General features: G+C 39.0%; 1 protein-coding gene and 1 non-coding gene across 3 annotated transcripts; one reads left to right on the top strand and one right to left on the bottom strand.

Moving 5' to 3' along the window:
• Positions 1-1,312: 1,312 nt before the first annotated feature.
• PPM1D (protein phosphatase, Mg2+/Mn2+ dependent 1D) lies at positions 1,313-51,067 on the bottom strand. 2 transcript variants are annotated; one of them, XM_039255998.1, is made up of 6 exons: positions 50,399-51,067; positions 31,233-31,461; positions 23,942-24,066; positions 10,046-10,236; positions 7,573-7,815; positions 1,313-2,782 (listed from the first exon to the last, which is right to left on the bottom strand). In XM_039255998.1, exons 1-6 carry the CDS (start codon positions 50,868-50,870, stop codon positions 2,225-2,227), a joined length of 1,818 nt encoding a protein of 605 aa, XP_039111929.1. In that variant the 5' UTR covers positions 50,871-51,067; the 3' UTR covers positions 1,313-2,224. The 2 variants fall into 2 exon arrangements, with proteins under 2 accessions (XP_039111929.1, XP_039111930.1); XM_039255999.1 differs by lacking the exons at positions 23,942-24,066; positions 31,233-31,461.
• A 6,359-nt stretch (positions 51,068-57,426) lies between these two features.
• LOC120247910 lies at positions 57,427-57,533 on the top strand. The gene has a single exon (XR_005532444.1). It is a non-coding gene; the product is annotated as a U6 spliceosomal RNA (small nuclear RNA).
• The last annotated feature ends 14,556 nt before the right edge of the window (positions 57,534-72,089 follow it).

Raw genomic sequence — 72,089 nt, forward strand, 5'->3', positions numbered from 1 at the left:
CATTAAAAAACTGATTTGAAAAATAAAAATTACATAATGCATTAATCAAGTGAAAATTTTAATTTCATATAGATAGAAGATTTACAATCACTGGCAAAAAAAAGTAGGAGTAGTTAAATGAATTTTCTTTAAAATTAACATTTAGATTGGTTGAATTTCTAGTTGGTGCAGCTAAGACGGTATCACAGGTCTAAAAGATGGAAACGCCCCCCCCAAATAAAAATTTAAAAAAATAAAAGATGGAAAAAACCCTCATAATAAATGGATTTCAAAAGTGTCTGCTAGTTGCTAGGTCTCTGTCTTGGAAAGATTCGAAAAGCACTCTTCATTAACTAAAAATCCTTTTTAAGAACTGACCACAATTACTGTTTTACATGGACCACTTGTTCTCAATCCTGTTATTGAAAACTGGAATGCTTCCAGTTATGAAGTTCCTAGCATACTGCAGATGTTGAATGCATGAATTAGCTCTTCAGTCTCTTAATGAGATATCTTGTTCTAAATTAATAAATTAAAAACTTTTCTCATTATAGAACAATTCACACCAAAATGACATACTCTTAGGGTCTTAGTTTCTTCCTACATTACCAAAGTATAGTTCTATTCATTGTTAAGTGGGACATAATATTTCAAATGGTTATAAGCCATAACTGACTTAACCATATTCTTAACCATAGTCTATTGTTGGATATTTAACCTGTTTCAAAGTATTCTAAAATAAAATTAAAAAGTCAAGAACTAAGGGGCGTCTGGTTGGCTCAGTCGGTTGAGTCCAACTTCAGCTCAAGACATGACCTCACAGCTTGTGAGTTTGAGCCCTGTGTCAGGCTCTGTGCTGTAGCCTGGAGCCTACTCTAGATTCTGTATCCCTCTCTCTACCCCACCCCTGCTCACACTCTGTCTCTCTCTCCTTCAAAATAAATAAACATTTTTTAAAAAATCAAGAGCTAAATAAACATTTAAAAAAGAGGAGGGGGGAGGGCACCCAGGTGGCTCAGTTGGCTAAGCATCTGACATCGGCTCAGGTCATGTTCTTATGGTTCTTAAGTTCAAGCCTCACTTCAGGCTCTGTGCTGACAGCTCAGAGCCTGGAGCTTGCTTCGAATTCTGTGTCTCCCTCTCTCTCTGCCCCTCCCCTACTCACACTCAATCTCTCTCTCTCACAAAAATAAACAAACATTAAAAAAAAAAGTCAAGAGTGCAAAAATAAACATTACATGTATTTTTAAATTGTTACTCTAAAGCATGATCATAGCACAAGAGAAAGTTAATATCTACCATTAAACCAATGACAAAAATCCAGCACATCAACAACAGTTCACTGATTTATTAGATGAACAAACATATATCCATATAATCAATGAAAACTGTACGATATATAAAATAATTTAAGAAATGTTGGGAATTAGCAGCACCATCCGTTATTGAAATAGCAAGAAAAATTTCACATATTTTATGCAAACACGAGAAGAGGGCAACTATTTTAAGACCTAATAATGCCACTGAATGTCTGGGATGACTGACAAGGACAACTTTGTAGGCAAACACACCTCCTTCTACTCCAAAGATTTGAGAAGTATATCTAATGATGTTTCAGAAAAATGCTACTGAAATAAGAGATACTGCATAGTATTTTTATTATGACAAAGAGACTAATGCCGAGCTACTGTAAGCATGGCTCAACACTTCTGCTATGAAAAATTAAGTTCTGAATTATGAAATTAGAAATAAAAAATAATTTTTAAAAGACACTATCTGTCTCTAAGAAACATTAAGTGGAACACAGGTCACTATGAAAATACATCACTTTTCCAGTTTGCTTAATAATTTACTTTAAAAAGTGTAGTTTTCATCACAAGTGACTTATACAAATTTCTTAATAAGCATTTTTAAAAGTTTAAAAGTATTTCTAAAATCTAACAGTCTTTTGATTTTTTTTTTTAACCTTTAGCCCTGTTGTTACATTTACTGAGTCAGAATAAGAGACTGAGTTTGTGTAGAGTATACAAATTACACACATTTTACAGCAACTTATACCCTAACATCTACAAAATTCACATTTATAATACAAGCAAATGCAAGGCCGGGATAAAACTGCTGAATTCCAAAAGTGAAACTGTATACTATTTTATTTTGTCCCCTTAAAAAAGTTCAAGTTCCGCACCAACTTCAAAAAGCCCTCTTATATCCTAAGATTGGGAAAAAAACATTTTCCAGATACATTTCAGCAGACACAAACAGTTTTTCTATGCTGATGAAGTAAAGGATTTCCAATTTTCTTCTGGCCCCTAAGTCTGCGTCGCATGGTAAGTTTAACAGAGTTCTTTCGCTGTGAGGTTGTGGGGAGGCTTGCAGGCTGAGCACCACTACTTCTACTTAAACCATTTCGTCTATGCTTCTTCATAAGAGGACCAGAGTTGGATTCTTCTAATGTCCTTTTAAAGTTTGCTGGAGGTGTTCTTTCAACTTCTTGGGCTTTCATTTGACCTGGAGTTGACATCTTTAAATTTTTTTGGTCCGTGATAGTATTTGTTGAATTGGTAGGCGTAAGGCCAACTGGCAGGCTATTATTCAAAGAATCATGTATCCTTAAAGTCAGGGCTTTAGTGCAATTTTCTTCAAGTGGCTCTGGATCTTTTGAGGGTATGACTGCCGCCTGGACATTACCTCGAGCTATCTCAGTTGGGACGTCTAAATAATTCTCTGAGAAGGCATTACTACGAACAAGGGCAGGTATATGGTCCTTAGAGTTCAGCCGTGGCCATGGGTCCTCCTCCAGTGACTGAAAAACAAGAAAAGTAAGCCAAATAAATAATATATCCTACAATTCAACTTAACCATTGGGAAGATATTCATTAGAATATGTGACAAATTTGGTTGGTTTATTTCCTACTTTCCCATATTTTTTGTATTCTCATTTCTGAATATTTAGTAGTATAGAAAATGTAAAGTGCAACATTAAAGCAACAATGTCATAATGCAAACTCATATTGTTGCTTTGCATCTATTTCCCAAACACTAGAGGCTATTCTGTGAGGAGAAAAGCAGGACATATAGGAACCTACAGAGCACGGCTGGGGCAACTCTCAAAGAAATAAATGAAAATCATATGGAAACTTTCAGATAATTTTTTAAAACCTTGACAAATGATTGAGATATGCACTGCTCCTTTAGATATAGTGCTCTACATATACTCAGAATATTTTTCCCACTGGCCGATAATACATGAACATGCTTTAATGGAAAAAATATAATGACTTTAGATCAAATGGAGACTGGAGATGAGAAACCCTAGTTCCTAATTTGGTACTGCCTCAATCAGATCGCTGCTGTTTTTGTTGTTAGTGTTTTAACTAATACTTTTTCTTTCTACAGTCATTGGTTCATTTATTTTGTATTGCATAGTTTACTGAAAAGCCCAATTCTTATCTGTTTTAACAATGACTAGATGTTTGGCAGCAACCTTATTTCCAAGTGCCAGTGTTGAGAAAGAACAATAGACAATCTTCATTCCAGGATATTTACATATGACTTTCAAAAATATCAACAAGAGTTCTATGTGAGTTTAACAATCTGCATTAGTTGATTCCAATGCCTACAGTGGTCACAAGCATGTTCTGGATAATCACAGAAAACTAGATCTACTCATAAGAAATTGTTGACCTCTAATTTGTCCTGCTTTAATACAGAAAAAGGATTTACAACAAGACCAGGCATCAGAAGTTTTCCTACTACCAAACAATCACATCACTAATTTAGGCCTAAGGAAGAAGGTAATAATCAAGTCATTCATAAAAATAGAATATACTGCTCTAGTTTGTAAAACAAGGTTTCACATTTTAACACAATTTGTTGTAATTTCTGTTGTGCTGTCTTTTAAATTTCACAGATTTTTAAAAAAAATGTTTTATTTATATCTGAGAAAGAGGAAGAGACAGTGTGAGCAGGGGAGGGTCAGAGAGAGAGGGAGACACAAAATCTGAAACAGGCTCCAGGCTCTGAGCTAGCTGTCAGCACAGAGCCCGACGCAGGGCTTGAACCCATGAACTGTTGGATCATGACCTGAGCTGAAGTCAGACGCTTAACCGACTAAGCCACCAAGGCGCCCCTAAATTTCACAGATTACTATTCTGATACTACAGGTATGCTGGCTTTTCTTTCCCCACTTTATCACTGAACTTTTCCTTTTCTTTCTCTTTTTATTGATATTCTGTGTGAATACATTGCATTTGTTAGCTGAGGCAACTGCTTAGACTTCTCGGACTCAGATTACTTGTTTTGCTAAATTTTCTTACATGTTCATAAAACATATGTGATACTGAGAGATTAGCTCCTAAAAAATACATATTTTAAAAGTTTCACTAATTCAGAGATCAACTTCCTCACTCCATCTACCTTACAATCATATATATATGTATATGTATATACATGTATATATATATATATGGGAAAAAAAAAGGTAAATTTAGTTTTGCCCTAAAGAAAGGATGGAGAGAAAAATAAGTGCCAGAGTAATATATCACTTAAACAGAAATATTTCTACCATATATCTATTCCAAAACAAAGATATGACTAGTGGTATACCTTATAATCCATACCAGAGTTGACATGTCTATAGATAGATAAACTTACTTTCCAATGCCTAGTCCAAATGTGGGAAAGTCTTTTTTTTTTTTTTTTTTTGCTTATTTTTAATTGACATCTAAGTTAGTTAGCACATGGTGCAATAATGATTTAAGGAGTAGAATCCAGTGCTCATCCCAAGAAACGTCTTCCTGAATGCCTCTTGCCCATTTAGCCCATTTCCCCCCACTCCTACAACCTCTCCAGCAACCCTCAGCTTGTTCTCTAATATTTAGAAGTCTCTTACATTTTGTCCCCCTCCCTGTTATATTATTTTTGCTTCCCTTATGTTCATCTGTTTTGAGTCTTAAATTTAAATGTGGAAAAGTCTTAAAAAGCAAATTGACCGGGGCACCTGGGTGGCTTAGTCGGTTAAGCGTCCGACTTTTGCTTAGGTCATGATCTTGCGGTTCGTGGGTTCGTGCCCCACGTCGGGCTCTGTGCTGACTGCCAGCTCAGAGCCTGGAGCCTGTTTCAGACTGTGACTCCCTCTCACTCTGACCCTCCCCTGCTCACGCTCTCTCTCTCTCCTAGAAATAAATAAAACATTACCAAAAAAAAAAAAAAAAAAGCAAATTGACCAAAATGTCATTATATTTACCTAGAGGTTACTAAACATGGGATTATTTTAACAAGGAAATAAATCAGAGACTATGTATTTAAGATAAAACAATATCTTGGTGGCACCTGGGTGGCTCAGTCGGTTAAAAGTCTGACTTCGGCTCAGGTCATGATCTCATGGTTCGTGGGTTTGAGCCCCACGTTGGGCTCTGTGCTGATAGCCAACTCAGAGCCTGGAGCCTGTTTCGGATTCTGTGTCTCCCTCACTCTCTGACCCTTCCCTGCTCATGCTGTGTGTGTGTGTGTCTCTCTCTCTCTCTCAGAAATAAATAAAACATTAAAATAATTTTTTTAAAAACCACAATATCCTGGGCAGAAATTTGCCTTTACTTACTTGTTAGGTCAGAGCCAACAACACTAATTATTCTGAATGGCTCCAAATATTTTTCTATATTTGGGCGAGACCAATTGGTTAACAAGTAACCATGCCTAAATATAAGTTAGTATATACATAAATCTCCATATCTTTATTTTAGTATTATTAGATCATTATTTCTCTAGAATTATTATTTCCCTAGATCATTATATCTCTAGATCATCATTTCTAAGTTCTAGAAATAATTTTTAAAACATATGTACAATTTTACTAATGCCAATCAGCAGGCTGCAATAATTTTTTATGTGAAATCAATATTAAGAATATTTATTCTGGCAATCCCTATCAAAATAGCACCAGCATTCTTCACACAACTAGAATAAACAACCCTAAAATTTGTATGGGATCAGAAAAGATCCCAAATACCCAAAGCAATCTTGAAAAAGAAAACTGAAGGTAGAAGCATCACAATTCCGCACTTCAAGATGCATTACAAAGCTATAATCATCAAGACAGTATGGTATGGCACAAAAACAGACACTCAGATCAATGGGAACAGAATAGAGAACCCAGAAATGGACCCACAAATGTATGGCCAACTGATATTTGACAAAGCAGGAAAGAATATCCAATGGAATAAAGACAGTCTTTTCAGTAAATGGTGCCGGGAAAACTGGACAGTGACATACAGAAAAATGAACCTGGACCACTTTCTTACACCATACACAAAAATAAACTCAAAATGGATTAAAGACCTAAATGTAAGACAGGAAGCCATCAAAATCCTAAAGGAGAAAGCAGGCAAAAACCTCTTTGACCCTGGCTGCAGCAACTTCTTACACAAATCTCCAGAGGCAAGGAAAACAAAAGCAAAAATGAACTCTTGGGACCTCATCAAAATAAAAAGCTCTTGCAAAGCAAAGGAAACAATCAGCAAAATTAAAAGGCAACCGACAACATGGGAGAAGATATCTGCAAACAAAATACCAGATAAAGGGTTAGTATCCAAAATCTATAAAGAACTTATCAAATTCAATACCCCCAAAAAACAAATAATCCAGTGAAGAAATGGGCAAAAGACAGGAACAGACACTTATCTAAAGAAGACATCCCGACAGCCAACCGACACATGAAAAAATACTCAACATCACTCATCATCAGGGAAATACAAATCAAACCACAATGAGATGCCACCTCACACCCGTCAGAATGGCTAACATTAACAACTCATGCAACAACAGATGTTGGCAAGTAGCGGAGAAATCGCTTTTGCACTGCTGTTGGGAATGCAAACTGGTGCAGCCACTCTGAAAAACATTATGGAGGTTCCTTGAAATATTTAAATAGAATGAAATATTTAAAATAGAATTACCCAGCAATTACACTACTAGGTATTTACCCAAGGGATACAGGTGTGCTGTTTCAAAGGGGCACATGCACCCCAATGTTTATAGCAGTGCTATAAATAAAAACCATTAAAAAATTTTAAAAAAACAAAACAAAACCAAAAACATTAACATGAGTAATAAGGTTTCTTATCCATGTTATATGACAACCAGTTCTAAGGTCTGATACCCTAAGGTCCACTTCAATCTTGAGTCTGTATGATCTCCTCAAAATTGCTTAATTTCTCAGTCTTATTATCTGTAAGATGGAATAACAACTGCACTATTTACCTATTTGGGTTATGAGGTACAAATGAAATATATATGAAAGTACTTTACAAACTTTTAAATGGTTACACAAATGTTCATAGTATTAGAAGAGGATCATTAGAATACTGTTGCATCCACATTTCCTTTGTATTAGGTGCGGTACACACAGCTAGCATTCACAATAGCACTGATGTGAAGCTGAATCAATAACAAAAGTTACATGACAAAGATCTATCACTTTCCTGAACTTCATTCAAAACCAAAATCCTTTTCTATGAAGAATCTGAAAATTTTTCAGGCAACACTAACCAAAGAAATTCTTTTTAAACAATTTAAATACTATAGAGAATTATATACCTTGACTGGTGGTGTAGAACTTGGGGAAGGAGTCATCACACAGGTTTCTTGACTATTATAGTAAGGACTATCAGTCAGGTTCAGATAGAGTTCATCTTCATTGGTGAAATTTCCCTGACTGTCCACTCCTGGAGAAATGCAGATCACTATAGCACTAGTATTATCTGCTCGAAGCATCCGCTGCCTCCAGCGGCCTAGTGCTCGATTCACAAGCATTTTGGCACAAGATTGTCCATGCTCACCCTGTATTTAAAAAACAAGAAGAAAGAAAGTTAACAACTCAGAATTAGCTGCCAGTATATTAGTTATCAAATTTAAAATGAAGTATTCAATATGGCTTAAATAAATTAACTTTCCAAAATTTCAAACATTATCCACATGTTTGTCCATGTAAGTATGTTAAAATAGTATTTTTTAAAGTAATAAAACAAGGTGTTATCCTGTGGTTAAATTTCACCTCTGTTTTTTTTCTCTTTGGTAACAAGAAACTTAGTCTTCACTGTAACCTTAATTAGGAAAAGTTATATAGAAGTTATCTAAAGTGGAAAGTAAACATCAAGTTATTCAGATAAACAATTCACAAGTGAGATAATCAGGTATGGCAAAAAACAAACAAACAAAAACACAAAAAACAAACTAATACAAACTCATTGCAAAGGGCCAATTTTCTCCTAAAATAAGAGCTTATACAAATCACAGACTGACCAAACATTAAAATAGTCAAAGAATATGAACAAAATTCAGAGTCAAGAAAATATAAACAACTGTTAGATATATACACCTGTATTTACGACCCTTGTTCAATGACCCTTGAACAATGTGGGGGTTTACAGGTGCCAACTGCCCCACACAAGTGAAAATCCATATACAACTTCTGACTCTTCTCAAACTTAATACCATACTGCTGACCAGAAGCCTTACCAATAAAATTGATTAGCACATATGGTGTATGTTATCTGTATTATATACTATGTTCTTACAATAAAGTAAGGTAGGAAAAAAACGTTAAGAAAATTGTAAGGAGGGGCGCCTGGGTGGCTCAGCTGGTTAGGCATCCAACTTCAGCTCAGGTCATGATCTCACAGTTCGTGGGTTCAAGCCCTGCATCGAGCTCTGCATAGCCCTGACAGCTAGCTCAGAGCCTGGAGCCTGTTTCAGATTCTCTCTCTCTCTCTGACCCTCCCCTGCTTATGCTGTCTCTCTCTCTCTCAGAAATAAATAAAAAATTTAAAAAAAAGAGAAAACTGTAAGGAAGAGAAAACACACATACAATGCTGTACTATAAAAATCCATGTTAATCACATAGTTCAAACTCACATTGTTTAAAGGTCAACTGATAAAAATGATGCCACTCATGAGGAAAAAAACGATACAGTAAGTGGCTATGGTATAGAAATCAAATACATACAAACAGAAAGAGTAAAAAACAAAAAAAGAGTAAAGCCCAAATAATTTCATGTTATGCAAATAAATGTGCCTTGGAATAAAACTTTTAGTATCATACAGATATAATACATGTATTCAATAATTACTAAGTTTCAAAGAACAGAAATGAAAATTATCTTCTTCCACCATGGTTTTACTACATGATCTCATAAATTGTTGCAGCTATACCTAACTCCTCTTAACACTCAAGTTAGTATTTCCAGGCTTCTCTCTCAAATATTTCGCCTAATGAAAATACCTATCTAGATTAACCACAGGCCCATCCAATTCAATATACCTGTATCTGAATTAATTATCACCCTTCTCCCCGAAAATAATGTGTTTCTTCTTGAGAATAGCTATCACCAGTCAAAAATTTGGGCATCATCACATTCTCCCTCCTTAAAAACCCAAGCTCTATCACTTCTACCACTCATGTATTTTTTTGTTGTGTATATATGGATTTATTCTTTTTTACCACTGTTAACCTTATATCAAGTTTGAAAAATTTCTCATTTACAATATTAACAGTAGCCTCCAAAAAGGAAACCTAACAGATCCATTAATAAAAATCAAATCGGGGTGCCTGGGCAGCTCAGTCATTTAAGCATCCAAGTCCTGGTTTCCGCTCAGGTCATGATCTAACTCACGGTTAGTGGTTCAATCTCTGTGTCGAGCTCTGTGCTAATAGCACGAAGCCTACTTGGAATTCTCTCTGTTCCTCTCCCATTTGTGCATTCTCTCTCTCTCTCAAAATAAATAAATAAACTTAAAAAAATAAAATAAAAAATTAATGATGTTCCATAGGCATTTAAGTCAAGGGCTGTTCATAAAAGTTCATAGTTGTGTGTTTTTTTATCTAGTTTCATTCATTTATATCTTGTCTCATTCTCCCGATGAGTTGCAAAGTCTGTTCACTTAGTTCTAGAGCTAGGCAAATGCAAAAATCTACACAAAGTGAACATCCTTAGTTCATATTCAAGACTCCTGACCAAAGTACCAAAACAATATATAGACAATAATATCAAATTATTGAGCCACTTCTCACCATCAAGTATTTTTTCTCCTCTTGGTCCTGGCACATTGAGATGGCATCCTGCGGTGGAATCATATTCCAAAGTCCATCACTCCCCAAGATAATATACTTGTGCTTCTGGGGGTCAAGAGTGTGGACACTTGTGTCTGGTTCAGGTGACACCACAAACTCGCCACTGAAGAAATCATAGCTCCACAAATCACCTGGGGTTGCGGTGGGGGGGGGGGGGGGCAGAAGTAAGAAGCAAGAAGTGTTATTTCCAAGCTAGTAATATCATGTCAACAAATTAAAGTAGAAAATCTACATATTCATCTCAATAGATGTAGAAAAGCATTTGATAACATTCCAAGTCTACACATGATTTAAAACACACACACACACACACACACACACACACACACACACACCCCTTCTTAAGCAAGCTAGAAATAAAAGGCAACTCCCTTAACATGATAAAAGCGCTTTTCTAATACTATGCTGAAGGTCCTTGCCTGCATAGTAAGATTAAAAAATTAAATCACATATATATACTGGAAAGGAGAAAATAAAACTATCATTAGTTTCAGATGTACTTGGAAATAAATTTAACAAAAGTTATACAAGTCTTGTATGGACAAAATTATACAATTAGATTATAAAACATTAAAAAGAGTAAACAAATGGAGAAATAAACTATATTCATAGGAAGACTTAATATTTTAAAGATGTTAATTCTTCCAAAAATAACTTTTAAAGTCAATGTAATTCCAAGCAAAATCCCAAAAGAAAGACAAGCTGTTTTTTAAAATGTATAGGGAAGAATAAAGGCCAAGATTAACCAAGATAATTGTGAAGAAAAGATAAAAGAACTTGCTAAACAACTAAGAGTCTTCGTTGTTATCTGAAAACCCAGAGGGTCAAGAAAGGAGCTAGTCAGGGAACCTGGGTGGCTTAGTCGGTTAAGCGTTGTCCAACTTCGGCTCAGGTCATGAGCCGCTTGTGGGTTTGAGCTCTGTGACGGGCTCTGTGCTGACAGCTCAGAGCCTGGAGCCTGCTTCAGATTCTGTGTGTGTGTCTCTCTCTGCGCCGCCCCCTCCTCAAAATTGAATAAATGTTAAAAAAATAAATTTTTTTTTTTTTAAAAAGGATCTAGTCAACACTTACAGAATAAATGCCAGCCACTTGGAAGGAAATTCTAGAAATAAAAATGAGCATTTTTATGTTCTTAAACTACCACATGACCAGTTGGAGATTAATAAATAGTTCACCCTTTCAGTGAATGAGGAAAAGAAATCCTTATACAGTTACCCTCCTTCTTGATTAGCTCTCTATGAAAAATACCTAAACTTTTCAGACCTATTGGTACAAACCTAAAAATGTGCAACTTAACTTTTAGTTGACTCAGGCCACCAAAAAGATTTTTCAAAGTAAGAGAGAAAAAAAATTATAGAAACCATTTACTCTTTCTTCTGTGATACATAAGACAAAGTGGAACAATGTAACTTTTCTTTTGCTCCACCAAACTGGGGAAAGAGTAGACAGAAAGGAGAAAACATTAATCTCTGTCTCTTTTGTTTATAGTGAAATACTCTGGGTAAAGACCTAAATTCAAAGCAAAAGGTTTTCAGACAAGAGGGTGGTTTTTGCACTCTTTCACCAGGTCTGACTTTTTGTTAAAAAAGAGGGAGCTTTTTGTCCTTTCTCTTCTTACTTAAATCGCCCTATTCCCGCCCAGCAGAAGCATTGGCCAATTCAAACATGCTCAAAGTCTAAGGAAAAAATAATTCTTATCTATTACTCTACTCTAAAAGAGCAAAATTAATTGCTAAACCAGCCTCTTAAAAGGTAAGAGGTAGTTCATTCTTCAGAGTAGCAAAAGAGAACACATAAGGGCACCTGGCTGGGACAGCTGGTGGCGCATGCAACTCCTGAGCTTGGGGTTGTGGGTTTAAGCCCCATGCTGGGTTTAGAGATTACCTAAAAATAAAATCTTAAAAAAAAAAAAAAACCCACATGGGACCACTAAAAGCTAATTATAACCCAGGTCGACTCACAAAGACACATTTACTTCTTTTTTCTCTTTTCTTCTTCTTTTTAACTTTTTAAAAAAAATTATTTCTGAGAGAGAGAGCGCACAAGCAGGGGAGGGTCAGAGAGAGGAGGAGACAGAGAATCTGAAACAGGCTCCAGGCTCTGATCCAGCTGTCAGCACAGAGCCCTATGCAGAGCTCGAACCCATGAACCACGAGATCATGACCTGAGCCGAAGTTAGCCGCCCAACCAAATGAGCCACCCAGGCGCCCCATATTTACTTCTCTATGTAGGCAAAACAAAGTTCTTTGGCTGATGAAATTTTAAAAATGAGCATGGAAACATTTAAGACAAATATTAATACAGCAATTACAGAATTCATAAGTGATGCTAAAAGTTTCCAAAAGCAGTTTTTCCTCATTATTTGGAATTAGTATTGCCACTCCAAGTAAGAAAATAAAGCAGAATCCCTAATATGTCTAAATTTAAAATCTAGGTAAAAAAAGAAATTACAATTTTCAATCTAATGCAGATTACATGACCGTTAAAAAGGGCCACAATTTCTCATGTATAAACTAGTATTAGTATCTTTATAAATTTAAAAATATTTTAAAATAATTTTTTCACTTGAGTAAGAGGCACAGTGTGTCGGTTTTCCCCATCATGCCAACCCAGACCGTTTGGCTAAAGTGCTATCTACCAGCACTGTAAAGGTGCCCTTTTCATTTTGTAATTGATATGTAATCTAAAAGGTGATAGCTTTGAGTCTGTGTGAAATATCCTGTTGCCCAGCAAAATATGCCATGTTTTATCATCCATTAATGACTCTTGCATGAATCAACTGTTACTATGATGGTTGTAAACTGATGACCAAATAAGAACATTCTAAACCACACTTTTTTGTCGTCTTTTCTAAAGAAGAGTTTCCCATTCTCCTCTACTTCTTTACAATCTTTTAAGTATCTTTATAAACTTATGGATTCTTTTTTCTTCAATATGCTATAAATTATTCCTGTCATCATTCTTGTTTTGATGCTCAAGTTCCTTTAAATTTTCCAGTAAAAGTCCCTGGAATGTTAATTTTTAACAAACTTGCTAGGTAAGTTGTATTCATAGCCAGATTTAAAAATACATGATACAGCCACAGTTTGGTATGTTATCAGTTCAGAGAATCTACCTACGTGGCTTTACCTGAGATCAAATGAATGAGGATCAAAATTGGGCCTTGAACTAAGTGTTTCTATCACTGACCTACTGTTTGTACACCAAAATAGGATCACAGAGTATCATTCCTGTACATTCTAAAGGGAGGGAACTTGGACATTGGGGCAGATGTAGTTGATTGCCTGCTTGATGGCTATTTCTTTTTTGTCCTCAGTAGAGGCACTGGAGGGACACCAGAGGAGAAAGAGGTTTTCCTGCTGGTTTCAGTATGTCCTCTGCTTTCTTCTGTGGCACATGCCAGCCCAGTGTGCAGGACACAGTGGTCCTCACCCCTAGTGAATTTCAACATTCCTCTCCCTACTCTCCGTGCGTAGCTTCCCATGGAGAGCTCCCAAACAAACTTTGCCTCACTTAATCCATTTAAAAAAATTTTTTTTATTATGTTTTCTTTTTATTTTTGAGAGGCAAGAGAGAGATAGACCATGAACGGGCAGAGAGAGAGAGGGAGATACAGAATCTGAAGCAGGCTCCAGGCTCTGAGCTGTCAGCACAGAGCCCAATGCAGGGCTCGAACTCACAAACCATGAGATCACGACCTGAGCTGAAGTCGGATGTTCAACCAACTGAGCCACCCAGACACCCCTCACTTAATCCATTCTTGAAATTGCAACCTAAATCATCCTTTTAAAACACAAGTTTAAAATGGACGGTGGTATGGGGCACCTGGGTGGCTCAGTCGGTCCCATTTCAGCTCAGGTTATGACCTCACGGTTCGTGGGTTCGAACCCCATATCAGGCTCTGTGCTGACAACTCAGAGCCTGAAGCCTGCTTCAGATTCTGTGTCTCCCTCTTTCTCTCTGACCCTCCCCCATTAGTGCTATCTCTCCCTTTCAAAAATAAATGTTAAAAAAAAATTAAAAAGAAAGAGATGGATGGTGGTGATGGCTGCACAACACTAAATGTACTTAATACCACCACTGAATGGTACACTTAAAATGGTTAAGATGGGAGGCACCTGGGTGGCTCAGTTGGTTAAGCGGTCAACTTTTGATTTGGTCTCAGTTCATGATCTCACAGTTTCATGGGATCAAGCGCCTAGTCAGGCTCTGCACTGACAGTGCAGAGTCTGCTTGGGATTCTCTTTTTCTCAAGATAAATAAACATATATTTAAAAAAAATAATAAAATAAAATGGTTAAGATGGCAAAACTGTACATATATTTGCCATAACTGAAAACACACACAAGTCTCTAGTTGTTTCCCACTCCTGCTCTACAACAGTTTATTCCTGTTAAGACACAACTCTTAACCACAGTCTAAAAAAATGCAGTATTTTCGCATTTTATCTATGCCTCCTATTCCTGTATCTCTGTTCTAGCTACACTGGCCTTCGTCAGAGCTCCTTATAGTCACCATCCTTCCTCCCATCACAGAGCTGTTCATAAACGCAGTTCCTATGCCTAGAACACACATTCTTCCTCTTTTAACATCGAGTAATTCTTCAGACCTAAATATCTCTTGCCTCTCAACTAGTAAAATAACCTTTATTTTACTTTAAATGTTTTATTTATTTTTGAGAGGGTGTACATGTGCACGCAGGGGAGAGGCAGAGAAAGGGGGAAACAGATCTCAAGTGGGCTCTGTGCTGACAGCAGCAAGCCTGATGCAGGGCTTGAACTCATGAACCGTGAGATCATGACCTGAGCCAAAGTCAGACACTCAACCAACTGAACTACCCAGGGACCCCTAAAATACCCTTACTTTAAGTTCTTAATAGCACGCATACAAGTATTTACAGATGTAATTTTTCAGTTATTTTTGTGATCCGATGAATGCCTCTTCCCTTCTCTAAACTGTAAGATTCCATGAGGAAAAAAGCCAACCACATGCTTGGCACATACTGCATGCAGTAAGTATCTGTTGCATGAATAAATGATTTGCAAGACTCACATGCAATTCCAAGAGGCAGCCACTAGAAGGCACCTTTGCTACATCTGTATTCAAGTAATTATAATCCTAATGAGTGCCTAAAACTACCCACTTCTGCTAAGCAAACCTCTCTTTCCCAAAAAGCCTGAAGAAAAATGGTCATATACCATAAGAATGGTGCTAAATACTATAATTTAATTTACTATGAGCCAATAAGTATTATCATGCAAGTTAAACTATTATAATTAAAATTTTAGTGGGGAGCAGGGGGAGAGACCAAGAGATTACACGCATGCACATGTGTGTGGGGAAGGGACAGAGGGGGAGAAAGAATCTTAAGTGGATTCCACGCTCAGCATGGAACAAGACACGGGGTTCAATCTCATAACCATTAGATCATGATCTGAGCTGAAACCAACAGTCAGACACTTAGCCAACTGAGCCACTCAGGTGTGTCCTACCAACGGTATTTTAAATACTCTATCTATGCCACTGGCTCCCAAATTGCAATCTCTAGCCTAGACCTCACCTACTGCCAATTTTCTAACCAGGAGTCAACTGGACTTCAGTGGTTTTATGTCTGATAAGCACCTCAAAGGTAACTTGTTAAAAACAGAACTCCTGACCTCCTTTCACAACTGTTTCAGTATTTGCTATGTGGTTAATAGCAACTCCAACCTTCCAAGCTGCTCAGTTAAAAAAAAAAAAAATCATAAATAAGGACATCTGCATTCACTGTTCCTTCTGACTAAAAATTTTCTTGCCTCAGATACCCATAGGTCTCAATGCCTAATCTCTTTATTCAAATGTCATTTTTTCAGATCTCCTTTGATTATTCCATTTAAAATTACACCCCTAGTTCTCACAACATTCCTTGCTTTATTTTTTGTGACAGCACCTTTCACTATATAACACAATACACAGTCTACTTATTATTTCTTTATCATCTGTTTTCCCCTACTGGAAGGTATGTTTCATGAGTCCAGGAATTTTTTACTGATTTGTTCATTGTGGACTCCCTAGAACCTAGAAGAGTACCTGGCACATAGCAGATATTTAATAGATATTTGGTAAATAATCCAAAAAATAAACCAAGATTCACTTATGAATCATGAAGAACTGGGAACTCTGTATGGTTTTAAAATATGTGCACAAATTCATTGTACTTCTTAAGAAGCAGAGCTTACTTCTGCTCAGAAGAAGAAAGGTTGACTAGCCTTAGTGACTCAGTGCCAACAAACCAAATATGGAGGAAATGATGATGTGTCGCTTTTGACACTAGACCATAAAAACACATTATGGTTGTTGCGCCTTGCTATCTTAGATCACTTGCTCAGGGGAAGCAAGCTGCATCAAAGCAGCCCTACAGAGAAGCCCACAAGGCAAGGAACTGAGGCCTACTTGCAAAGGCCAGGTACATAAGGTATCCTAGAAGTAAATGCCCCCGCCCATTCTAACTTTCAGATCATCATAGCCATAGGTGATATCTTGATTACAACAACTACATGAGAGATCTTGAGCCAGAATCACTTAGCTAAGCCACTCTCAGGTTCTGAGCCACAGGGACCATATGAAATAATAAATGTTTTAAAACTAAGTTTGAGAATATTCTGTCAGATAGCAAGAGATAACTAATTCAGTTACTCACTTCGGGGAGAAACTGAGTAAGATCTAACACTAAAAATGTACATTAAATCTACATTAAAAATGTACTTATCTATAAACTGAGTTTTCCAACTGGTATGCCTTGGTTTCAGTATGACCCCGGGTCAGCAGGATGGGACCTGGGTAGCTAGAGCCTTTAGGCCAGTTACCTCCAGCCTGAAGCAGCCTTCTTCATTTACTGAAGAAATATTGTCATACTGTATGTGTATGTCACAGTATTTTTTAAAAATTCTTTTAAATATTTATTTATTGAGAGAGACAGAGCATGAGGAGGGGAAGAACAGAGAGAGAGAGGAAGAGAGACAGAATCCAAAACAGACTCCAGGCTCTGAGCTGTCTGCACAAAGCCTGATGCGGGACTCAAACTCACAAACTGGGAGATTATGACCTGAGCCAAAGTTGGGACACTTAACTGACTGAGCCACTCAGGTGCCCCTAATGTGGTATTTTAAAAGGTGGGGGCTCCTAGGTGGCTCAGTTGGTTAAGTGTCTGACGTCAGCTCAGGTCATGAACTCACAGTTTCATGAGTTTAAGCCCTGCATCAGGCTCTGTGCTCACAGCTCAGAGCCTGGAGCCTGCCTCAGATTCTGTGTCTCCCTCCCCCTCTCTCTCTCTATCTCAAAAATGAAGATTAAAAGTTGGTAAGTAATGTACTATGACCCAGCAATTCCACTTCTAATTTACATGCCTTAAAAAAAATCTTATATATGTATACATTCATTGCAGCATTTTTCATAATAGCAAATGCATAGATATAACCAACTTTCCAATCGGGGTGCAAAAGAAGAAAATATAGTTTCATAGTGATACTGAATGTCTAACAGTCAATAATTAAACTAAAACTACATTTATAAAGGTGAATAAATCTCAAAAACACACAGTGAAAAGAGCAAGTTAAAAAAAAAAAAAAAGGTGTTTTGACTATGACAGAAAGCTAATCCAAAGATCAACATTTATTTATTTGTTTGTTTAATGTATTTACTATAAAGAAAGGCAGACTGCCACATTCAGAGGCCTATTTGGATATGTCTGGAGTCTTGGAAGCCTGACTACCCTACGTTCTTCTATCAATGGACCCTGAGAGCTTGTTTGGAGGTTCTAGCGGGGGAGCACAGCTACTAATATACCCTTGACCGAAGAAGGGTCCTCCTCTAAGAGGGAAGGTCATCCTCTTCAACCAACTATGCAGCTTCAAGAGGGATGCACATGGAGCAGTGAGGGAGGAGCCAGCCAGATCAGTAGAATAAATCCTGGCAATCAATGGGGGTTGACAGATGTCACAGCCAGATCTCCCTTACATCTCAAAGATCAACGATTTAAAAAATATTACCATGGACTCTCAAAGCTATAAGAGATCCTCGAAGTCTTATATTCTCTAGCTTCCTAGCCACTGTAGAAATCTATGCTAACCACAATGGCTAGCCATTTAGCCATGTGAACACTTCATGGAATACTTCATAGTTCATGGGTTTGAGCCCTGCATTGGGCTCTCTGCTATCAGCACAGAGCCCACTTTGGATTCTGTTTCCCTCTCTCTGCTCTTCTTTACCTGCATGCTCTCTCTCTCTCTTAATAAAAAGGAAAAAATCTCTCCAAATACATCAATCAATACCTTTTGTATTGACTATACATTCTGTAAGAAGCTCACTGAATTCAGTCTTCATCTCCCCACCCTCACACTATCCCCCCAAAAAATAAAGAGTGTGTAATATAGAAATTTGACTTAGTAGCAGTAATAAGAAAAATATCTAAAGACTAGAGCTATTTGAATAAACCAACAAATGTGATATGATTACTAAAAGCTAATGAAGAATTCCAGGACTCTACTAGCAGAAGTATAATACTCAAGTAGCAGGAACTAAATGTTTCCATTGTACTTTAAACTGGTCACACCATGTCTTGCCGAATGTCCTCAATTCTGGAACATTTACTGTAGGAAACATCTAGAGAAATATGATAAGAATAATGAAGAGTCTGAAATTAGCCTAGAGCAAAGACTAGAGAAACATGATAGCCAATTCTGAATAGGTAAATGATGGTCATTAGGCAAAAGGCAAAATAAATATATGGCTCTCTTTTTATTTCACCACATAAAACTAGAGCCAACATCTGAAAGATTCATGGAGGCAGATTTTAAGGACAATTATGGAAGAGTTTGTACTTTGAAATATTAGGATTTACTGAAAATATTTAAGCAGGGGATGAATTATTTTTTGTCTGAATTGCTCTAGAGATATCTCTGAACAGAAGAATATCTGAAACAGAAAAACCAATTAGTCTTCTTGGTCTTTCGGCCAGTCCTTCACCTGTTCCTTCTTTTCCACTACAAAGAGTCATACTTCACACATACTTCATATATACAAAATAACTTGGCATCTACTTTTCTACTTTTTAAAAAATGTACATTGATTTTTGTGTGAGAGAATGTGAGCAGGGGAGGGGCAGAGAGGGAGAGAGAGAATTCCAAGCAGGCTCCAAGCTGTCAGCACAAAGCCATATGTGGGGCTAGATCTGATGACTGTAAGATCATGACCTGAGCCGAAATCAAGAGTTGATACTCAACCGACTATACCACCCAGGCACCCCAGCATCTAAATCAAAGGTTCACTTTTCTTTTTGAACCTGAAGACCTTGCCCTCAGTCCTACAAATTGAATTTCCCATTAAAAAAAAAACTCTGTTCTTTAGAAATACTAGTTCTCTGCCAATTATCACCTTCCTCCCTCTTTTTCCTTGCTAAGAATTGAAGGATCTCTTATATCACATGCTTACACTATGAATGAATAACCTGAGTAACTGAGATAGCCTTCTAGTTCTGCAAAATTCTACAAAATATGTAAAGTGCCTACATCCCCTAAATAGTATCTTTGCCTCCAATTTTATTGCCCTATAATTTTAGCCATTATAGCAGACAAAATGACTCTTTAAAAACAGACTGGATAGCACTATAAACAATAGCCAAATTATGGAAAGAGCCCAAATGTCCATCAACTGATGAATGGATTAAGATGTGGTATATATATACAATGGAATTATTACTCAGTGATAATGAAATCTTGCCATCTGCAACAACGTAGATGGAACTAAAATGTGTTATGCTAAGTGAAATAAGTCAGTCAGAAGGATAAATATCCTAAGATTTCGCTCATATATGTGGAATTTAAGAAATAAAACAGATGAACACATGGGAAGAGAAGGAAAAATAAGATAAAAACAGAGAGGAAGGCAAACTATAAGAGACTCTTAAATATAGACAACAAACTGAGGACTGCTTGAGGGGTACTGGGTAAGGAGATAGACTAAACGGGTGATGGGCATTAAGGAGGACACTTGTTGGAATGAGCACTAGGTGTTACATTAAAGTGATGAATCACTAAATTGTACTCCTGAAATCATTACTACTCTGTATGTTAACATGGATTTAAATAAAATTAAATAAATAAAATAATAAAAAAATAAAATAAAAAACTGGATCAGTCACTGTCCTACTTTAATAAATAATAACAACAGCAGCTAACATTTATAGAGCACTATGATGTGCCAGACTCTATTATAAACATTTCAAGTATACTGCCATCCAATACTCACAACAGAATGAGGCAGGTACCATTATTAACCCCATTTACAGCTGAAAAAGCTGTGGCCCATATATTAAGTAACTTACATATAATAAGTGATTTGCCCATGTTTGCATAGTGAGTAAAAAGCATTGGACCAAAGCCTTGGAATTTTGGCTCCAAAGTCTCTCTCTTAACCACTGTGGCATACTTCCTCTACTCCTCAATTCCTTCCCCAAAGTAAGTAAGTAAGTATGTATGTATGTATATATTTTGAGGTTTATTTATTTTTGAACGAGAGAGAGACCAAGAGCCAGCAGGGGAGGGGAGGAGAGGGGCAGAGACAGATGGAGACACAGAATCAGAAGAAGGCTCCAGGCTCTGAGCTGTCAGCACAGAGCTCAATGTGGGGCTCCAACTTATGAACTGCTAGATTATGACCTGAGTTGAAGTCAGATGCTTAACCAACTGAGCCACCCAGTCACCCCAAAAGTTTATTTATGTTGAAAGAAAGCACGAGTGAGAGAGGAGCAGAGAGAAAGAATCCCAAGCGGACTCCACGCTTTCAGTGCAGGGCCCAGTGCCTCAGGGCTCAATCCCATCTTCAGCAAGACCATGACCTGAGCTGAAACCAAGAGCCGGATGCTTAACCAACTGAGCCATCTTTCTCAAGGGGCCCTTTTCTCAAAAGTACTTAAAATAAAATTCCATATCATGGTCTAGCTATAAAGCCTAGTAGGGTTTAGTTCCTGCCTACGACCCATAATGTCTTCACCAAACTCCTTATTTTACTTATTACTTAGCCTGCATGGCCATTCTTAATTGGGTAAGTATCCTCATCTACATCTTCATTTTACATCTCCACCTCCTCTCTCTCACACTGATTTCATTCATGTTCCTTAAAGACATCAAGCCCTTTCTATCCTGCATTAGGATTCTTTGCTTGCAAATGACAATTTCCAACTCAGGTTAAATGAGGTCCAAAAGGCAACTCAGAAGAAAATCCAAGTAGTTCACACAACAGACAAGAAGCTGGAGAACCAAGCATGGATACAGGGCAGTTTCAAGCCTTAGGCAGGAAAACCCAACCATATCAATGGACACTGCCGAAGGAAGTCAATATTCCTAGGATGAATTCATTCCATCCAGTTTCTTTGTTTTTAATTTCTGTCCTTAGTAGATTCACAATTCAAAATCCTAGAACACAGGGGCGCCCGGGTGGCTTAGTCGGTTAAGCGTCCGACTTTCGCTCAGGTCATGATCTCACGGTTCGTGGGTTCGAGCCCCGCGTCGGGCTCTGTGCTGACTGCCAGCTCAGAGCCTGGAGCCTGTTTCAGTCTGTGATTCCCTCNATTATACTAGTATCAGACAAAACTGACTTTAAATCTAAGTTACAAAAGACAAAGAAGGACATGACGCATTAATTAAAAATCCAATAAAGAAGATATAACAATTATAAGTATTTACTTGCCTAATAATATCAATTTAAGAGAATTGATGGTAAAATAGGATGCTACAGGGACGCCTGGGTGGCTTAGTCGGTTAAGTGTCCAACATTCGCTTAGGTCATGATCTCGCAGTTCGTGGGTTCGGGCCCCGCGTCGGGCTCTGTGCTGACTGCCAGCTCAGAGCCTGGAGCCTGTTTCAGTCTGTGATTCCCTCTCTCTCTGGCCCTCCCCTGCTCACGCTGTCTCTCTCTCTCTCCTAGAAATAAATAAAAATATTAAAAAAAAAAATCCTAGAACACAGAATCTGATTTAACTGAGCTGATCTATGTTTTACAAAAGGACCTTGAATAGGAATGTGTAAATTAAGACTGCACATATTAGGGGAAATATAATTTCCAAAATTTCAGCATGTTATTTAGTAGGAAGAGAGAATATATGCTGGACAACTCTTCTATTCCCTCTCCCAAATCAAATATCTACTACATAATGGACTTTTGGGAATGCTACAGTTCTGCTTTGACTGTTTTCTTCCTTGCCCCCTTCTCCTCCTTCAGGTCTTAACTCAAGTAATAAAAACCTTTTTAAAGAATGTTGCTTGATCATCCTCTTTAATGTAGCCTTCTGCCGCTACCCACTAATCTTCTCACCAATTACAGGTATATCACCTTGTTTAACTCCTTTATGATACTTTTTAGAACAATTTTATCATTTGTTCATTTATTCTCTATATCCTCCACTAGACTAGAGGTTCCATGAATATTGAGTCTATCTGCATTTCATCACCAAAAATGAATTAAGAGATAGTAATATGAAAGGTAAAATAATCTTTTGAAAATGCGAATCAAATGCTGTTACTCCTTACCTTAATATTATTCAGTGTTTCCCAGTACACTTAAACCAGAATGCAAATATCTGCCATGATATAGCCCAGGTTGGCCTCATTAACTCCAGCCTCTTCGTAATTCCTAGAACATGTCAAGCTCTTTCCCAATTCAGGATCCAGGCCTGAAATATTCTTTAGCAGGTTCTTCACAAGAATAGCTCTTTCTTAGCCATCAAATCTCAGCTAAAATAACACCTCCTATAAGGAGCATTTCCATTACACTATATAAAACAGTTTTTCCATTCTAAATTATTTTTTATCACAGAACCCCATTTCTTTCCCTCACAGTACTTCTTAATACATAATTATTTCATTTACAAGCTTGCTTCTTTATTGCCTATCTCCTCAACTACACAGTCTTGCTCCATGAAAGCAAACAGAATAGATCTACCAGTATAATCTCTCCAAAGCCTAATTCAGTGCCTGGCACTAAGTCAGTACTCAAGTTTCTGTTAGAGGAAAGAAGGAAAAAATTTGTGTTTTCTAAAAGAAATTTGCTGTACAAGAAAATTTAACTAGCAAATCCAAGGCAAGATATTTCTATAGTTATAATCCTCTAGCCTTTCTTCCAAAACCAGGTAGACTAGAAAAGAAGTATTTTTATTTTGTCATGAACAATTTATTTTGCTAGGTAAAGAGAAAAAGAACTTGGGGCGCCTGGGTGACTGAGTCAGTTGGGCATCCGACTTCGGCTCAGGTCATGAGCTCACAGCTCGTGGGTTCAAGCCCTGCGTCGGGCTCTGTGCTGACAGCCCAGAGCCTGGAGCCTGCTTCAGATTCTGTGTCTCCCTCTCTCTCTGACCCTCCCCACCTCACACTGTCTCTCTCTGTCTCTCAGAAATAAATAAAACATTAAAATTTTTTTTAAAAAAGAAATAAAAACATTTTAAAAAATTTAAAAAAGAGAGAAAGAACTTAAAATGTTCTTAAGAGAAATATAAAAGGCTGAAGTAAGGAAGCACATTTAAAAACAGTTTTAAGGGTAACACCAACGTAGACATACATATACTTCCCTAAGTATACATAGGAATCAGCAAATTGTTGAACATGACTTCTAATTAAAAAAGCAACTGGCCTTGAAATCCATATTTTAACCTTCCCATCAATTAAGTGTTAAAGCATTTACTATTATAACAGCATATTTCTACCCATTATCTGTCAAATGAGGGTTTAGTTCTTAGTCTCCTCTTTTGTGTTACCACCATAAATTGTAGAAAATGCAATAGGATTTCACCAAGTAAGTCCTACTTACCAAGAGCTCTTGCTACTGCCAGAAAAGGAATCTGGTCAATAACTGTGCTCCTTCTAACAGGTCCATTGTGAGTAAGCCGAGGTCGTTTCCAAACTACACGATTCACCCCAGACTTGTTCATCACACTGAAAAAAGAGTTCACAAAAATACTTTAAATGAATAAAACAACTAAAGTAGCTCAATGTGTCAAATATCTAATACATTATCACAAAATAATGACTTATCTGGTTCAGACAGAGTTGCATGAGCCAAAATTCCTGTTCAAAGAGCAAAGACAAAATAGGGTAGATGAACATAGGGAATTTGGAGGTTACTAAGGTGAGACAGAACAGAGCGTAAGTAATGAGAAGAAAAATAGTAGATAGCTTGTCAGAGAAAAAAGCAAGATAATGTGATACCTAAGAAAACTAAGGGAAGGAAGAGGCTATAGTGATAAAAAAATTAAAAAGGGGGGCACCTGGGTGGCTCAGTCAGTTGAGCGTCTGACTTCAGCTCAGGTCATGATCTCACAACTCATGGGTTCAAGCCCCACATCGGGCTCTGTGCTGACAGCTCAGAGCCTGGAGCCTGCTTCAGATTCTGTGTCTCCCCTCTCTCTGATCCTCCCCTGCTCACACTGTCTCTCTCTGTCTCTCAGAAATAAATAAAACATATGAAAAATAAAAAGGGAAGGTTATATAGTTTTTGAGGGATTTGAAGGTGCTGAAAACAGAACTTCAGTTTTAATATTTTAAATTTGAGGTATAGGATATACCTCAATAGAAATCTATGTATTATAGAAATATTTCTGTAATTAGAAGTATGAGTAGACTTTGGAAGCAGATCAGCTGTAGAGATATAGATGTGGGAGTTACAGAATAAGAAAACTCTTAAAAAGGAATTTGGCATAGGAGCAACAGAAATCTATAATTAGTATATGGAGAAGTTAGTACATGCCAGGGTGCCTAAAACATGAAAATACAGTCAAATCTTTGAAGAAAAAAAGTAATAATCAAAATGCAATAGAGATGGTCTCTCAGTAGTTACCTGGCATGACTGAAATGGTAAACTGTTAATTTAATCATAATCTATCTGGATTAAAAAAAAATCTACAGAAGAAAAATGTTCCTCTGGAAGGCTAGAAAAGTTGGGGGAAAAAGCAGCAAAGAGAATTTTCAAGGAACTGTATTAGCCTAATTGATATTAAGTCCACCTGACAGATACATGCAGCAGACAGACACTGATTCCCAAGACTCTCAGAGACAGATGACACTAAGATAATCTAATTAACTCTTCTCACTTAGAGCTCCTGTGCATCCAGAAATCCTTTGATTATAATATGAAATTTCATTTCACCAACAGTAGGCCAGCTGACAATAATATGCAGTTTTCTTGTCAGTTATTTTTCTCACAATTAATGAGTGCTAAGACATCCTGATATATACATGAGTCCCTTAGCAGTTTATTATGTTGACCTTAAGTAGCATGAGTACCTTCCTTAACTTGATGAACACCAAAATGAAACTGGCTTCAAGATTTAAAAAGCTGAAGATAGAACAAATAATGGCAACCACCCTCAAAGGAATGTCACTAAAAAATGCCATATACCTCAGCAGCTGCCAGCCATTCTTGCCCCAACAACAGCTTGTCTATCTCTACTCTAAGATACTAGAGAAAAAAGAGATAACAGATGGAATAAAAGTACTAAGAGAAGAAAAGTAAAGGCATAAGCCATGTAAATGAGAAAAGGCCACTCTGCCTCTGAGCCAAGAAAAACATGAATATGGCAGAACAGCCTCAACCTTCTTTCTGAAGTAGAAAACAAACTTATCTGATAAGGGCATGCCAGGGGATTTGAGCAACTCTATCTCATGAAACTTTCTGTAACAATGGAAATGTTCACTCTGCTTTGTGTGGCTTCTGAGCACTGTAACTGTGGCTAGGGATAACTGAGGAACTGAATTTTTAATTTAATTTAATTTTAGTTAAAGTATAGATAAATTTAAACAGCTATCTGTGGTTAGTGGCAACTATATCGTACAGCACAAAGGAGGAATGAAGTACAGAATGATCACAAAACATTGTCAATGATAACATAGAAGAGAAAATTAAGAGAGTTCTTTATTGGCTATCCTTTTGAGAACCCACTTAGTTTAATTTACAGTCCTCAAAGCAATATTATTCTAGGTCATAGTCTCAAGAGTTAGACTATCAAAGGTGGTCATTTTGTTATTTTATGCTTTCTTCAGTGCTGATCCTCAAAAAACAAACAGGAGAGTAAAAGATTAAATCTACCATTCACAAGAAGAGACACCATCATTCTGCCTTCATACCACCTTAAATCCTATTCTTTCCTAAAGCTGCTCCCTAAAATTTAAGGCTTAGGTAATTATAGTAGCTACCCAAATTGTTTCCATTATAAATCTAACTAGGAGGAGCTCTCTTGATACTTAACAGTCGAAGAAGATATTATGTTCTCTTTGTTTCTGAAGAACAAAAAACAAAATAAGGTTCTAGTTAAAACAAAGTTTTAAATCCAGTATCAGAAAACCAATGTTATAAAAGATGCTGCTTTTATTGTACTCCCTGCTGTTGTCCTGTATGATTAAAAGGCATACACAAAGAAACAGCCTGATATGCAGAGAGCTGACTGAGCAGTAACAGAAGGCTGAAAAAACAGAGCAACCTGGCCAGTTGCCTAGGGTGAGACAGAGGGAAAGGAGGAAATAACTTCTAATAAAACAGCTCAATTTGTGCAAAAAGACACCTGCTCCCAAATGGCAAAGAGCATCTGTCCAACTATCCAGATAGTATTTTAAGTGATAAGACAAAAAAACACTCTAAAATAAGTTACTAAGAATCAAAGAAAATCTAACAATTCATATAGAAAAATAAAGAATCATCAAGAAAATATTTTTTAAAGATTAATAAAAAGGGATCAGGCCTACCGATACTAAAAATTACAAGAAAGCATTTAAAATTACTGGTACACATACAGTATAAAAGCAGAAAGCTCAAAAAAGACCCAAGGATATACAGGAATTCAGTTTATCATTGCAAAGCCCACTTTGCATGACTACCAGCAGTGGTCTCAGATACAGACTGACCTTCAAACTCATAGGATCAAATAGATGACAGCATGAAACCAGGCTCATTTAACTTCGTAGGATATAGAACAGGAAACACAGGATGCCAGCATGGCAGCTTTAGTCATGTTGTCTTCAGAAATGATTCTTAACAGAAACCCAAGAACCATTTTCTAGCCTCCATCAATGAGCTTCATATGCCACAGGAATCTGGGTCCTGTAATAGCCCATCCCTGCACAAGTCAAACTGCATGATACAGGGCAGCTAATAAGGTCTGTGCTTCCCAACAGAAATTTATAGTCCACTCAAAATCTTCTCTAACCAGATATAGATCCAATTCAAGGATCATTATACCATAAGCAATGTTACTTTATAACAGAGCTAACATTCCATATTTATCTTAACCAGACAAACAGTGCTAGAAGAGGGTAAACTCAAGGTCATCTTCCCATTAAAGAGGGGTTTTATGCCTGTTAAGACTTCTAATCAGTTAAAAAAAAAAAAAAAAGATAATTGTTCAAGTAGCTACTAATGGCCATAAAGAAAAAAACTACTTGTACTCTACTACACATCTCAGATTTTAAAATTCTAGGGAGGTTGAAGGTCTCTCCATGCAAGTACTAGAAAAGTGGTTCCCAGATCTTTTCAGGGTGTCTGCCAGTGGTGAGAGCATAGCTGCCTTCCAGATCTTTTCAGGGTATCTGCCAGGTCAAAATTATTTTCAAAAGACCATGTGTATACAGTGGAATTTTTGAAAGGCTACATATGTATCTTGATATGCTATTATACAATAAAATGTGTCAATATTTGGATATGTATAACTCAGTAAACCAATATTTTACAAATGACCAATGCCTATGTTACAAAATCACACATAAGCACTATATACTATACCATTCCAACTATGGTATATTGTATTCCAACTATGGTATATGGTATTCCAACTATGGTCTTCTAGAAAAAGCAAAACTATGGAGATAGTAAAGAGACCAGTGGTTGCCAGTAATAAAGGAGGTAGGGAGGATAAATAGGCAAAGCACACAGGATTTTTAGGACAGTGAAACTATTCTTATGATACTATAATGGTAGATATATGTCATCATCTATCTGTCAAAACTCTAGAACATCCATAATGTAAAATGGACTTTGGGTGATAATGATATGTCAATGTAGGGTCATCAACTGTAACAAATATACCACTCTGATGTAGGAGTGAAGAGAAGTTATACATATAAGAGGTGATAGGGGATATACAGAGGAATTCTCAGTACCTTCCACTCCATTTTGCCATGAACCTAAAACTGCTCTAAAACATAAAGCCTATTAATAAAAAAAAATCCCACATGGATAAAAAAATCATTTAACCAACAGCTCTTAATTGATATACCTATGGATCTTAATGTGAGTGTATAAAAAGGTCAATGATACATACTACTATTAACCTTTAAGAAACTCTTTTTGAGTTCTGGAATAACATCAAAGATGCACATCTCCAATACATAGAAATACATTTTAAAATACTCCTCCTTGGGGTGCCTGGGTGGCTCAGTCAGTTAAGCATCTGACTTTAGCTCAGGTCATAATCTTGTGGTCCGCGGGTATGAGCCCTGCATCAGGCTCTGTGCTGACAGCTCAGGGCCTGGAACCTGCTTCCAATTCTTTATCTCTCCCTCTCTCTGCACCTCCCACCCCCCGCCCCCCCGCTCACATGCTGTTCTCTCTCAAAAATAAATGAACATTAAAAACTAAATAAAAAAAAAACTAAATAGAAAACAAAATACTTTTTTCGATTATGTATCTATGAAAGATCAGATTTTACTTCTGATACTGTAACTAAAACAACATTTTACAACAGACTGAAGGCAGAAGCAGATATGAGAATCTAGCTATCCCTATTAAGCCAGATGTTAGGGAGACTTTAAAAAGTGTAAAATGGTGCCAATCCTCTCACTAAATATTTGTTTTGAGAAATAGCTATTTTTCCATAAAAATATTTAAATTAACACAATGGGTTTAATATTATTTTTAAATAAATTAAATATTTGAAAATGTCTCCATTTTTAGTTTCTAATATGGTAAAATCATTACATATAATCCATATATACAAAAAGTTCTTTGAGGTCTACAATTTTTAATAATATAAAGGGTTCCTGGGGCACCTGGGTGGCTCAGTAAGTTAAACGTCCAATTCCTGATTTTGGCTAAGGTCATGATCTCACAGTTTGTAGGAAGCATGTCAGGCTCTGTGCTGACAGTGCAGAGGCTGCTTGGGATTCTCTCTCTCTCCCCCTCCCCCACTCACATGTGCCCTCTCTTGATCTCTCTCAAAATAAATAAATAAGCATTTTAAATTAATTGCTTTATTTTTAAAAAATTTTTAAATACTCCTCTTTGGCCTAGCAATTCCATCTAGGAAATGATCCTACAAATATATTTGAATGTACAAAATGTTGTGTGCCAGGATTTTTCATTTTACAGTAGTGTTTGTAAAAACAACAACAAAAAAATAGAAATACTCTTCAAAAGAAGACTAGTTAAATAAATGACGGTACATCCATACATGGTATAGCTTCATATCAGATTGTACACGAATATCTATCAAAGAATACATAGTAATACTGGTTTCTTGAGAGGGAGAGGAAATGAGTGGCCTGTGGGGCAATAGTAGTTGAGAGACCTTCTTAAGTATATCATTTTACGCTACCTAAATTTTAACCAAAGGAATGGTACCATTAGAAACTATATTTATATATATCTAAATCATCATACAAAAAATTATAAACATTTGGTGTATTTCTACACTACTCTTATTTCTCTGCATAGTTGAGATCACACTACAAATATAATTTTATATCCTGCTAATTTTTTGAAGCATTATCTTATATTACTAAAAATTCCTCATATATATGGGAGTTCATTTTACTACTACTTCTACCTTTACCTATGTTTGAAAATTTTTTTAACACCATTTTTAAGAATTTATCTATAAACATTATTTTCAATAGCTACATCATATTCAGTGTTATAAATATGTATTATAATACGTTTAACAATTCTTCAACTGTTAGGCCTTCAAGTTATTTCCAGCCTTCAACAGTCATTAAACACTGCTGCAATCAATAACTCTCTTTAGATATTCTGGTCCACATTTCAGATATTTTAGCGTACATTCCCAAAATTACAGAGTCTATAAACATTTTTAAGTTAGTGGTGTGTATTATATTCTATATAGGTCATACCAATTTATAATCCTAACAAAAGGATTCCCATTTCACAACTATAAAATATTGAGAAGTATCTAGTTTCTCTTAACTTTGGTAACCCAACAGCAAGAAATAGTTTCATTTCAGTAACTTTTTCAAATATTTATTCACTTTTGCATTGTTGTTGCTGTTGTTCAAAGTCCTCTCCTTTATTCACCTATCTGGGTGTGGTAGTGATTTAGTGTTTTTCTTACTGATTTTTGAACCCCTTACAGTTTAAGGATATTAATTCTTTTCTCCAGCTTATTAATACTCTGAAAAAACTATTTTGATCTAATAGAAGGAAAAAAAGGAGGCAAGTAATAATATCATGGTAAGACTTTAGTTAGAACCTTTAGAAAATACTGGATTCTATTTAATTTGCCTCATACCCTCAATTTTTAAAAATTAGTATTGGAATAATTTTTAAATGTTCTCATGTTATTCATTCCTCTGATTTTTAGGATAATCTTGCATTTTAGTGTGCATCTTAAAATATGCTAAAGCCACTTTCAGTTCATAGTTTACTACACATTGAAACAATAACTTGAAACAGACAAAATAGTAAGAAGAAAAGTTTGCAGCACATCTGACTTAAAAATCAAAGAGCTGAAGGGTAACTAATTCTATTCTCAAAGGCAGATTCACACTGTTCTACTTTAGAACCCTAAGGGCTGTTCTGTTCAGATTCTAAAAGTTATGCTGATCAGTATTTTTGTAAAAGGTAATCAGTAAATCAGTAAAGTGTTACTTGACTCCCGTTAAAATAGTATTTCCCTCTGGAACCATAATTAGAAAAAAACAGTCCATTCAAAACAATGAGGTAAGTATGAATGCAGATGGGTACTTTATTAGGCTAACTAAAAACACTATAATACTGAGAAAGTGACTTCAAAAGTGAATAAAGGTCAGTCCGGTTAGGGTAAAGCAGAAAAGGACTAAATAGAACCAAGATAGGAAAGACAAAACAGCACAATGATTACCTCCCACCAAGTCCTTCGATTCGTTCTCTTTCCTTGGGAAGTTCTGGCTTATGGTCCTGTGTCACTTCCACAGCTCTGATAAAATCATCCTTCGGGTCATCCTGAATTCCAAGAACCACCCCTGAGTCACCCACGTGAGCTACATACATCTTCATGCCCCGTATGATGACCACACTGGCAGTTGTCCCTGATGTGCTGGGAAGACCTGTCATAGTCTTTGGCCACTCTGCTGTAATAAGAAATAAAATATTTTACTCTTCCAAATGTAAGCATTAATAATGTATCAGAATAAAAATGGCAACGAGTGCTGAATTAGCATGTTAAGACTAGATTTGGCAAAAAAAAAAAAAAAAAGATGAATTAGCATAAAATTTAAGAATATTTTGAAAGCTATTCAAAAAGAACTTGTGTTAATTCCTTCATCAATATATTAATAAATTACTTTTATAAATAATATAATTATATTACAATCATCAAACCAATTCTAGGAGAAAAATATTACAGGATAGGGGCACCTGGGTGGCTCAGTTGATAGTGTCTGACTTTGGTTCCAGTCATGATCTCCCTATTCGTGGGTTCAAGCACCACATTAGGCTTGCGGCTGTCAGCCTGTGAGTACAGAGCCCACTTTGGATCCTCTGTCCCCCTTCTCCCAACCCGTCCCCGCCTGCGTTGTCCCCAAAATAAATATTTAAAAATATATATTACAGGATTAATTAACTAGTTCCACACGTCTTAGTCCTAACTACATTTAGTGGCAAGGATGTGCTCAGAGTTTTGATACCTCTACAGCCAGTAGCTTAGCATCTATTTATTAATTTCTCTTTGAAAAGATTTTTGGAAAAAAGCTACTCAAGTTGTTTTTGAAATAGCTGTTTTGAATATTCATAATCTAACAAATAACATTTTTATTGAGCACTTATTATGTACCAGGTTCTGTGTTAAGAGCTTTAAATGTTTAATCTAAAATAATACTTGCAGCAAACCTCTAAAACAGGTAAAATTATTCCCGTTATTTTCATTTTGCAAAAAAAGAAATCAATAGTTTGAATAGTTCATAAAGTTGCTCAAGACAACTCAAATATTAAGTGGCAGAGATCCAAATACTGAATTCCAAAACCTTATAATGCCTAATTCGCTGTTATTTAAAAACTCTGAAGTATTCTGGGGGTGCCTGGGTGGCCCAGTCAGTTAAGCACTTGACTCTTGATTTCCGGCTCAGGTCATGATCTAATGAATGGTTCATGAGCTTGAGCTCAAAGCCTGCCTGGGATTCTCTGTCTGCCCCTCCCCCACTCATGGGCACGCTCTTGCTCTCTCAAACTTTTAAAAATCTTGGGGGCGTGTGGGTGGCTCAGTCAATTAAGCGTCCGACTTCGGCTCAGGTCACGATCTCAGAGTCCGCCAGGGGTTCGAGCCCCATGCCGGGCTCTGTGGTGACAGCTCAGAGCCTGGAGCTTGCTTCAGATTCTGTGTCTCCCTCTCTCTCTAGACTTCCCCTGCTTGCCGTCTCTCAAAATAAAATAAAGACATAAAAACATTTTTTAAAAAAGCTTGAAATATTCTGTAATATTAAGCAAACTATAATTTATAGTTCAAGATGGCCAAGTGAACCCAAATATTCTCATCAAAATCCCACTGAAAAGGGCAGAATATAGTATTAGAAAATAGCAGTCATGAAACAAGGAGAAGGGGAGGAATCCCCAGGATTTTAAAGAAATGGAATCATATTAAAAGAAAAATCAGGGGCGCCTGGGTGGCTTAATCGATTAAGCGTCGACTTTCGCTTAGGTCATGATCTCGCGGTTCATGGGTTAGAGCCCTGCATCGGGCTCTGTGCTAACTGCCAGCTCAGAGCCTGGAGCCTATTTCAATCTGTGACTCCCTCTCTCACTGACCCTCCCCTGCTCACGCTGTCTCTCTCTCTCTGCTAGAAATAAATAAAACATTTAAAAAAATAAATAAATAAATAAATAAAAAGAAAAGAAAAATCAGAATCCAAAACAAGCAAAAAAGCACCGTCAGTAAACAAGGCAATACATCAGTTTTCCCTGTTAACAGAATCCCAGAAAAGCTCCAATTCATGGACAGTGACAGCAGCTGTGTCAGGAATGGGAATGGATAGATGCAGCTTGGCAGATTTATTTAAAACTGCAGGAGGGGCGCCTGGGTGGCTTAGTTGGTTAAGCGTCCGACTTTCGCTTAGGTCATGATCTCGCGGTTCGTGGGTTCGAGCCCCGCGTCGGGCTCTGTGCTGACTGCCAGCTCAGAGCCTGGAGCCTATTTCAAAATCTGTATCTCCCTCTCTCTCTGACCCTCCCCTGCTCACGCTGTCTCTCTCTCTCTCCTAGAAATAAATAAAAATATTAAAAAAAATAAAAAATAAAAAAAATAAAACTGCAGGAGATAGGTCAGTGCCTAAACCTCTGCACAGTAAAAGGTGAAACATTTTAGTTCTTAAGCTGCCGGTAACTATAATACCTTTCTTTTAAGAAAGTGATGCATCTGTTGATAGAGACAACAAGGTCTCAAAGGGGATGAGGGTTAAGAAATAGGGCCTAAAAAAAAAACTAGACGGGGTGCCACACACCTTTCATAGCCACAAGGCTTCTCTAGTATAATTCGGGTTAACTAGAGTTCTTTTTTTCACAATATTACATATGCTAAAAAGATATTTCTTGAATCCTACAGTGCATCTCCTCATCTCATCCTGCAGAGGGAATCCACCCTGCAGAATGCCCTGTCACTCACAGCAGAGGACTGCTTGCAACATATGAAAGCAACATATGAAATAATGGCCCTCACAACTGCTGAGGGAAACCAGAACAGCTACCAATACTGTTGAAGCTGGAACCACTGCAACAGTATCAGACACACAGTAAGTGCTCAATAATTGTTAGTTTTTGTGCTGGGCATGGAGACTGCTTGGAATTCTCATTCTCTCTCTCTCCATCTGCCCCTCTCCCCTGCTCAGGGGCACCTGTGCGCTCTGCTCACTCTCTTTCTCTCTCTCAAAAAAAAATTGCAAAATGTAACTTTTAAAATACCACTCACAATAGCAACAAAAGGTATATATCTGGAACAATGCTAACAAATCTCTAACACAACCTTTATGGAAAAGTTGTAAAGCAGAGTACCAAAAGAGAATGGTAAGCACAGAAATAGACCCATGCATATTTAAACACTTGATACATGAACAGTAGAGAGAAGACAGGCATTCAGTACAGGGAATTATGACAAGATTTAAAAAAAAAAAAAAAAAAAAAAGGGTGCCTGGGTGGCCAACCACACAGAGCTTGCTTAGGATTCTCTCTCTCCTTCCCTCTCTGCCCCTCCCCACTCTCTTTCAAAATAAATATTAAAAACAAAAGCTCGCAAACACCTCTTTGGGTCCCTGATGCCAAGCACAAAAAGTCAATTCCAGGTACATTAAATGACTTAATATGAAAGTAAAGCTTGGGGCGCCTGGGTGGCTTAGTCGGTTAAGCATCCGACTTTCGCTTAGGTCATGATCTCGCGGTTCGTGGGTTCGAGACCCACGTCGGGCTCTGTGCTGACTGCCAGCTCAGAGCCTGGAGCCTGTTTCAGTCTGTGACCCCCTCTCTCTCTGACCCTCCCCTGCTCACGCTGTCTCTCTCTTTCTCTCTCTCTCCTAGAAATAAATTGAAAAATTTAAAAAAAAAAAAAAAGAAAGTAAAGCTTATGTTGCTTAGAAAATATATAGGAAGGGACATTCATGTCCTCAAGATAGGGAAATAAAATGATTGTGAAGTTGTACCATCAAAATTAAGAACTCCTGTGTCTCAGGAGATACCATGAATAGAGTGAATAGACAACTCACAGAGTAGAATTTGTAATATATATGCATTTCACAAGAATGGTATCCAGAATATATCAAATGCTCCTACAAAGCAAATCAATAAGACAGACTATGCAATAGAAAATGGACAAAAGGCTTGAACAGACCTTAGCAAAAGAGAAAATCCAGACAGACAAAAACCACACAAAGGTATTCAGCTTCTTTAAACAGGGAAATACAAAATAAAAATCACAATGAGATTCCACTACATAATTATCCGATCACATAAATTAAAGTCTAACAATAATAACTGTGATTAGCAAAGTGGAGCAACATGTTCTATCAGCTACCGGTGGGAGTATAAACTGATATAACCACTTGAGAAAACATCTAGGCATTATCAAAAAGAAAGATATGTATACACTTTGACTACTCACTATCCTAGACATATACCAGAAATCAATGTACATATACACAAAATACATATGAATGTTGAGATGCATCATTCATATGGTCTGAAAAGGAGGAACCCAAATGTCCTTCATTGTGACAATACACTACACTACATGTAACATGTAAGAATCTCACAAGGAGCATGAAACAAAAGCAAACAGCCTGAATTTCTTTAGGAGAAAAGTATCATGTATAAAAACAAGTAGTAAAACTATTAAGAAAAATAAGTAAACCAGGGCACCTGGCTGGCTCAGTCAATGGAGCATTTGACTCTTGATCTTGGGGTTGTGGACTGAGCCCAATGTTGAGTATAGAGATTCCTTAAAAATAAAATCTTTAAGGGGTATCTGGGGGGCTCAGTCGGTTATATGTCCAACTCTTGATCTCGGCTCAGGTCATGATTTTGTGGTTGTAGAATCGAGCCCCATTTCAGGCTCAGTTATAGAGCACAGAGTCTACTTGGGATTCTCTCTCTCTGCCTCTCTCTCTCTCTCTCTCTCAAAATAAATAAGAAAAATAAGTAAATCACTAAAGAACCATCACCACAAAAGTCAGGATGGTGGTTACCCCTTGAGAGAATATAAGAGTATGAGATCAGAAAGGACATACGGGGCTTCTGTTTTGCAGGCAGTGTTCTCTTACTTAACCAGATGGTGTTCATTTTGTAACTACTCATTTAAGTGTACATTTAAATTTAATGACCTTTTCATATGTATGCTATGCTTATTTCACAATTTGTTTAAAATAAAAAAACCCTTTTCTTTTCAAATAAGCTAAAATAGATTTTTTTAAAGTTCTTAGTTGCAAAAAACAAACTATTATCATAAAAAGTATGAAGGAGGGAACTCCCAGAAAGGTTTTCAAGCACATTCAGAAAACAAAATTTACCTAAAATTTACCAGCTGTTTGTAAAAAGCACCTAAACAAGATGGGAAAGAAGAAAAAGAGCTTTAAAAAAGGGGGATATTCAAAAATACAGTATTAACATTATTTAAATCACATTTTTTGGTCAAAAACACTAATATGTACAAAGCGATATTCTGCAATATTCTAAAAATACTGAACATGCTTTTATCATTTGAAAGTCACCTTTTATCATATGCTACATTTTGCCTCAGATCTATTTCTAGACTCATCCTACTAACTAATCTATTTATGGTTCTTTCAGTAATTAGGAGTTTAAGTATTCCCCGATTATTCTTCTTTTTCAATAATCTTAAGAATTCCAAACAAACTTTAGAAGGAAGTTAGAAATTAAAAACAAACCCTGTTGAAGTCTGATTAGAAGTGCAATAAATTTATATATTAAGGAAGCAACATCTTTATAATTTGTCTTGTTTTCCACTTTACATTTTTTTAAAGCATTTGTGATGTTTATTTTTGAGAGAGAGAGAGGGACATGGAGCAAGGGGGGCAGGGGAGAGGTAGAGAGAGAGAGGAAGACACAGAATCCAAAGCAGGCTCCAGGCTCTGAACTGTCAGCACAGCTGAGGGGGGCTCAAACTCATGGACCATGAGATTACGACCTGAGCCAAAGTCGGACACCTAACCGACTGAGTTACCCAGGTGCCCCTCTACTTTACATTTTAATTTTTTAATGTTTAAAAAACGACTTTAAAAAGGGACACCTGGGTAGCTCAATCAATTAAGCATCTGACTCTTGGTTTCGGCTCAGGTCATGATCTTATGGTTCAACAGTTCGAACCCCAAGACAGGCCTTGCACTAAAAGCACAGAGCCTGCTTGGGATCCTCTCTCTTCTCTCTCTCCCTCTGTGTCTCTCTAAATAAACAAACTTGAAAAAAAATATATTTTAAAAAATGGTTTAAAAACAAATGACTTAAAACTAGGAGCATATTAAAAAAACAGTATCATGGGGCACCTAGGTGGCTCAGTCAAGCATCTGACTTTGGCTCAGGTCATGATCTTGCTGTCCATGAGTGCAGGCCCTGTGTCAGGCTCTAAACTAACAGCTCAGAGCCTGAAACCTGCTTTGTATTCTGTGCCTCCCTCTCTCTCTGCCCCTTCCCCACTCACGCTCTGTCTCTCTCTCAAAATAATAAACAAACATTAAAAATTCTTTTAAAAGACAGTATCAGTACATGAATTCTAACAAGTATTTTTAAGCAAAAAAAGTATCAGTCATTAAAACAAAGACTAACAAATTTTATAACAAAAGTATGAGACTTTTAAATAAAAAAATATTATAAATAAGTACAGAATGTATATGTTTTTGGTGACAAATTTAAAATTTGGGGTACCTATACACTTACTATGTACCAATTAATACATACTAAGTTATTTAATTCAGGAAGTATAAGTACTATAATCGTCTCTATTTTTTTTATTATTTTTTAAAAGTTTATTTATTTATTTTGAGAGAGAGAGAGAACAAGCTGGGGAGAGGCAGATGGAGAGGGAGAGAGAGAATCCCAAGCAGGGTCCACACTGTCAGCACAGAGCCCAATGCGGTGCCTTGAATCCACGAACCATGAGATCATGACCTGAACCGAAACCAAGAGTCGGTTGCTTAACCAACTGAGCCACCTAGGTGCCCCCATCATCTATATTTGATGAGGAGGAGGCTTTGCACAAAGAAATTTTACCCAAGGTCACACAGGTGGTAAGTAGAAAATCTGGGATTCACACCCAGGCAATATAATGTACTCCTAAATCACTATACTAAGACTTGTTCCAGAATTCTAATAAAGTAGTATAGAGATGTAAAAGCTTTCAGGAAAGTAATTTGAAAACAAGTACCCACAGCTATCAAAAGATGCGCATTCTTTAACCAAATATTCAGCTTTGAGAATTTTTTTCTTCCCTGAGGGAATAATCCAAATGAAAAATAAAGCTATGTGGCTTTCACTTAAGCCCTTATTTATACTACTAAATATAGTGTGCACCTGTCCAGCCTCCCCCCTTCCCCCCCCCCCAAGTACTAGCATCCTGATTTTGTTCTGGAGTACACAGCCTCCAGAATGCCGTCTTTCTCTAATGGAATTAAAAAACTTGCTTGCTACCTGGGGGTAGGCAAATGAGCTAAACTAAGTCAGACTCTTTCAGATATTTCCATCTTTGAAAGGCATAAAGCCAGAAAACTGTGGAACTGATCCATCCCAGGGAATAAAACCTTTCAATGAATGTCCACTAGTTCCTATCACCTAGAGCCACCAGAGATACCCTGGTTCTGTCCACTGTGAGACCTGGTTTAGTCTTCAGTTGATTCTGTGAGCTACTCAATGTCCTTCCAATAAATTCCCATGTTCTCTTGCTTCCTTGTTAATGTAGACTCAGTCTGTGTTACTTCCAAAGAAATTCCCATGTTCTTTACCTTAGTGTAGAATGTTACTTTCAAAGAACTGTAATACAAAATTGGTATTACAGAGTAGGTTGCAGGCCACTGACCCTCAGAAAAATGTCAGTTACAGAACCAGTAAGGGATAGAAGGCATCAGGACTCTCCTTCATATTCCAGATGGTAATAGACAGCCCATGGTATACAAGTGGTAAGATAAAGCTGACTTCATCAATAAAGAAACAGTAAGCAGGGGCACCTGGGTGGCTTAGTCGGTTAAGCGTCCGACTTTCACTTAGGTCATGATCTCGCAGTTCGTGGGATCGAGCCCCGCATCGGGCTCTGTGCTGACAGCCAGCTCAGAGCCTGGAGCCTGTTTCAGATTCTCTGTCTCTCTGTCTCTCCCCCATTCTCTCTCTTTCTCAAAAATAAACATTTTTTAAATTTCAGGGGGAAAAAAAGGAAGCAATTAGGTAAACACTAAAATCTTTTTTTAATTTTTGAGAGAGAGAGACAGAGTATGAGCATGGGAGAGGCAGGGAGAAGGACACACAGAATCTGAAGCAGGCTCCAGGCTCTGAGCTGTCAGTGCAGAGCCTGATATGGGGCTCAAACTCACAAACTGTGAGATCATGACCTGAGCTGAAGTTGGATGCTCTACTGACTGAGCCACCCAGGCGTCCCAACACTAAAATCTTTTAAACACATTTTATTGACCCTTCTCTTGAGGCAAGAATACTAGTGAAAGAAGCTGCAACTAAATGTGTTAAGGATGGAAGAACCATGAGGTTACAGAGATCAGATAGGAGTAGTTAATAACCCAAAGCAAAGTTGGTAGGGTTACCTTACCTAACTGACAACAAGGCAGACGAAAAACATGCATCTCCAGAATGGTCCTTATTTGATTCAATGAATGAAAAATAAAACAAGAAACAAAACAAAAACCAAACAACTTTCCAAGTGTAATTAAAGAAATTGTTAACTTTCTTCAAAATGGTATGTGGCCATCTACAAGTACTTGTACACCAAGGGAAGAGAAATACCCATATCACTGAGTAACCAATGAATGATGGCTCTAAGACAATAATTCTGAGCTACGGAACACAACCACAGTCTACTGGTCATGGGCTAAGGCTCATGAAGACCAAGTACTAAATAGCACTTTGAATCCAGTCCACCTCAGGCTCAGTGGAACCCCAAACCTATGCCACAGCTAGTTTAGTCCCCAAATAATTGCAGCTACTAATAGCTTTGCCTTATAGCTCTTAATTGACAAGTCAGGAAGCCTATTATAGTCGAAGAGGCAAAGTGTTAAGATTTTGGAGCACCCCAAGGGTGCATGGGTGGCTCAGTCAGTTAAACATCCGACTGCGGGTCAGGTCATGATCTCATAATTCGTGGGGTTGAGCCCCACATCAGGCTCTGTGCTGACAGCTAGCTCAGAGCCTGAAGCCTGTTTCAGATTCTGTGTTTCCCTCTCTCTGTGACCCTCCCCTGCTCATGCTGTCTCTCTCTCAGAAATAAATAAAATATTTTAAAAAAGAAATTAAAAAAAAAAAAGATTTTGAAGCACCCCAACAATGATACTCTCCTCCAAAATAGTTAATTAAAAACATTATCTCATCTCTCAAAGAATCACAAAGATTAGTCATCACCATTAAAACATGAAAGCAGGGGGGGCGCCTGGGTGGCTCAGTTGGTTAAGCGTCCGACTTCAGCTCAGGTCATGATCTCCCGGTTCATGGATTCGAGCCCCGCATCAGGCTCTGTGCTGACAGCTAGCTCAGAGGCTGGAGCCTGCTTCAAATTCTGTGTCTCCCTCTCTCTCTGGCCCTCCCCTGCTCATGCTATCTCTATCTCTTTCAAAAATAAATAAAATATTAAAAAAAAAAAAAACATGAAAGCAGGGGTAGGGAATCCAACATATTTAATTTTATAGTTTGACCACCACAAGAGTCTGATAGCTCATGGAAAATGACAGTGGATTACATTCAATGGTGATCCTAAATGCAGCTGCTGTTTCTGATTTATCTTCTTTAGTAAAACAAATAAATATAGCCTTTGCCTTCTGGTATGCATTCAGCAGCAGTGCCCTGATGAATCCTGGAGATACCCAGACTTCTGATCTTTCTGAGGCCTGTTTCTTAGGATTTACTTTTTCCTTTTTGCATAAAATGAAATAATTTTGCATGAATAATTCAAAAAATTTCTTTTTCTTGAACTGAGACTAAATAGACAAAAGTACATCCCATCACTCCCAAATACTATCACAGTATTAATTCTTACAAACAAGGGCACTCTCCTACATGTCCACAATCAATCATCAAAATCAGGAAATTAACACTGATACCATACTACCATCTAATCCACAGATCTCATTCAAATTTTCATCAATTATCCTAACAATATGCTTTATAATAAAAGGATAAAATTCAGGACCTCTTTATTATATTTACTCATCATATCTCTTTAGTCTTTCAATCTGGAACAATTCCTCTGTTTCCTTGATGCTTTTTAAGTGTACTAGACCAATCATTTCAAAAATGTCTCTCCATTTGGGTTTGTTTCATATTTCCTCATGTTTGTATTGAGATTATGCATTTTTGGCAGGAGTAACAGAGAAGTGTTAAATATCATCTTCTCATTGCAGGCACTATGCAATTTCAATTTATCCACTAAAATAATGCTACCTTTGGTCACTTATGGTGGTGTCTACCAGATTTCTCCATTCTAATCCTTTTTCTCTTGTAGTTAGTAAGTATTTTGTGGGGAGATACTGAGACCATGTCAAAATCCTTGTAGTGGGTTGAATGAAAGATTGCTCCACCCAGAATCTGTGAATGTGACCTTATCTGGGAAAAAGATCTTTACGGATGTAATTAGGTTAAAGATCTTAAGAGCTTATCCTGGATTAGAGTGGGCCCTAAATCCAAAAACAAGTACCCTTAAAAGAGAAGGGGTGAAGACACAGAGAAGGGGATATAAAGATGGTGGATGGAGCTCCTGGCTGGCTCATTCAGTGGAAAGCACAACTCTTGATCTCAGGGTTGTGAGTTCTAGCCCCACCTTGTGTGTAGAAATTGCTTAAAAATAGGGGTGCCTGGATGACTCAGTCAGTTAAGCATCTGAATGGATTTTGGATTTTGGCTCAGGTTGTGACTTCACGGTCCCAGAGTTCAAGCCCAATACCAGACTTGCACTGACAGTGTGAAGTCAGCTTCAGATGTTCTCTCTCTCAATCTGCCCCTCCCCACTGTGTGTGCGCTTCTCCCCCTCCCTCTCTCTCCCCTCTTTCTCTCTCTCAAAATAAAAAAATAAACCTAAAGGGGCGCCCAGGTGGCTCAGTCAGTTAAGCGTCCGACTTCGGCTCAGGTCATGATCTCACAGTTGATGTGTTCAAGCTCCGTGTTGAGCTCTGTGCTGACAGCCACCTCAGAGCCTGGAGCCTGTTTCAGATTCTGTGTATCCCGCTCTCTCTGACGCTTATTCTCACGCTGTCTCTTTCTCTCAGAAATAAAACATTAAAAACAATTTTTTATAATAAACCTAAAAAAAAAGATTGCTTAAAAATGAAATCTTGGGGGGCGCCTGGGTGGCTTAGTCGGTTAAGCGTCCTACTTTCGCTTAGGTCATGATCTCACGGTTTGTGGGTTCGAGCCCCACGTCAGGCTCTGTGCTGACTGCCAGTTCAGAGCCTGGAGCCTGTTTCAGTCTGTGACTCCCTCTCTCTCTGACCCTCCCCTGCTCACGCTGTCTCTCTCTCTCTCTCTCTCTCTCTCTCTCCTAGAAATAAATAAAAAACACTTAAAAAAAAATGAAATCTTGGTGCTCCTGGGTGGCTCAGTCTGTTAAATGTCCGACTTCGGCTCAGGTCATGATCTCATGTTTCGTGCGTTTGAGCCCCACGTCGGGCTCTGTGCTGACAGCTCGCTCAGAGCCTGGAGCCTGTTTCGGATTCTGTGTCTCCCTCTCTCTCTGACCCTCCCCTGCTCACGGTGTCTCTCTCTCTCTTTCTCAGAAATAAATAATTAAAAGAAACATTTAAAAACAATTTTTAATGAAATCTTTATTAAAAAAAAAAAAAAAAAAAGACAGTGGCGACTATGTGATACATCTACAAGCCAAGAAATGCTAAAGCCACCAGAAGCTAGGAGAGAGCATGGAACAGATTCTCCCTCAGAACCTCCAAAACAGAGGCCTTGATTTCAGACTTCTGACCTCCAGAACCATAAGAGAATAAATTTCTGTTGTTTTAACCTACTCAATTCATGCTAATTCATTATAGCGCCTCTAAGAAACTAATATAATTCTTCAAATTTTCACCCACTAGTTTTAGCATTTGCTGTTTCCTGATTGAATCATCACCACGGTTACTAAATATGATTTTCTTTTTTTTTTAATGTTTTATTTATTTCTGAGAGAGAGAGAGAGAGAGCGCACGCAGGGGAGGGTCAGAGAGGGAGATACAGAATGTGAAGCAGGCTCCAGGCTCTGAGCTAGCTATCAGCACAGAGCCCGATGCGGGGCTTGAACCCACGACATGAGATCATGACCTGAGCTAAAGTCGGCCACCTAACCAACAGAGCCACACAGGCGCCCCTAAATATGATTTTCTATTTCTATCATTCCTTCTACATTTATTAGTGGCCTTTCTACTGTAAAGCTTTACATCAACTTTATTTGTAATAGCCAAAACTGAAGACAACACAAATGTCCATGAATAGGTGTATCTACACAATGGAATGGTACTCAGTAATAAAAAAGAATGAACTACTGATATATGCAAAAACATGTGGTAACAGATTATCTAATACTGGTCTAGAAAGTAAGAAATGATTGTCAAAAATAGAAAAAATCTGGTACTTGATAAATATAGCAAACTCTTTCAAACATGTGATGTGTGAGAGGGTAAAAGTCCTTGAAAGTAAAAACATAGAAATAACAAACTAAAATAAAGATACAGGTTTAAAATTCTCTAATTTATGAGATCTCTTCTTCAAACTTAATTCTATCTCACTTTCCCTTGTCTTTCCTTCTATCCCTCTCATTCTCTTTCAGTGTTGGTCTCATTTCTAAATTTAAGGTAAATGAAAATATCTTCCAAACCTATAACCAACAATGAATATTAAGACCATCTTCTTCAGGGGTGCCTGGGTGGCCCAGTCATTTGTGCATCTGACTCTTGATTTCAGCTCAGGTCATGATCTCACAGTCTATGAGTTCAAGTCCCTCATCGGGCTCTGTGCTGACAGCTCAGATCCGGAGCCTGCTTCAGATTCTGTGGCACTCTCTCTCACTCTCTCTCAAAAATAAACATTAAAAATTTTTTAAAAAGCACAAACTTTAAAACATTATTTCTTAGAAAGTGAGCACAACACAAAAATAAACCTATCCATGCGAGTATACATAAATTAGGCACGTATCATAACTGGAAAACAAAAAGTAATGAAAATAAGAAAATAATATGAAAAAAATTACTTTAATTCCATTTCTAGGGTTTGTACCCAAATATAAATGAAAACAGAATCAAACAACCTATGTTCACAGCACCATTATCCATGCTAGCCAAAAGGTGGAAACAACCCAAATGTCTATCAACAGATGAATGGATAAATAAAATGTCATAAGATACATAGGACAGAATATTATTCACCATTAAAAAGGAAAAAATTCTGATACATGGTATAATCTGGATGAACCTTAAAGACATTATGCTAAGTGAGATAAGACACAAAAAGACAAATATTACATGATTCCGCTTATATGGGGTACCTAGAATAGGCAAATTCATAGTGACACTAAGCAAAACAGAGGCTACCAAGAGCTAGGGATGAGGGAAATGGGGAATTACTGTTTCATGGTTACAGTTTCTGTATAGGAAAATGAACAAATTCTGAAAATAGACAATAGCGATGATTGCACAATACTGAGTATACTGAATTATACATATAAAATTGGCTAAAATGGTAAATCTTATATGTATTTTACCACAATTTTTAAAATGGAAAAAATTTATTTAATCAATAAATAAAAGTAAAAAATCCAATTTAATCATTTCACCTACAGATACTCAACTAAACTATCAGCTACTTTAAGCAAAAAATCAGCTTAAGAGATTAAAAAGTATATAAAGCACTCCCTCCCAAAAACCTCAAAATTTACCTGAGAGGCAGATAAAACATAATGGTTATCTCACAATGGTCTGTGTGATCTTTACAGGGATTTCAGAAAGCCAAACTATTTTCATAATAATTCTAAGAGCTTATTTGCCCTTTTCACTGTGTTGACATTTGCACTGATGGTTCAAAAGCAGTGGTTTGTAAAACTGCTGTTGCCTTAGCAGGAATCAAGGCAGTGAAAACAAACTGAATTGGTAGTCACTGTATTCTCCATAGCCACCCACTTACAGTTAAAAACACGGGGGAGTGGGGGGGGGGGAGGCAAACCAGTTTTACTTAAGAATGTCCTGGATGTCGCAATAAAAATTAATTTTATTAAGCCTCTTACTTAATACATGTCTTTTTATATTCTGTATAAAAAGGGAAGTATGTACAACAGGCTTCTGTTGCAATTATGCTTATCTAGAGGAAAAGTACTTTTGACTCTGTGAGTTATGAAATGAACTAGCCCTATTTTTCGTGAACCATCATTTTTACTTGGAAGACTGATAAACTATATTAACAACACTTGGGCATTTGACATACATTTCCTTCAAAATGAACAAAGTGAGGGGCGCCTGGGTGACCTAATTGGTTTAACTTCAGACTCTTGATTTCTTCTCAGGTCACACTCTCGTGGTTCATGAGTTCGAGCCCCTTATCAGGCTCTGCACCTGCATGGAGCCTGCTTGGGATTCTCTCTCTACCCCTTTCCCCTTGCATGTGCCTAAGCACACACTCTCTCTCTCTCTCTCAAATAAAATAAACTTAAAAAAATAATAAACTGACTGGGTGGCTCAGTCAGTTGAACATCCAACTTCAGCTCAGGTCATGATCTCGCGGCTGGTGAGTTCCAGCCCTGCATCGGGCTCTGTGTTGACAGCTCAGAGCCTGGAGTCTTCTTCGGATTCAATGTCTCCCACTCTCTCTCTGCCCTTCCCTGCTTATGCTCTGTCTCTGTCTCTCTCACTTAAAAATAAATTAAAAACATTAAAACATAAATAAAATAAACAAACAAAGTGAGCTTTTCACTTCAAGAAAAACAACTGGCAGTATTTGTTGCCAGTGATAAACTTTTTTTGTTTCTGAGAGAGAGAGAGAGAGAGGAGAGAGAGCAAGCACACGCGTACAAGTAGAGGGGCAGAGAGAGAGAGAGAGAGAGAGAGAGACGGAGAGGGAGTGGGAGAGGGATGGAGAGGAAGGCAGAATCCCAAGCAGGCTCTGCACTGTCATCGCAGAGCCCGATTCGGGGCTTGAACTCGCGAACTCATAACTGTGAGATCACTCTTGAGCCAAAATCAAGAGTCGGATGCTCAACCAACTGAGTTACCCGGTGCCCTGCCAGTGAAGAATTTCTAATTGCTACTTAAAAACTACATTTTGAAAAATGTGTACTCACTACAGTGAACTTGATAGCTTCCCAATCTTAAGACCTTTTTGATGAGATCAGGAATATTAACAAATGTAATGTTTTCATATTGTTATATGTCAATGTTTGGAAAATCCGCACAATTCAGTGAACCATTATTTTTCAAATGACTAATGTACCATGTCACAAATTACACATGGGTAAATGATTTATGATTCATTCAAAGTACAAGGCAGACCAATCAATCAGGTTTCAGATTCCATTTTTACTAACCTTAAGAAACTCACTTTGGTGTATAATATACACATTTATCTGAAAACACCACTAAACTATTCTTCCCTTTTGCTATCATATATGCGAGGCTGCCTTTTCTTTATATACTTCAACCAGAAAACACAATAGACTGAATGCAGAAACAGATATGAGAATATTTATTTCAGAAAAAAGCATTTTCATTTAAATTATATATTGGAGTGCCTGGGTGGCTCAGTTAAGCATCCCAGGTCATGATCTCACAGCTCATGAGTTCGAGCCCCATACATCAGGCTCTGTGCTGACAGCTCAGAGCCTCCAGCCTGCTTCAGATTCTGTCTCTCCTTTTCTCTCTGCCCCTCCCTTGCTCATGCTGTCTCTGTCTCTTAAAAATGAATAAATGAGGTGCACCTGGGTGGCTCAGTTGGTTAAGCATCCAACTTTGGCTCAGGTCATGATCTCACAGCTCGTATGTTCGAGCCCCGCATCAGGCTCTATGCTGACAATTCAGAGCCTGGAGCCTGCTTCAGATTCTGAGTCTCCCTCTGTCTCTGCCCCTCCCCTGCTCACATCCTGTCTGTGTCTCTCTAAGATAAATAAATATTTAAAAACAATTTTTAATAAATAAATAAAAATAAAATGAATGATAAAAATTTTAAATTATATAATAATGAACATTCATTGACTAATGAATACTATGAATATGTTCATTTAAATGCATTAACATATATTTGGTTTACTTTTAATAGGTTAATAAATTTTTTTAATGTTCTCAGTTTTAATTTCTCATGGTGCGCATATAACAGATGTAGTCCACATAAACAAAAGCTCTTCAGGGTCCTCAATCATTTAAGAGTAAAAAGGGCTCTGAGAACAAAAAGTTTGAGAACCACTGCTATAACCTCATGAGCACTACAAAAGTGGAAACAAAGGATGCTTAATTCCAAAAGAAACAGAAGAAAACACATTAACTTAGAAACTGAGGAGTTTATTTTTCATTTTCTCTTTAGGAGGATAATTCAAAACAATGGAGTATTTCAATATGCCCTGGGCAGAGGGAAAAAAGACTAATGTGATAAAATTTGGGTAACAAACAAAATTAAATAGAGAGTCTAAAGTTGGACTAGGAAGGGCTTACCCTGTTAAAACATTAAAAAAAAAATTATTTATTTCTAGGAGAGAGAGAGAGAGACAGCATGAGCAGGGGAGGGTCAGAGAGAGAGGGAGTCACAGACTGAAACAGGCTCCAGGCTCTGAGCTGGCAGTCAGCACAGAGCCCAACGCGGGGCTCGAACCCGCGAACTGCGAGATCATGACCTAAGCGAAAGTCGGACGCTTAACCGACTAAGCCACCCAGGCGCCCCTTACCCTGTTAATTATAAACCGCAATTCATTTATTTCGAGGAGAGAGAGAGAGACAGCATGAGCAGGGGAGGGTCAGAGAGAGAGGGAGTCACAGACTGAAACAGGCTCCAGGCTCTGAGCTGGCAGTCAGCACAGAGCCCAACGCGGGGCTCGAACCCGCGAACTGCGAGATCATGACCTAAGCGAAAGTCGGACGCTTAACCGACTAAGCCACCCAGGCGCCCCTTACCCTGTTAATTATAAACCGCAATTCATTTATATGGAAAATGAGGGGCTATCCATAAATTTGGGACCAAAGTACAATTTTTTCTAAAAACTTTTTTATCTCCTGGGGGCACCTGGGTGGCTCAGTCAATTAAGCATCTGCCTTTTGATTTCCACTCAGTTCGTGATCTCACAGTTCATGTGTTCAAGCCCTGAGTCAGGGCTCTACACGAATAGTGCATCGTCTGTTTGAGATTCTTTCTCTGCCCCGCCTCTGCTTGCTTCTCTCTCTCTCAAAATAAATAAACTTAAAAAACCAACAAACAAAAACACCTGCATCTCCTGTGTCAAGACTTTCATATACTCAGCATATTCTTTTTTTTTTTTTTTTTAAGTTTATTTTGAGAGCGGGGGAACAAGCGGGCAAGGGGGAGAGAGAGACAGGGACAGAGGATCTAAAGCAGGCTCTGTGTTGACCGCAGAGAGCTGGACGCAGAGGCTGGAATTCACAAACAGCGAGGTCATGACATGAGCCAAAGTTGGATACTTAACCTGCTAAGCCACCCAGGCGCCCCAATATTCTTTTTTTTTCTTTCAAGTTTTGAGTACAAGGCTTGTGGAACAAAGCAAACTTTAACATCTGTTTGGTGTATAAGGCTCTAAACCATGCCTCATAAGAGTGAAAGTTTGATTTCAAAAGCATGTGTATGTCAAAAAACATACACATTCACATTTGACAGCATGGTCCCTGCCTTATTAAAAAAATGCTCAAGTAACAGGGTTTATACTTTATCCTTTTAGTTCAAATATATGGCAAATTCATGCTGCTCCAATTGCACTGCAAAATAAATAGGACCCTAAATAGTACTTTGTATCTAATCTTCCTCTATCTTGTTATCTTGATGTCCATTCCCAGTTGCCCCGTAGGCAACAAAATGACATATTTCTGGAATATACTGCAGTGCTTTCAGCTCCACTCAGCCTACACAAAAACAAAACAAATAATAGGGGCCTCTGGGATTGGACGGGAAACGCCTCTGACAGGAGGACTGGTTGTTCGATGAGTCAATCAAACAATTTTTGGCAGAAAGCCAGGCAAATAGAAAACAGACTTTGAAATAAGCTAGTCTACAACACTCTGACAATACCTTATAAAAAATGTTCTCTATTTGACCAATTTTTACACTCTTCCATATCTCTATCCCACTGCCGGAAATAAAGCAACATTATGCTACCATAAACAAGAGGATTTTTTAAATGACGGGTTATCTTCTCTCTAAAAAAGACTCATCCCATTCATTCAGAGTAATGGATAAGCAGCTATAACTCTGTATGATAACACACGGTGGGTACAGGAACAATGGTTACTTTAGAAAACATTTACAGCTTAGATGAAACCACAACTCGGCTCAATTTTTAAAAATAAAGCTATTTCCTTTTAGCATATCAGTAATTTGTCTTATTACTTTGCCGGGCAGTTACAACTTTAAAAGCAGTAAAATTGAGAACTGGTGAGAACTGACAATTTAGTTAAGGCAACTATTAAAAAAAAAAGTATACTTTTAAAACGCCCTAGTAGAATTTAAAACACACTCCTAAGGCGGGGCCAGTTTGAGACATAGCAACGCATTCCTCGCTTTTTTTTTTTTCATAAGCAGTCCAAGGATAAAGATCCTAAAAACATTTTATGATAAACAACCGAATTCCTCCCAAGACTTAAGTCGCTGGGTGATTACAGTTAACCTTCTTAAATCCGTCTACAGTATACTTCAGCTACCAACCACCCGGGGTCAATTCGGTGAAGTGACACCACCGGTAGGAGGCAACCGACAGGGACCCGTCCTTCCAGAGCAAAATTATGACAGATTCTAGGGACGCACTCTCCTTTCTGCCGTCTCCCGCTTCCTTTGCGCCTGGCCCAGGTAACAACGTTTTCAATTCATCTTTGGGCCAAAATCTGGCGCCAGGTTTCAAACACATTTTCGCAGGCTGCCACCAAAGTGAGGCTGGGAGAGGACCGCTTCCCCGGGTCCTTGGCGGGTAGAAATAAAGCGCGGGCCGACCGCGGGGAGACAGCGATCCGGTATCTCCCAAAGCCACTTTGCCCGACCCTCCACCCTGGAAAGCGCCACTGGACCTAAGAGAGACTTCACTTCCACCAAGCTGCACTTGGTAGCGACCTGGGTGCCGGGGGCCCACGCGGGGCTGGCGCTCTTATAAAGAGCCCTCAAAACCGCACGAAGCAGAGGCAAACAAGCCAGCGAACTTACCCAGTTTCTTCCACATGGCGAGGTGACAAGCCAGGAAGCCTTTGCGGATGGCAGCGCAAACCTTCGCCGGCTCGGACGAGGTGAATCCCTTCTGCTTCTTGATGAAACCCCACAAATGCTCCCGGGCGAACTGTGCCGCCTCCCGCCCGCCGTGCCCGTCGCACACGGCGAAAAATGCCACTGAGGAACGGCGGCGGCAGCAGCGACCGGGAGTTGGCGAGGCCGCGGAGTCCGGGGGAGGATCGCGAGCCTCTCGGGCTGCCACCGCCGGGCCTCTCCCCGAGACTTCGCTGCCAGCAAGAATCGACGGTGACCGCTGCGGAGGCGACGGCTGAGAGAGCGACCGCCGCGCCGAGGGTTTTTCTTCAGCCGTCGGCTCCGGCTCCACCACGATTTGAGTAACGTCCTCCATGTACTTCCTCCCGCCCTGGTCGGAGAAGACGCTCACTCCCAGCGAGTACAGCCCCGCCATGGCCGGCTGGCCGGGATCCCGCCGGTCCCACGCAGCCCGCCGAATCCGGCGGCGGGACACACACTCCGCGCCCGCCGGCCAACTATTGTTTATCTTCGACGCCGCCGAGAGGGGGGAGGGGGCGGTCCCGGAGGGGGGGCACGGGATGTCGGGACTTGTCCGCGAGAGCTGGGCCGGAGCTCTAGGGCGAGAGGGGCCGAGCAGCTGCGCCTGCGCAATACGCTTCCCCGCCTGCCCGCGCCCACCACACAAATCAGACGTTCTCCTGGGCTGTCGTCACTCGGCTCTCTGAGCTCCGCCAATCCGGAGTCGAGTTGGAGCAAACCCGCCCTCCGCCCCCAACCCTCGCTCCTACCAGCAACGGCCGCGCTTCGTCCTCCCTGCGCGGGCGCTGGGCCGCGCGCTGCGGGCTAGGCTTTCGGCTTTGCGGTGGTTGTTTTCGCCGGATGCTGAGCCTTAGTACAACTTGGGCTGTCACCATTTTTGCTCAGTCGCCGGGATCGTAATGCAGCCTACTGCCCTTGGCGTTCCACCGCTCGCCTCGAGGGGGAAAGCCGCGTAGGCTCGGGCCTCCCACGAGCGGAGAATGGGGGGGGGAGGGGGGAGGGGAGAGATCTTTCATTCCTGGAAGTGAAATGGCGGGAAACCCCACTTCGGAAGGTAGTTGGAGCAGGCTGGGAAAACTGTGGCACTTTTGAACTGGATTTGGGATGTATCCGACTGGAAGTTAAGGCAAGCAATCCTGTTGAGGAAACGGGAAATTTCCACCCTCCGCTGCACAGTTTTGTTTCACAAAGCTAGGTATGTCTGAGAAAAGGGTGATATTTTAACTAATTTTAAACATCTTTTCAGCTTGTGTTGAACCTAGTGCTTTTTCCAACGAGCCCTGGGTACAGTATTTTACTCCTTTCGTGGTACCACTTCAAGTTACCACTTGGAAATAGTTTACAGAAATTGCCAGACACTCAGTGCTCTAACAATTGGGTTATCTTCTCACCTCCTTCTCCCAATAGGTTGTAATCTAAGCACTGAAACCTTTGCATGAATTTCCACAAATGAAACCTCAAGAGTAGGCAGTCTGTTCTTAGCTGCAAACTTTCTTTTGCCGCGCATCAGTTTCCTTTTTCCAGTTTTAGCCACTTCATCAATTCTGTGTGCCCTTTCCTGTAGGGCTTTCAAGAGTCCCAAATGGAATTATACTAGTACAGAAATAGGAATAGGGAAACTGTTCATTCAGACAATTGGCACACACACAAGTTGGCACAAGAAGTACAAATAAAAAAAAAACTCCTTGTACCAAAAAGAAATTATAATAAAAATTATCAAATCAGGGGCGTCTGGGTGGCTCAGTTGGTTAAATGTCTGACTTAAGCTCAGGTCATGATCTCTCGTCTGTGAGTTCAAGTCCCTCAAGCGTGGGGCTAACTGCTGCCAGCACAGCAGCTTTGGATCTTCTGCACACACGCGCGCACACACACGCTCCTCCCCAACTTGCATTCTGTCTCTCTCAAAATAAACTTAAAAAAATCAGTTCAAAATGTAGAAAATCTAAATTACGTAAAATTACAATAAAAAGTGTACTCAGAGTAACCCTATACACCGTAATACCTAGACTAGTTTCACAGTGTGAAAATACATGGGAAAAAAAATCCCAGCTTGTTTTGAAAGATGATCATAATCTTGTAATTAAAACCTAACAATCAGGAGGACTAAGTAGCTCAGTGGTTGAATGTTGACTTTTGATTTCAGTTCAGGTCATGATCCCAGGATCATGGGATCAAACCCTTTGTGGAGCTCCTCCCTAAGCATGAAGCCTGCTTAGGATTCTCTCTCTCTTTCTCTCTCTCTCTCTCTCTCTCCCTCTCCTCCCTCCCTCCTCTCTCTCTCTCTCTCTCTCCTTCCCCTCCCTCTCCCTCTGCCCCTTTCCCCCACTCTAGCTCTCTCTCTCTAAAAATGAAAAACAAACAAAAAACCTAATAACACCAGAAGAAAATCTATAGGCTATGGACTACTTTATAACTGTAAATGCAAAAATCCTAAATGAAAATTTAGCAGTTCTAATCCAGTAGCCTGCATACCTTGAGATCTGCAAGAGAAAACAGTTTGTGTAGCTCTATATTATTCATCTTAAACAGTTTACCCACCCTTCCACCCTCCCTAGAGATTACAAAAAAGATAATTACCCTAAATTTTATAATCCTTTTCACTCAATCACAACCAGTAGCCTCCAGGTCATACACCATTACCCTGATTAGCATCTCCATGCCTCTCACTACTTCTATTAATCTGATTCAGTGTCCACTTTTCACCAACCATTCTAACCATTTCACTCCACACTTTAGATTTCAACATCTGTTAACAGCCATTTCCCCTTTATTCTTCACCTCTTCTCTAAATGTTCCCATCAACTTCCTGTTCCAACTGAAAACTGGTTTATCACCTGACAAAATCACCTCTCTTGCTACTTTCTAAATAGAGGAGTTTGTTTTACTTCTCACAGTTTGTTTGTTTTTTAATCTTCAAACCTGCTCTTCATGATGCCTCCAAATCATTTCTCTTTCTTTCTCCTTCAAAAACCCAAGCTTTTGAGGGCGCCTGGGTGGCTCAGTCCATTAAGTGTCCGACTTCAGCTCAGGTCATGATCACAGGGTTCGTGGGTTCAAGCCCCGTGTTGGGCTCTGTGCTCAGAGCCGGGAGACTACTTCAGATTCTTTATCTCCCTCTCTCTCTGACCCTCCCCTGCTCACGCTGTGTCTCTCTCTCTCAGAAGTAAGTAAAACATTTTTTTAAAACTTTTAAAAATAAACAAAAACAAAAACCCAAGCTTTTTAAAAGTTACTGCCAACTGCTACTACACCAAGATGTCCTCACCTACTGATCCCTAGTAATTCCCCCTTCATTTGTTCATGGTTCACTGTCTTCCTTTCTTCCACTATTTTTGTCACTTCTCAGCCACTTTTTCAAAATGTGATCTTCATTTTCCATCCAACACCCTGCCTTCTCAGTTCCAAATTCTCCTCTTCATGAAGTGGCCTTGATACTGTTAAAAGCAAACCCTCCATTTGTGTTTTAGATCCTTTCTCCTTTCTCCTCCTCCTTTGCTCCACCAATTATCCTTTCTTTCTTCTACCTCCTAAGTTTTTCCTTTTCTACTGGGTCATTTCCATCAGTGCACAGACATGTTCTGGTTTCAATTTTAACTAAAAACAACAGGGGTACCTGGGTGGCTCAGTCGGTTAAGCCTCTGGCTTTGGCTCAGGTCATGATCTCATGGTTCATACCCCGCATCCAGCTCTCCACTGTCAGCTTGGACCCCGCTTCAGATCCTCTGCCTTTCTCTCCCTGCCCGCTCCCTGCTTGTGCTCGCGCCCGCTCCCTGCTTGTGCTCGCGCCCTCTCCCTAAAATAAACACTTAAAAAACAACAACAAAAAACCACCTACCTTGACCCCTTACACTACCCCCATTTCTCTGCTCCCCTTCACAGATCTTTTGAAAGATCTGTCTCTATCTAGATTCTATGTCTAATTCTACTCCATAATTTCTCCTTAACCTATTCCAAACAAGTAACCATCCCTGTTGTTCTTTTTTTTTTTTTAATGTTTTATTTATTTTTGAGAGAGAGAGAGAGAGAGCATGTGAGCAGGGGAGGGTCAGAGAAAGAGGGAGACACAGAATCCTAAGACAGGCTCCAGGCTCTGAGCTGTCAGCACAGAGCCCAACACGGGGCTCAAACCCATGAACCATGACATCATGACCTGAGCCGAAGTCAGATGCTCAACCCACTGAGCCGCCCCCCTGCATTGTTCTTTTAAGACTGTTTTTGTGACATAACCAAACCTCTCGATTTCCAAAGCTAACCTTTCTGTTATTGACTTGGCTCCAGATGAAGAAGCAAGTGAAACCGCTGTTTCCTTCTTGAAACTTAGTAGCAAGTCAAGCTAATGCTTCTTTCTTAAAACTTCTCTTGGTTGAAAAGAAATCACGCTATCCTGATTTTCTTCCTACCTAATTGACAAACCACCCCTTCTCATTGTCATTTGCTGATTTCTCCCCAGCCAGACCTTAAATTGTTGCAGAGAGTCCAGGGTTTGGTCCTGGGCTCTTTTCTCTTCCTATACACTCCCAGGACCATAGCTTGGGTAACATCATCCAGGACCATAGCTCTCCTCCCTCCGTCTTATCCACATCAGTAAGCATCACCATCCACCAGGCTGTTCAAGCCAAAAACAAAAACAAACAAAAAACCAAGGAGTTTTTTTTTCCTTTCATTCTCTTCTTCATCCCCCGACCAATTTCCAATCCTTCTAATTTATCAGCAAATTCTCTTAACTAATCTCTAAAATCAATACTGAATCCACCACTTCTCATTACCTCCACCACTGTCATCCCAGTTTAAACCACTATTACCTCTCACTTGGGTCACTACATGAGTCTCCTCACAAGTCTCATTTCTTTCACTCTTGACCCTGACAGTCCTTTTCCCACCAGCTGCTATCGTGATCTTTCAAAATCGCAAATCAGTTCAAGTCATTCTGTGACTCACTACACTCCATGACCTCCCCTCACACTTAAAATAATGTGTATGGGGAGGGGGTGGGAAGATAGACAAAATAAGTGAAGGATACACTTCACTCACTTGAAGAGATACAATATTCCAGTTATAAGATGAGTAGGACAAGGGGAGGTAATGGACAGCATAGAGAATACAGTCAATAATATTGTAAGAACTTTGTATAGTAACAGATGGTAGATAGATTTTTTTGTGATGACCATTTCATAATGCATATAAATTTCAAATCAGCTATGTTGTACACCCGAAATTAATACAATATTGTATGTCAATTATTCTTTAATAAAAAATAATAAAGTAAAATAACATTGTTTCATAACAGTTTCCCCTTCCCCACTACACTCCAGCCTCACTGGCCTTATTTCTGTTCCTTGAACCAGCCAAGCTATTTAGCGGTCCTAGGACTTTCTGCATTTAGCTGTTCCCTCCCCATAGAATACTTGCGGGGGTGCCTAGGTGGCTCAGTCGATCAAGCAACTGACTCTTGATTTCAGTTCAGGTCATGACCTCAGTTTCCTGATTTCCAGCACCACATCAGGCTCTGCACTGACAACAGAGCCTGCTTGATATTCTCCCTCTCTCTCTGCCCCTCCCTCCACTCACACTCTCTGTCTCTCCCAAAATAAATAAACTTACAAATAAAGAATTATAAATAGAGAACACTTGCCACACCTCTAGTGGCTTAACAAGGCTGGATTCTTCATGCTATTTAGACCTCAGTCTAAATATTAGGAGACTTTCCCAGCGGTCCAGTCTAAAGTAGCCACCCGGTATCTCTATCACATAACTTATGGTGTCTCACTGCCCAGTTGGTTGGGGACTCCCAAATGTGAGGCAATGATTGAGTGGAAGATGGTGGCATGGACGGTGAAAGGATTCACCCAAAGCACAACAGAAGTTTGCTGAATACACTGCAAGGGATGGGCAGGCAGGACTGCAAAGTCTCAAGAGACTGTCTGCAAGGAGGCAGTGGGTGGGGGCTGTATTTAAAGCAGGAAGGTAAGGAGACACAGACATATGAAATTTTCCCTTTTTTGGTAACTGTTTGGATGTAAATAGCCCATTGATCAGCTAGGGCTTATAGATATTTTGATGTGGGCCACCTGACGAGCCTGCCTATATTCAGCCAAGTGGTCACTGTGTGGGGGCCCTTTTGCCTTCATCAAGTTTCCATTGCTCAACTCTGTTTTCTTTTTTTTTAATATAATTTATTGTTAAGTTAGCTAACATACAGGATAGACTGTGTGCTCTTGGTTTGGGGGGTAGATTCCCATGATTCATTGTTTATATACAACACCCAGTGCTCATCCCGACAAGTGCCCTCCTCAATGCCCATCACCCACTTTCCCCTCTCCCCCACCCCACACCAACCCTCAGTTTGTTCTCTGTATTTAAGAGTCTCTTATGGGGGCACCTGGGTGGCTCAGGCGGTTAAGCGGCCGACTTCAACTCAGGTCATGATCTCCTGGTCTGTGGGTTTGAGCCCTGCGTCAGGCTCTGGGCTGGCAGCTCAGAGCCTGGAGCCTGCTTCAGATTCTGGGTCTCCCTCTCTCTCTCTGCTCCTCCCCTGCTTGCTCTTTGTCTCTCTCTGTCTCAAAAATAACAAACAGTAAAATTTAAAAATAATAATAATAATAATGAGTCTCTTATGGTTTGCCTCCTTCCCTATGGGTTTGTAACTATTTTTTCCCCTTCCCTACCCCCATGGCCTTCTGTTAAATTTCTCAAGTTCCACATATGAGTGAAAACATATGATATCTGTCTTTCTCTGACTGACTTTTTTTCACTTAGCATAATACCTTCTTGTTCCATCCACATTGCTTCAAATGGCAGGATTTCATTCTTTCCCATTGCCAACCAATATTCCATTGTATATACAAACCACATCTTCTTTATCCATTCATCAGTTGATGGACATTTAGGCTATTTCCATAATTTGGCTATTGTTGAAAGCACTCAAGCCTGTTTTCTAAAAGCGGCCTCTAGTGCTTGCTTGGGCAGCATATATCCTAAAATTGGAACGATACAGAGATGATTAACATGGCCCCTGTGCAAGGATGACACTCAAATTCGTGAAGCATTCCATTATCTAAAGGGAAATAAAGCAACCTTTATGATGACCCTACTTAAATTCTCTGAAGAGGACTTCTTACTATCTGATCTTTTTAAAAATATATATGTTTATTTTATTTTTAATTTTGTATTCATTTTTGAGAGAGGGAGAGAGAGAGAGAGAGAGAGAGAGAAAGTGAGGAAAACATAGAATCTGAAGCAGGCTCCAAGCTCTGAGCTGTCAGCATAGAGACCTAATCAGGCCTTGAACTCCTGAACTGCAAGCTCATGACTTAAGCCAAAGACCAGTCGCTTAACCAACAGAGCCATCCAGGCACTCCTATATTCTTTTTATTTTTTATTTAAGTTTTTTATCTTTATTTTTTGAGAGAGAGAGAGAGAGTGCAAGCAGAGTGTGAGCAGAGGAGGAACAGAGAGAGAGGGAGACACAGAATCTGAAGCAGGCCTCCAACTCTGAACTCTCAGCACAGAGCTCCACATAGGGCTCGAATTCACAAACAGAGAGCTCATAACCTGAGCCAAAGTCAGACACTTAACTGACTGAGCCACCCAGATGCCCCTATATTTGTTTTATTTTAGAGAGGGAACGAGAGTGAGAGAGAGAGAGAAAGGGAGAGAGAGAGAGAGGGAGAGTCTTAAGCAGGCTTCACCCTCAGTACAAAGCCCAAGGCAGGGCTTGATCCAATGATCTTGTGACCATTACCTGAGCCTAAATCAAGAGGTGGATATTCAACTGACTGAGCCAGCCAAGAGTCCCACTCATCTTTTTAACTTATTTTTTTATTGACTATCTTATTCAATTAGAATATAGGCTCCATGGGGTCCCCGGGTGGCTCAGTTGGTTGGGTGTTCAACTTCAGCTCAGGTCATGGTCTTGCCGTTCATGGGTTCAAGCCCCATGTCAGGCTCTGTGCTGACAGCTCAGAGTCTGGAGCCTACTTCAGATTCTGTGTGTCCCTCTCTCTCTGCTCTTCCCCTGCTCACATACACTCTCTCTCAAAAATAAATAAACATTAAAAAAAATAGGCTGCATGAAAACAGGCAACTTATCTTGTTCATCATTATATTCCCTGAACCTAACACAAAAAAATTGTTCTGTAAGTTGATTCATTCAGTCAGGAAGAAATGTGTAAAGTTGTTATGAAGAAAACCATGAAATTTTCTAAAGGAAAAAATAAATCTTTGAATAAGTGGAAAAACATACCCCTTTCCTGGATGAGAAACTTAGTTTGTTCCAAATGAATCTACAAATTTATTATCATTTTAATCAAAATCCCAACTGGATTTTTTTTTTAAGTAATCTCTACACTCAACATGGGGCTTGGAACTCAGGACTCTGAGGTGAAGAGTCACACATACTTTACCAACTGAGCCAACCAGGTGCCTTGGGTTTTTTTTAAAACTTGACAAGTTGATTCTCAAATTTATCCAGAAAAGAAAAGGGATGTTATGGAAAAAGAAGAATATTGAGACAATTAGGTGCCCTGCAGATATCAGAGTATTTTATAAAGTCGATAGTGGAAGATAAATGTCCATTTGGTGATTTGGAACGAGGAGTCCAGAACGCAAAGGAGTATATGATGGATGTGGCATTTCAAACAACTGAGGAAAAGATTGATTATACACTGATGTGAGGACATCTGGCTATCCCTTTGGCAGAACAACTCACTATCTTGAGGGGCGAAAATGATGAAGTCCTCAACTTGGACCACCCTGAAAATAAAACAGCAAGTGGATTAAAGAGCCACATTAAGAAAAAAAATGTAAAAGTGCAAGAAGTAACCATACAATATACTTTACCTATCGGATTGGCAAAAACCTATTAAATGTGGTAATATGTAGAGCTGGGAAAGGTGTGGAGACAAGCATTCTCATTAACTATTAGTGGGAATGTAATTTAATGGCAGTTCATATCAACTGAAATTTAAACTACACATATCTTTTGACCTAGAAATTTCAGGCATCTTTGCAAAAAGTACATATGTAAGGACTTTCACAGCATTGCTTATAATAGTAAGGGATTTTGTTTTATGTACTAGAAGAAAATATGGGATAGAATACACTAAAAAACCTCTTGAAATTTACTTTCTTGTATTTCCAGTGATGTTATGCTTAAAATGTCCTTTTAACTTTTGAGATCAGTTCAATAGGACTAATAGAACTTTTTTTTAGAGTTATTTTTAAGTAATCTCTGCACTCAATGCAGGGCTCACATTCACAACCCCAAGATCAAGAGTCACATGCTCAACAGACTGAGGTGCCCCTAAAATTTCATATTTTCTCCTAGTATTTTTTTTTCTTCCTGGATATTTAATAGTTAAAATGTGTTTTGACATTAAAATTTCTCTGGAATTATTTTGGCATGAAGTGAGTTTGAACTTCTTTCAAATAAGTATTCCCCAATGCCTTTTGTGAAATGATCCATTTTTTATCTATTGGTTAATGATACTCCCAGTATCAGATAGGAGGTTTTTATACAACCTGAGATCTACTTCAGGGTTTACTATTCCTATACACTGATTTGTTGATTTGGGAGTCCCATCGTGCTTGTATTGAGTTCAAAGTCTTCAAATGTAGACTGTGAGAATTAATCTTAGAAGCAAAATAAGAATCTAATTAATTCCTATTGTTTCTTTCCAACAGCTAGAAAAAAATCAGTAATATCTACTACTAAGTGTTAGTCTATTGTTTATCTTTTAGAGCCACCTTGTGTGTTTAGAACTGTGAGGTAATCTGTCTCGAGAGGTTAAATTCAATGACTCTACCTTTACTCTGCCCTTTTTGTTTTTGTAACTCCATATTTAACAAAATACTCAGTCTAATCTGGCTACCACTGTCACACTTATTGTGTGCAAATGTAAATTGGTAGGAGACACAAAATTAGAATCACTGCTGCCAGAGTCCCAAAGGTGTCAAACCTGTATCTGTTCTTAATTAGCCATGGAAATTCAATCTGTCACGTTTTCTGCAGATAACTGTTTTCAGAGTCATTAATGCGGAAAGAGTATTCATTCTATTTCTCTTAAGATAGCTCTAGTTGTACACTTAGCTTAGCCTTTTCTTCTAAATACATCTACTCCTGAATTTATTGCTTTTCCTTGATGTAAGTTCCATTCTTCTCATTTTCTGATATGTTACACAAAAGTTACTTAAATAATTTGGAAAATATTTTTTTCCCTTGAAGTAACTACTGGGTGTTTTATTTTTACTCAGCAGTACTATTTACTATGTTTCTGTTGGAGAACATTTTAAGCCCCAAAGAGTGTGCCCTTCAGAATTAGAGACAAAATCAGAGACCACCTTTAAGATAGAAACCAATAAAATTTAAACATCACATTTGTTTATAGGTGCTAACAAGATCATTTGGCTTCTGAGGTAGGATAGGAGCAAAGTATTTAGAACACTCACTGCATCCCCTGTGCTGAGCTGTAAGGCATAACGTTACTTCCCCCAACCCCCAATTTTCTTCCTCCGTCCAGTCTGTGGGACTTGAGTGAACTTACAAGGGACTTCAGAAGTGACTGTTAAAGGTGAACTTTTAGATCACCTATTTAAAGAGAGGAAGCTTGTACATTTAAGTGAATATTGGCCAAGTAGCAAGAACATTTAATAACTTATAGTTTGCTTTTGATTTAAACCTTTTATTATTTTTTCCCTAGGATATTCTCTCATCAGAAATATCCTGATCAACATGTGCTTTAACAAAAAAATCTATTTCATAGCTTCTGCACAGCCAAGGAAACAACCCAGAAAATTAATAGGCAACCAACGGAATGGGAAAAGATAGTTGCAAATGACATATCAGATAAAGGGTTAATATCCAGAATCTATAAGGAACTCACCAAACTACACGCCCGAAAAACAAACAACCCAGTGAAGAAATGGGCAGAAGACATGAACAGACACTTCTCCAAAGAGGACATCCAGATGGCCAACAGACACATGAAACGATGCTCAGCATCCCTCCTCATCAGGGAAATACAAATCAAAACCACACTGAGATACCACCTCACGCCAGTCAGAGTGGCTAAAATGAGCAAATCAGAGAACTCTAGATGCTGGCGAGGATGTGGAGAAACGGGCACCCTCCTACACTGTTGGTGGGAATGTAAACTGGTACAGCCCCTCTGGAAAACAGTGTGGAGGTTCCTCAGGAAACTAACAATAGAACTCCCCTATGACCCAGCAATAGCACTGCTAGGAATTTACCCAAGGGATACAGAAATGCTGAGGCATAGGAGCACATGTACCCCAATGTTCATAGCAGCACTCTCCACAATAGCTAAAACATGGAAAGAGCCTAAGTGTCCATCAACAGATGAATGGATCAAGAAGATGTGGTTTATCTATACCATGGAATACTACATGGCAATGAGAAACAATGAAATCTGGCCATGTGTAGCAACATGGATGGACCTTGAGGGTGTTATGCTGAGCGAAATAAGTCAGGCAGAGAAGGACAAATATCATATGTTTGCACGTATAGGAGGATTAGGAGGAACTTGACGGAGGAACAAGGGGGAGAAGAAGGGCGGAAATGGTGGGGGAAAGGGAGAGAGGCAAACCATGAGAGACTCTTGAATGCTGACAAAAACTGAGGACTGATGGATGTGGGGGGGAGGGGGGATGGGCATGGAGGAGGGCACTTTGGGGATGAGCACTGAGTATTATGTAGAAACTAATCTGACAATAAACTATTTGTAAAAAAAAAAAAATCTATTTCATTTTCTCGTTATTTAACTTGGCACAAGCTATGTTGTACCTACCTCCTTAGTTGTTTGTAGGAAAATAGATAGGGCATGAAAAGTGTCTACGATGGTGCCTGCATACAATAAACACTCAGTAAATGTTACCTCTTGTCATTTGTTACTAATGATTTATTATTATTAAGCATCTTGATTAATTTTTCTCAGTACAGTGCTTTTATTTTTCACCTTACTCTCCTATAATCTGGCCTCCATTTCTTTACCTTCTTGAACTACTTCTTACCTCCTAATTACCAACTTCAATTCTGGCTGTCTTGCTTACAAACCTCTCTGCTTAATTTATAGCTTTCAAAACACACATATAAACATAGCTTAAACATTTATTTTAATTTGCATGAACATATATTTATTTGCTAATCTTCTGATGTACAGCCAACACCTTTACTTTGTATCTGAGTCCACTGTTTGGAATTCAGCATCCCTTCCCTTTTCATGAACTACATCTAAGTCTTTCAGTTTTCTTACTTACTGTAAAGTGGAACAAGAACTTAAAAACATATGCAAAGTGCTCTCAATGCAGAATCCTTCTGGGTTTTATAACTTACCCCAAACACCTTCAATCTTTTATAGTTGTCACACGTATACCTAATTCACAACAGGGTTTTTAGTTTTTGTTGTTACTGATTTGCCTTTATTAAATTTTTTTAAAACATTGAACTTAATTTTCACGGAGAGAAACTGTTTTTCCTCCATTCATATTTCACCATGTTGCACAACATTTAATTAAATATATAAGTAAACAAGAACAACTGGAATAAACAGGTTTGTGAACCAGTATTGACTCACCATGTGGGAGTAGTAGTTCATGGCTGTTGCAGACTATGTGTCTGGAGTTCTCTCTTGTCCAGCAAGAGAGTGGATGCAGAATTGAATACGAGAGAGGCTAATGTCTGTGAGGAGACAAGAGCCCTGAACAGGGATTTCGTCTCTGCATTTATTGAGCTCTCAAGATCTTACACATGTGGTGAACGTGAAGAAAACAATCAGATAGTATCATTAACTTGTCTGTGTAAGAAGCAAAGGGTCTACGGGGCAAGTGGAGTTTGAAGTTGTGATCAAAGCATATTGGTGCCAGATGTAAAGTAGTTTCCTGCAGGTGATATAACAAATTATTCATGATTCCATTATAATATCTTGCTAACTAACCTTGGGCACTTTTGCCTTGTGGCAGTGGCTTTCCGCCCTAAGCTTTTTTAACCCATTTATTTAAGTATAAGGAATTCTTGAACATATTTCCGCACACTTGGATGTAATAGAGAATTGAAATCTAGCCTCAGAGACAACAAAGTATCTGTGATATTTCATTTATTTTATTTAAATAGGTAAAAACAATATTACAAAAATATTAACAATCTTTACTCCTTGGTAGTGAGAACACACAAGTGTTTATTTTAGTGTTCTCTATATTTTCTGTACTTAAAAAAAAAGTTCTCAAAGAGAAAACCCAAATGATTCCATAGCCTGTATGAAGAGGAGAACTAAAGAAGAAACTAAGATCTTAGATAGTGGTGCGTTCAAGAGACGGTTATCCTGTGCCTGGTCCTCTCTGCGAGCTAAGCTTGGGGGAAGTCCATTGAATTCTTCCACATGGTTTGAGGATCAGATGCTCCATCGTTTGCCTCATTTTCTTGGGAAGGTAGCAACCTCTAAGCCTTACCTCTCCACTCTGTCCACCATGGTAAGGCATGAGGACAGTAGAAATGGCTGCCTTTGGGATTTGGGAAGATGTATCTGAGGGCCCTTTCACCACTCAAGTTAAGTAAAGCCTCACATATGTGAGACTCTGAATGGAATCAGCTCATCTGAATTATTTGAAAGATTCTTCAATTTGCATTAAAAAACACAGGAAATAATAGATGTTGGCAAGGATATGGAGACCCTCTTGCGCTCTTGGTGGAAATGCAAACTGGTATAGCCACTGTGGAAAACAGTATGGAGGTTCCTCAAAAAGTTACAAGTAAAACTACCCTGCTATCCATCAATTGCACTAGGTATTTAACCAAAAAATACAAAAATACTAATTCAAAGTGATACATGCAACCTGATGTTTACAGTACTATCTACAACAGTCAAATTATGAAAACAGCTCAAGTGTCCATCAGCTGATGAATGGATAAGGAAGATGTGGTATATATATATATATATATATATATATATATATATATATATACACACACACAATAGAATATTACTCAGCCATAAAAAGAATGAAATCTTGCCATTTGCAACCACATGGATGGAGATAGAGAGTATTACGCTAAATGAAATGTCAATCAGAGAAAGACAAATACTATATGATCTCACTCAATGTGGAATATAAGAAACAAAACAAATGAGCAAAGGGGAAAAAGAGAGAGAGAGGCAAACCAAGAAACAGACTCTTAACTATAGAGAACAAACTGGCGGTTACCAGAGGGGAGGTAAGTGGAGGGATGGGTTAAATAAGTGATGGGAATTAAGGAGTACACTTGTTGTGATGACCACTGGGTGCTGTAGAAGTGTTGAATCACTATACTGTACACCTGAAACTAGTATTACACTGTATGTTTACTAACTAGAATTTAAATTAAAACTTTTTAAAAAAAGAAAGAACATTCAATTAATTAAGATTAATTTTTCAGGGTGCCTGAGTAGCTCTGTTGATTGAACATACAATTCGAAATCAGCTCAGATCATGATCTTATGGTTTGTTAGATAAAGCCCCACATCAGACCCTGTGCTGACAACACGGAGCCTGCATGGGATTCTCTCTCTCTCTTTATCTCTCTCTCTCTCTGCCCCTCCCCAAATTGCACATGCTCACTCTCTCTCTCTCTCAAAATAAATATTTGTAAAAGATTAATTTTTCATTAACTTGGGAAAGTAGGGATATTAAATATGAACATAATTACAGAAAATAAGTTTACATTCCTCCCAGACCTGAGTTTGTGTACTCACTATGTCTGGATGTCTTTGATTTTCTCCAAGACATTTTGCAAAATATTAGGTAAGGCTGTGTAATGTACTCTATAGGTTCTTGTTTCCTTTTCCGTGTGTGTGTGTGTGTGTGTGTGTGCGTGTTGCCATCTTAAGCATCCTCTGCTTGATTTTTGCATTTCCTTTAATAGATAAGTATCTTTCTTCTGATGCAATTGGAGAGGAATTTTTTAAACCCTTTTTGGGAATCACTACCTGAAAACAGAAAGCCAACAAATTGTCTAACACTTTCATAAACTCATTAGAGTGGTCTTGCTTTGAGGGGATAGTACACCCATACAGAGACAAAGGGAGAGAGGCAGCAGTTAGGCCATCTCTTACTCAGATATGCTTTCCTTGTACCTTGTCTTGCTGAAGAGGCTTGAAGGTAGTTTTCCTGCGTGGTCTATAGTTTACCCAGGTTCTAAGTAGGGGTTCTAGAGAAGATGTAAGTGATCCTGAGGGTATAAAGAAGTAACAGGACTGAAAACCGTAATTACAATGAAAGAAGGTGCTCCGCCTAGAGAAGCATAGTGATTTGCTAGACATAAATTCTGTCGTGGCAATACTGATGGATCTGCCATACTATCAGCAAGATATATAGAGACATGGGTATTCCCTAAGAATCCATTTGAAATTATAGACACAGTCATCCATCTGTGTGATTGGTGAGCAAAGAACTTAGAGATTCTTCAAGAATCTCTAAGATTCTGTCAGGCATAGGATTGTGAGAAACATACTAGAGACACATGATACAGGTATAACACAAAGCCTAATTTGGAAGAAGTTTATAGCAGAGTCAGCACAGTGCACACAGTCCCCTATGGTCTCATTATCCCATGGAGAAGTAAGCTTGGGTCAAGCTTGGTAAGACATTTTACAAATAGTGCTTCAGGAAAGCACACGCACGCATGCACAAACACACACACACACACACACACACACACACACACACACACCCTGCCCCAAGCTGCTCTATGTATTCACAGAGAAATGGGAGGGAGTAGAGAACACTAATCAACCAGAGTTTTTTAGTTGGAGGAATGGTCATAAATACAAAAGGGACATTCTGTGGAACAATTGTCTAAAGGAGTTCAAACACTAGTGCTGGTATCTACTAGTAGTATTGTAGCCAAATCGGTTCAGCTAACCCAGCTCTTTGTTAGGCTACTTAAGGGTAGAGGCGATTGCCTTTGCAATCTAGCACAAAAAGGGGTTGTCTCCTCTCACTTCAAATCTGGGATTTAAAGTAAAGGCAATGCAGTCAGAGTGGCTAAAATGAGCAAATCAGAGAACTCTAGATGCTGGCGAGGATGTGGAGAAACAGGCACCCTCCTACACTGTTGGTCGGAATGTAAACTGGTACAGCCCCTCTGGAAAACAGTGTGGAGGTTCCTAAGGAAACTAACAATAGAACTCCCCTATGACCCAGCAATAGCACTGCTAGGAATTTACCCAAGGGATACAGAAATGCTGATGCATAGGAGCACATGTACCCCAATGTTCATAGCAGCACTCTCCACAATAGCTAAAACATGGAAAGAGCCTAAGTGTCCATCAACAGATGAATGGATCAAGAAGATGTGGTTTATCTATACCATGGAATACTACATGGCAATGAGAAACAATGAAATCTGGCCATGTGTAGCAACATGGATGGACCTTGAGGGTGTTATGCTGAGCGAAATAAGTCAGGCAGAGAAGGACAAATATCATATGTTTGCACGTATAGGAGGATTAGGAGGAACTTGACGGAGGAACAAGGGGGAGAAGAAGGGGGGAAATGGTGGGGGAAAGGGAGAGAGGCAAACCATGAGAGACTCTTGAATGCTGACAGAAACTGAGCACTGATGGATGTGGGGGGGAGGGGGGATGGGCATGGAAGAGGACACTTGTGGGGATGAGCACTGAGTATTATGTGGAAACTAATTTGACGATAAACTATTTGTAAAAAAAATAAAAAAATAAAAGAAGGTTATGATGAAAAAAATAAATAAAGTAAAGGCAATGCTTGGAAGAGAATGAGTCATTCATGCAGGCAGATACCACTGAAAATTGGTTGACAATGAGTAGTATAGTAGGGATTGGGTCAGGAAATAAAATGTGCCATTATGAGAATTATGTCAGATCTATAAAAAGTATAATCTCTGAAATAAAATTTGTGCTCGCTTCGGCAGCACATATACTAAAATTGAAATAAAATTCAGGGTATCTTAGAAATTTTTGGTTACCATTCTCTTCATTCTTTGGGAAGCAGAGCTTCCCAGGTCAGTCCTTGAGCTGAGCACAGATATTCTAAGTGTGGTCCAAGGCATGTGTGTCATGTGGAACTGGCCCAGAACACTTCTACTTATATCCTATTGGCTAGATTTTACTCACCTGACCACACTAACTATAGAAGGCTGTGAAATGAATTCCTCTTTCTAAATGGACCATGTGCCCAGATTAAAAATTCTATAGCAGTCTAGGCCAAACCCTACACAACAGCATAATTAAAAAAGAATTTGTTGGGGCACCTGAGTGGCTCAGTCGATTAAGCATCGACTCTTGATTTTGGCTCAGGTCATGATCTCACGGTCATAAGATTGAGCCCCATGTTGGGCTCCTGTTCTGCATCAGGCTCCATTCCCACACTGGGCTCCACGCTGACATTGAGGAGGCTGCTTAGCAATCTTTCTTTCTTTCTCTCCCTCTCTCTCTGCCCCTCCCCAGTTTGCACATGCATTCTCTCTCACTCTTTCTCAAATATAAATAAAATGTGCTGGACATGGAGCCTATTTGAGATTCTCTTTCTCTTTTTCTCTCTCTCTCCCTCCCTCTCATTCTCTCTCTAGAGAGAGCCACTCCCCCGAAAAAAAACTTTTTTTGTCTAAAAGAATTTGTTATGCAAATGTAGGGGTCTCTCATGGAACCAAAGGTCAGGAAGTCTACCAAGACTAACTAGGACTTTGGGGGCACCTGTGTGGCTCAGTCAGTTAAGCCTCCAACTTTGGCTCAGGTCATGATCTCACAGTTCATGGGTTCGAGCCCTGCATCAGGCTGTGAAGCAGCCAGCTCAGAGCCTGGAGCCTGTTTTAGATTCTGTATCTCCCTCTCTCCCTGACCCTCCCCTGCTCACGCTGTCTCTCTCTCTCAGAAATAAATAAAACATTAAAACAATTTTTTTAAAAAGACTAATTAGGACTTTGAATAGGGACTTACCAGAAACCAAACCAAGGCAATTGTTCTCTTTATCTTTCTAGGGGCATAAAGGGCCTCAACTATGCCTTTTGCTTCAAATCAGCCCTTTAATTGCTCATCAGCACACTTTCACTCAGCAAATATTGACTGAGCACTTAAACCTAGACCAGGACTGTTCCAGGTACTGGGGATAGAGAAAGGAATCAAACAGACAAAAATATGTATTTCCAAAATGTCATCCATGTCCCTGCAGTCCATGTGTCCTTTTAACTGCAAGAATCTGTAAGTTTTGGACTTTCTGTTTCTATTTCTCAATTCCAATTCTTCCATAAGATTAAGTGGTGTTCTTAAAACTCCAAAGAAAATTGGTTTCAAGTTAGAATAGTTCGGTCTCCTGAAATAATATCAGCAGAGGGAATCTCTGAGCCTCGAGTATATTGAAAGAGGGCTCTGGAGCCCAGCCAGACCTCATTTCTGACTTCTGTGTTCCAGGTGTCCCTTCAGCTGTGCAGAGAGAATTATTTCTGAGGTTTCAGTTAAGCCCTGGGAGCTAGGAGTCATCAGGACAGTGGTGAGATGGCTGGCCTCCATGTAAAACATGGAGAAAGAAAGAAAAATTAGTATCTGCTGGGAAACTAAAGTAGAAAACCAAACACACAGTGCAAATAAAATGTCAGTCTAACGGGAACAAGCTGAGAGACAAAAAACAACTATAAGGAAATGAAACAACAGGAAGCAACAAGATGAGTAAGTAAGTTTTCAAGGTTTTTTTTTTAATGTTTTATTTATTTCTGAGAGGAGACAGCATGAGCAGCAGAGGGTCAAAGAGAAAGGGAGACACAGAATCTGAAACAGGCTCCAGGCTCTCAGCTAGCTGTCAGCACAGAGCCTGATGTGGGGCCCAAACCCTCGAACCGTGAGGTCATGACCTGAGCTGAAGTCGGACGCTTAACCGACTAAGCCACCCAGGCCCCCTGATGAGTAAGTAAGTTTAAAAGGTATATTTTTCAAGATTAAATCCAGAGGAAGAACAGACATTAGAACTGGTTGATTCAGTAATTCAGTGATGTCATGAGACACAGCTCATTCTTCACCCAGCGTTACAGGATGGCTGCCTGTAGCCATCAACATTCCATGCTTCTCCCATGTAGTGGGAGAAAAAGAATGGCTTTCCATAGCTCTCTCTCCAATGCAGAACTTTCCTAGAAATCTTCAGGGAACCTCTCTTCATGCTTATTAGAGCCAGATCACATGAGATTACCTTTACACCAGTGGTTCTCAACCATAGGCAATTTTTCTCCTGAGAAAGACAGTTGGCAATATCTGGAGACATATTTGGTTGTCCCAACTGGAGGAAGGAGCCGCTACTGGCATCTAGTGGGTAGAGGTCAGGGATACAGCTAAACATTCTACAATGCACAAGACTGCCCCCACAATAAAGAATTATCTAACCCAAAATATCAAGTGTTGAGACTGAGGGGGGTGCCTGGGCATCTCAGTCGGTTAAGCATCTGACTCTTGATTTCCGTTCAGGCCATGATTTCACAGTTCGTGAATTCGAGCCCCATGTCAAGCTCTGCACTGACAGCTCGGAGCCTGCTTGGTATTCTCTCTCTCTTTTCTCTCTGCTGCTCTCCTGCTCTCTCTCTCTCTTTCAAAAATAAAATAATAAACATTAGGGGAAAAAAAAGAGTGTGGAAACTGGGAAAGCCTGTTTTAGACCAACTAGGCCCACTCCTCTGAAGCACCAAGGCTAGGTGGGGGAGGTGTACATACCACAGAAAGTCTGATAATGAGTGGTCAGAGAGATAGGAGAAGATGGAAAAAATGGCCTGTTCAAAAGCCAAAGGAAAACTTTAAGGAAGATATGGCCAGTATTATCAAATGCTGTAGAGACGTCAAGTATGTTTATAACTGAAAGTTATCCATTGGATTCATCCATAACGGTGTTACTTGTTACCTTTGCCTAAGAAGTTCCAGAAGTGTGGTAGGGGCCAAAGTTAGGCTGATACGGAATGAGTGAGAGACAGTAATCAAGAGACCTTAATTATGGTATAAGCAAATCATTCAAGAAGCTTGTGTGTGAATGAAAGGAAAGAGAAGAGCTGGAGGGTCAAGAAAATAATTTGTTTCTAAGTTATAAAGAGACAGGGTCATTTTTTTTAAAGTTTGTATTTAGGGACGCCTGGGTGGCTCAGTCAGTTAAGCGTCCGACTTCAGCTCATGTCATGATCTCACAGTTTATGGTTCAAGCCCCATGTTGGGCTCTGTGCTGACAGCTAGCACATTCTGTGTCTCCCTCTCTCTCTGACCCTCCCCTGCTCATGCTGCTTTTCTCTCTCTCTCAGAAATAAATAAAATTATTTATTTTTTTAAAAAAATTTATTTAAAACAAATTTTAAAAATAAAGTTTGTATTTATTGGGGCACCTGGGTGGCTCAGTTGGTTAAGTGTTTAACTTTGGCTCAGGTCATGATCTCACAGTTTGTGAGTTCAAGCCTCACATTAGGCTCTCTGTTGTCAGCGCAGAGCTCGCCTCAGATCCCCTCTCTCTCTGCCCCTCCCCCATGCACATGCATGTGTACACACACACACAGTTTCTCTCTCTCTTTCTCTCCCAAAAATAAGTAAGCAAAAAAAAAAAAAGCTTTTATTTATTTATTTTGAGAGAGAGAGTACACTGATGGTGTAGAGCCTGCTTAGGATTCTCTGTCTCCTTCTGTCTCTACCCCTCCTGCACTCTTCTCACCCCATCTCTCAAAAATAAATGAACTTTAAAAAAATAAAAAACTCATTTAAAAAAATAATAAAGTAAAATGCTAATAGGAAATATCCACAGAAGTGAAAGGTAATAGATAAAAATGAGTCTGGTCTCTGAGAATGTCATATACAGTAGTGCATCTCAAACTTTATGTGCATGTGAGTCACCTGGGGATCTTGGAATTACCCCTGGGATTCTATTGAATGCATATTCTGATTCAGTAAATCTGGGGTGGGGTTTGCAATTCCACATATCTTTTTTTTTTTAAGTTTATTTTACTTATATTTGAGAGAGAGAGAATGTGTGAGTAAGATTGGGAGGGACAGAGAGAGAGAGGGAGAGAGAGAGAATGCCAAGCAGGCTCCTTGATATAAGCATGGAGGTCCTTGATATAAACATCCAGGGTGGGTCTGGAGCCCAACATGGGGCTCAGTCTCACAAACTGTGAGATCATGACCTGAGTCAAAATCAAAAGTTGGACACTTAACCAGATGAGCCACCCAGACACCCCTTGAGTTTACATTTCTAACAAGCTCCTAGGTGATATTATCAGTGCTGCTGATCCATGGTGAGAATTTAGATCATTGGTTCTCAGCCTGAAGTGTACATCAGAATTACCTTGTGTGCGTGTTAAAACAGAGGTTGTTGGGCCCCATTTTCAGAGTTTCTGATTCAGCACATCTGGGATTGGGCACGAGAATTTACATTTCTTTTATTTTTAATTTTTAAATGTTTTATTTATTTCTAGGAGAGAGAGAGAGAGAGCGCGAGCGTGAGCAGGGGAGAGTCAGAGAGAGAGGGAGTCACAGACTCCGAAACAGGTTCTAGGCTCTGAGCTGGCAGTCAGCACAGAGCCCGACGTGGGGCTCGAACCCACAAACCGCGAGATCATGACCTAAGCGAAAGTCGGAAG

This window comes from Hyaena hyaena, unplaced genomic scaffold, assembly GCF_003009895.1.
Source record: "Hyaena hyaena isolate Hyena2069 unplaced genomic scaffold, ASM300989v1 scaffold_553, whole genome shotgun sequence".
NCBI lineage: Eukaryota > Metazoa > Chordata > Mammalia > Carnivora > Hyaenidae > Hyaena > Hyaena hyaena.

What these genes read in the sequence shown, in the direction of transcription:
- PPM1D (XM_039255998.1), bottom strand. Translation starts at nt 50,870, where the DNA reads ATGGCGGGGCTGTACTCGCTGGGAGTGAGCGTCTTCTCCGACCAGGGC. An exon ending in ATCGAAGGACTTGGTGGGAG is followed by an intron (nt 24,067 to 31,232) that starts GTAATCATTGTG and finishes CTCTTTTTTCAG; the next exon opens with TGTGATGAACAAGTCTGGGG. An exon ending in AGGAGAAAAAATACTTGATG is followed by an intron (nt 7,816 to 10,045) that starts GTGAGAAGTGGC and finishes TTTTAAATACAG; the next exon opens with GGTGAGCATGGACAATCTTG.